This window comes from Rhipicephalus sanguineus, unplaced genomic scaffold (genome assembly GCF_013339695.2).
Source record: "Rhipicephalus sanguineus isolate Rsan-2018 unplaced genomic scaffold, BIME_Rsan_1.4 Seq433, whole genome shotgun sequence".
NCBI classification, from domain to species: Eukaryota; Metazoa; Arthropoda; class Arachnida; order Ixodida; family Ixodidae; genus Rhipicephalus; species Rhipicephalus sanguineus.
This window is the reverse complement of record NW_023615247.1, coordinates 417217-489305: the sequence shown is the minus strand read 5'-3', so window position 1 is coordinate 489305 and position 72089 is coordinate 417217. Positions and strand designations below refer to the sequence as shown.

Here is a 72089-nt window from a genome sequence, read left to right as displayed (position 1 = left end):
GCGTAGGTGGCCTTGGGAGGGAAAGTTCCCTTCGCGATTTGCTGGTTTCTTTCTCTTTAGCGTTCTCAGTGGCTTCCGCTCGTTGCGCCGGCGGCGCCGACTCCTCGATGTTTGCGCGCGCTTTTCACGCCGTGACAAAGGAAAGTGCTTTGCAGATTTCGAACAGTGCTTCTTGGGGATGGGGCGGAAATGTGTCGTGCCGAACTGCAGCAGTGGGTACGCGTCCTGTAAGGAGAAGGTAATTACCCTCAAAGTTCCTAGTGACCCAGTGAGGCTGGAAGCGTGGGCTCGCGTTATACCAAGAAAAGACCGACAGCTGACGCCTCGTGACTACGTTTGCGAGAAGCACTTCTCGGACAGTGACACAGACAGGCGACGCTATTACGGCAAACTTGGTGGCGATGTTCTCCTTGACAAACCGAAACGGCCAGTGTTGTTAGGAGACGCCGTGCCTTCAACCTTTCCGCGCGCTGTCCCAGCTACTTGTCTGCCGTTCTCACAAAAAGACAACGTGAAATTTCGACCGCCTGGGGTTTTGTAACGTGCATCTAAATGTAAGCACACGGGCCTTTAGCATTTCGCCTCCATCTAAATGCGGCCGCCGAAACAACCAAAATCTGAATTGATGGGTAAGTGCCATCAGTCGTTGAAATAAATTATACCTAACTCATTGAGTTCACGTTATCAAAAATTAGAGATCTCGCGTTATACAAAATATATCACGCTGGTAATTTTCCAGTATGTGACGCCATTTTTCTCGTTAATTTACCGAAAACACTTGGAGCGCGCTTGAGCTTCGCCTTTAAGAGTAGAACGCGATAGCGTAATCGAGCCCCGTGCGCATCGCCTTCTCAATTGCTAGCCTCACCGACGCCGACACCGGCATTTCTGCGAAACGAGCTCTTTAACGCTGTCGAGTTAAAATTTGGAGCCGGAGATGACGCACAAAAACATCCATTCTGGCGTGAAGCGCGAACGGCGACGAATGGCCTTGAACCGACGAGCTTCGTTGGAGAGCGCGGTGAGAGGGACGCGCGCATTTTTTTCTTCTCCGCTAGCAGACTCTCACGACAGAGGGCGCGTGAGCGCTGTGCCCGATTCCGTGACTTTATTAGGTCGCCCGAGCGAGCGCAGTTTCGCCTCCTCAAGAATTCTTGTTCCGTGGCTGAAGCAGCCATTTAGTTTCCTGGCCCATGACAGTGTATAGTGTGAGTGAGTGAGTGAGTGAGTGAGTGAGTGAGTGAGTGAGTGAGTGAGTGAGTGAGTGAGTGAGTGAGTGAGTGAGTGAGTGAGTGAGTGAGTGAGTGAGTGAGTGAGTGAGTGAGTGAGTGAGTGAGTGAGCGAGCGAGTGAGCGAGTGAGTGAGACAACAGACGCGAGTACTCAACGTCGAAAATTTCTAAATGCCACACTGAGGACATGGGTGGATGAACAGGCATGTTAGTAATTTTGCTTGACTGTTTGGCGACCTGCACGGCGACTGACATAGGAAAAATAAGAGAAAAACAGGAAATAGCTCCCGCGCGAGCTCTTGTCAGACCCTTTGTTATCTAAATTACTATATGGTACTCGTCAGGCTGCCGACCAAACATGCTGCAAAGACAGTTGTAATAGCTTGTTTGTTTTATATTTCTAAACCATTACAACAAAATTCTGAAAACGTCAAAAAAAAGTTAAGCTTGATCTTGTAAAGTCGTGTTTTAGACAACTTTTAGCGTGACATGAGCAGGGCTACATGACGGTCGAATAGCCGTCTACGGCTACAGAATGTCTTGACCAAGACATCTATTAGCCCTCTAAGCTAGCCGTTCACGACGTTCTTTAGGTGAAATAGCTTTTGTGTTTCATGGGATAGATAGATAGAGATAGAAACGGTCAAAGTGCATTTGTTTCGCTGAGAAATGCTTCGCATTTAATGCTTGGTATATTAACGTAACATATATACAACCACAGTAAAAATTAATTACTGCGAAAAACTAGTGCAATAATCAGATATGCTATTCTGTAGTAATTAATTTGATGAATATTAAAGAACCTGAAGTGACCGAATTTGTGTTGATGTTATTGAGAAAAGAGCCCCTTGCATCAGTTGGCACATGAAGTACAGTATTTTGTTTTCTACATATGCCAAGTTTTCTGAAATGCTTAAAGGAGTACTGACACGATTTTGACACATCGTAAAAGGGACGTTTTTCGTTTCCTTGGTGTGCAGTGTTGAAGGGACCGACAACTGCCCAGAATATGAAATGAGTTGACTCCACTGATGTAAAGATTGTCCGTCGCATTGACTTAAACCAACCCTGTTTTTTTTTTTTCGTGAGAGATGGATTTATATTTTTATTTCTTAATTGAAAGTCGCGAAAAATGACCTGTTGCGGCTCTGGCGACAAAAACATGAATGATCCGATGAAGAGGCCACGTGACCGTTGATTGCTGTACGCGGTCGATTTTTTTGTTAGTATTGAAATATTGTTCGTTTCTTTATATTAAAAGGTATTACTCCATAATAATGTACATATAGGCCTGCGTTAGCAGTATGCATTAAAGTGGCGCTGCCTTCGCGTGACGTAATGATCCCATGATCGTCAGCATGTCTTGAGCAACTTTTCAGCGTGCTCATGCAACCGTGAACGCAGCTTCCAGGTCGCTAAGATTTTGGAGCGACATAGTTTTGCTACCTACACCTCGTCTCAGAAATGACGCGCGCTGGTACTCGGCGCGGCCGCGCATATGCGTAGTGACGTTTACGATGACTTGGCTGGCAACCTTGGACGCATGCGCACACAACGCGGTGCAAATCACTGTAACAGCTTATTTTCAAAAGTAGTTGAAAAGATATAAATAAAGGTGGTTAAGCATAGTTACAGGAACTCCTGCGAAATCAGAACAACGATAGCTTTCACAAATCGCGAGAAGGGCTTTCGGCATGGCTATCAGTTCTCAGCGTTGCTGGAGGAAGGGTGCGTCTGTGTTTAGAGCCTTTAAGATCGAAAAATACTGCCTGTAAAATAACTACGTGCTTTTGGGATTAACTACTGCAGCTACAAACACTGCGAAGGGTGAGCTTTCAGTCGCATATCGTAAAAAAATGGGTCGAGAAAAATATCAGTTGTCGGTCCCTTTAACGCTCTCCACACACCTGAGTCGGACAAAACGTATAAATTATTTGACTTAGATTTTAAAGTTTTCGTCGCTGAGCATCAGCAAGCCAGCCCCACCGCAATGGACATTATCGCAACGAGTCAACACAGTTCCACTAAGTTTGCGAACTCTGGGTCCTGCATGCAGCCCAAAACACAGAAATCACTGTCGGGGCCGTGCACCATGAGAGAAGACGTATCTGCCGTTAGTACATTGCGAGTTAGTCTCCCCGTGACGTTACGCTGCCATGACACGTCACTAAGAAGCCGCCTCCTCGATATCGAAACCGAAAGTTTTTTTGTTTTTTTTTAATGTAGCGCTATTAATGCAATCCCAGGCACCGCAATACTCTTTTTAGGGTTCTCGACACCAGTGCTTTTATTTGGAGCAACAGTCAGAAAATATTTAAATTTCGTGTAAGTATTCCTTTAAAGAAGTCCATCGTGTCTTAACGTCATTCTATATGAAGGTATGCCCATTGAACGAGAAGGGCCGCTCTGAAGAATTTATGCAACCATCGTTGCGGAACACCTTAATCGTGCGTAATGGCTAACGGTGACCTCCCCCCCCCCCTTCACTTTCACCACCGGCGCCCCTTCATTCTCCTTCGCCCGCCGAAAGACAGACAGCGCGATGTCTCTGCTTGAGAAGCCATCGACGACAGGGCTCGCACGCCGGGGAAGTTATCGCATGCGCTCTTCGTGCGACGGAGATGGGCGGCTCGTTTCATCTCGGCTTCAGCCGCGTTCATCCCCAGCGCTCGCGCGCTTCTACTAACGCATAGCACATACGATGCGGGGTGATGCTATCGATTCGGACTTTATGCGGAACATGACGGCGGCGGCAAGACCCCGCTGAGTGTCCATAATTGCTATCGCAATAAAAGCACTTTGAAATTTGTGATGTCGCTATTCGGTGAGAAATTTCAGTCATAATTCTGACAATGGTTTTCTATCTGTTAATAAACCTATCGTGGTCAAATTAACAACTAATTAACAACTACAATTCTGACAGTATAGTTTATCAGTCTAAGCTAATTTATCATTTCACTTTAGTGTCCCATTATGGCCATGCATGCATCAAGCAATAATTTATAAACGAATGCACATTGACAAAGTTGTACAAGAACAACCATTTCATTTCATTGTGAATTACAATTGTTCATACATACATGATGGTGCCCTGTGTACAATAACATCACTTTTTTTTATACACAACAACTTCAACTGAGCAGAAGCGATGATACACCATTGTGAGAAAGTGCCGTAAACATACAGACCTTCCAGGCACAGTAAAGGTGCACGGATCAATGCTCTTCGCAACAGCAGCTTGCATGCAGTGTAAGACGGCCGCAACATGCCGGCGACTTACCCGGAAACCAAAAACTGTAAGTCACCTCAAGAAGGTCACGTTTGAGAACAGACAAGGAATGCATTTCCAGGCTAGGAATAGCACTCACTGCAGGCACACCACAAATATCTGTTTGGCTCGTGAATCCTTTTTGGAACTTTCCCTATCAAGGGAGCTGAAACATGTCACAGCTGAACGAAATAAGTTTCACCTCCCCTATGCCTTAGACAAAGCTGTGGCTAAGTCTTCTGTACAAAACATGCACACATACATCACCTAGCATGGCAATCGGTTTTCGACATGAAAACGATCGGCAAATGCTCAGCTACACAGGCTCGAAAAAGCAAAAGCATAATTTAGTCACAAAGAAATGCATGTCACAAGTGGTAGATACTTGCAGCAAAGAAAACACACAACTTGGAAAAAGCCAAAAAGTCATTTTAAATTCGGCTACGACGTGGGATATCAAGCTTTACAACACAAGAAAGGTCGTCAGAAATTAATGCTGCGGTACCATGGCTGTACATGACCATGTGACCATGCCTAATCAAGGCAAAAAGTTATTCGGTTCTAGCAAGACTCAGTGCTTCTGAGATCATGCGTCCGGCGGCAATGAGATTACAGAATACGATTGCCCATTTGTGACTCTGGCAATGACACAGAACACCTAGTGTCATTAAAATACGACGAGGGATCAAAAAATACCAGGTTGGTGATGACAGAAAACAAGCACAGCAATCACCACGTCCATGTATCTGCTGGCAGTGATTGACAATAAAAATATCCAACAGGCACTGTGCGGAGCACAATAAAAACCTGATCAGGATACCGAAAAATGACACATTGTTAAACACCATATAGAATACAGAACCATAGAAAGACTAGCGAGACAATCTGGTCAACGATAAGCAACGGGGACAGATGAAAATGGCCAACCTAGATTGAGTGAAGACAGTACGAACTGACCCATTACGGCAAGACAGAAGTTTTGTACGGCACCACAAGCACACCTGAAACCAATCTATGTCACATAAATGTTTGCTGAATTTATCTGAATTAAAATTCTAGCATTTTACATGCCACAACCACACCATGAGGCACACTGGGGTTTATTTCGAGTGTCTTGGGGTACCTACCCATTTCTATATGCAGCCTGGGATCGAAAACTTGAGTTCAGTGTTGGTATGCCATGACCCGCCTTGCTGTGCTAGCTTCATGGACAGAGCATTTGGTGACCTGTGCTGTACAAATTGCATAACCACTGGCACTGCCCCTACGTTTACAACCACTGCAAGTGCTCTCTAAAAGAGAGCCAAATGAGGGCACTGCTTGCCGTCACACTGGCTTTGCAAGCTGAATATCACTAAAAACTTTTAAAAACAATAACAGAGTGCTTTAATGCCAACTGCGCTTGTACGACGTACATCGCTCGCTTAATTTTTCACTGTGCACAAGTGATTACCAAATTAATCAAATTAGCTAACATTAGTGAGAAATCGTCAATGCTAAAGCTGCTGAAAAAATCTTGACCTCTTAATTTTATGTCTTAACCTACTGCTATGAAATAGTGCGATAAACATACTTTGGGAGATTGATATTTGTGGTACCACATTTTGCGCTGTGTGGCACCATGATCAAGGCCGACCTTCACATGGGAGCCAACCAGTATTACGAGCACCGTTTCTTCAAGGACCAGTTCCAGAACACCGTGCAGCCTCCACAACCACCTCTAGTTGCACACAATGCAGTCATCTCAAAGCACAGCGGAAATATGCAGGAATGCCCATCTTACGACTACACCTCGGAGCAGTTCAGAGCAAGATGGAGGCCTGAAGGGATGCGCGATTGTTGAACAGAGAATGTCGAAGGGGCCAACAAGAGGATTTGTGTTCATTGGGCCAGTCTTCCTTAGCATCATTTTCATGTATGCCTCACTAACTGTCCCTCAACCTCAACGGTGGAGAGTCGCTGATCTGGTGAAGACAAGTCCTCTTGTCGGAACGATGGCTCGGGCGACATTCAATATTCAACGACCATGCATCACGCAACTTTTACTGCAGGTAGTTTACATCATATTCTGAATCAGCCCACAAAAATGTTAAGACTATTCCAAGAAATTGTAGCTTCATTATAAATAAAGCTAAATGCATTAAAACGACAAATTTTTATTGCAATTTACAAATGCTTTACGGGTATGTTTGGCTTGCACGGTGCCGGGCCAAGGAGTCCCTTACTTAAGGTTAAAACCCGCCACGGCAGCTAAGATGTCCATAAGCTAGACAATGTGGGTTCGGTTGCTGGCCACGGCAGCCACATTTCAATGGGGGCAAATTGCAGAGAGATCTGTGTGCTTGATACTCAGGTGCACATTAAAGACCCCAGGTGGTCAAAAATTAATCCACTACGATGCGTGCCATAATCATATGGTGGTTTTAGCACGTAATGCCGTAGTAACCGTTATTAATTGTTTTAAGCAGTCTATGTCTTCCGAGATAAATTTCTTCCCCGGCAAAAGAAAAAAGAAGACTGCAACATTTTTGACATGCCACCATGCCAAGGACTTCAGTGGTCTCAAGACATTTGGAAGATTGGCCATTCTCCCAATGCAGCTTTTGGTGAGCATCTTGGCAATAAAATTAGAAGCCTTGGCTCTAAGCACACCCAATCTACTAAATGCACGTTTGACTGCATGTTTTTCCCTCACGCCCATTCTTGATTTTGTAAGTCCACTAATTAAATCTGTGCACAACTACTAGTGCGAGCAATGTCCTTTACTGTTTGCATAAAGCCCTCAGTTATCTTTAAATGCTTGGCGCAACATTCGGTTTGGACAGCCGACATCTGACAACGAAGGTGAACATCGAACACTGCAGTAAAATTGGCAGATAACATCTCCAGCGACCAGGGCTGTTATATAGTGTTTTCAGCCAAGAGTGGAAAAAATTGCAGATGTGATGAGCGAGAGAAGCCTTGTGTGCAGGCCACACTAAACTGTGCCAACAGCAAGTTCATAATTTGATATTACCCGCTTCTTTCTTTTTTTTTTCTTTTTTTCCACAGAGTTGAACAGACAGTGGTATCTTAGAAAATACACAGCCATGCCCATAAACATAGTTATATAATTGCAAGGACAAGTGACCTGTGCAGACAGCTGGACTGACCAAAAAGGAAGGACGATGAGTGCTACACAGTGGAGTGGTGTGTTAAGCAAGGAAAAACTCATAGGCCGACCATTTCTCTCGTCTCAAACCAACGTTATACGACGACAAAAGAAGAAAAATATACAAAGTGAGGAATGACAATACACTGCTCAAGTGTGGAGTGCTGATTACAGCCACGACACTTCATGCAATGTCGACATAGTGCAACCGTACAAAGCCTTCCAAAGGCTAGCAGCTGTGGCAGAGCATATGCCAACCTCTACAGCCAGCCTGCACGTCTTGGACTGCCATAACCTGCCTGCTCCTACAGTGGTCATCGCATACGGCCCATCAACATTAGGCACATTTGCACTCGACTGTTTTCATATACAACTGGCAGTTAACGTAAAAGAGATAGTTTGGCGTGCGCATGTTGAGCCATAAACATAATGCTAAAAATCGAAACTATGTGTGCAGCGCTTTGCAAGAAAACAAAAGGCAGCGAAGAAGTCATTTTTCCTGAAGTGCAGCGTACACGTAAACACTTGCCAACTCGCTCAGTTTCCAATCCTAACCAAAAACAACTGCTTAAGGTATACAGAAGTAAATCTTCACACACAATTTGTAGCAGTAGCTGCGAAGACTAGCAAGGTCGTTACAAGACATCATTATGCTGAACAGCTTGAAAACAAGGCAAAGACTTCAAGAACTTGTCTGATGCTGCACAACAAAAGGGCTCTGCAAGCAAACTAGAGGATTACGTTTGGTTTGCACCAGCTTTGTGGCTAAAATATACCGCATTAAAAATATTTTATTCAAGCCTTCTGCCCTGGCATTCCCACAGACACGTCCTCCCCAAAGATGACACTGAACAAGGTGGCCTGGCAAAGAATGAAACCGGTTGATAGTGACACATCAAGGTACCAGCGAAAGTACTGCAATATCAGAATATGCCCAGTAAAACAGATGAATGAAGCATAAATCCTAAACACCTAATAGCGCATTCCAACTGTGGACAGCAAACTGACTGCACAAGCAAGCATCAGTTGTAAAGGAATGGCTACAAGATTTATATCCTTCCGTAGCACAGCAAAAGCGCTGTACCGAGAAATCCTGCATGTAGTTAACTGCTGTCTGTTGAACTTTAGAGCTGTCACTATTATGCCACAAGACATCCATGACATCTGCCATCACTACGAGAGTGACTACTGCACGAAGGGCAGAGCAGTAAAATTGATCATTGCGGAGCAGTGGCATCACGGTATTACTTCGCATGAAAATATGCTCGTCACTCGGAAATCGTTCGTTAAAAACAATTAAACAGCAGAGAAAGCTGCATAGACTCAACCGCTGCAATTTACCGCGAGGTGACCGACTCTAAACAATGCCCAACTGCCACACTCATTTTCAGGGGCGCTGCATACAGACATTTGTGCACGATGATAAAGTTGCTGCTGAGAGTAAAAAGGGAAGCACAGTTCCCACTTCTCTCGCTATCTTTTTTTTGCTTATTTTCTCACCACTGCCCGCGCAACTACATTTTGGCACACGGCTACCGATTCCATGAGCAAGAACGGCCCAGTTTCACCTGAAAGGCAAAGCACTGCATGAAACAGCTATACAAAAGTTTGCAGTTTTGTCAGCAATATGTGCGATGGTAACCATTCATGAACTAATTCAACGAACATGATGTCTGCAGCGCACAGGCAGACACGAACACAGCTCACTCGATGAGTGCATACGACACAAACAGAAGTGAGCAAGCGCAACATTCTCGCTTCTTTGCGATAATGCCAGCTGTCATGACAAGGGGTGCAAAGGTCCGGGGATGTCGGAGGAGACAGTCACAAGAAGCAACCAACAACCTAGGCTCACTCAACCTTTGCAACCGCCATTTCCATCTTTGCTAATCAGAGCAACGGCCCGACTGCTCCAGGCCTAGCCAGGAATGCTCGCCTTCCTTGCCTGGGTGCACACAAGACGGCACATGCTTTCCCTGGATTCCACAGCGCACTGTGATTGCACTTTGTACGAACCGCAATAACAATGCCGACGCCAAAGTTTGACCCGGAGTGTCCCTGAAATTCCTATCGCAATAAAAAGCTGGTCGACACATTGGTGTAATCATACTGAATGGCATAAGGCACAAAGTGCCATAAGTGAGATGCTCATTACCAAAGATTGGTGCCAAGAAAGATGGCCACTGCTGTCACAGTTTCCTTTTCTTACCACTAATGCAGAACAGCCCGACAAAATTTACAGCGAAGGTTGGCGAAAACAGGGCATACTGGAAACACTGCATGACCAGAGCAAGGCCCAGCTGAGTCACAACACGTACGTTGACCGACGCTCCACAAATACAAATTGTAATTGAAAGCGGGGTCTGCTCGACGAGCTCAGTGGTCGGGAAAGGCACTGTTTGTTTTAAGGGGTTGCAAAAATTACTGTCCTTGCAGTCTAATACAACAGCACAGCGCATACCTGCCAAGTTCCAGAGAAGGTTAATAAAAACGCACAACACACGCAATTTAGACAAAGTGATTACTTTTATTGACACTTATCACAGTGAACCTTCCTGTGTACTTGTACCAACCCTCGCAAAGATGTGGTATTTGTAGTCACCATAAATAATGAGCCGGGTAAGAAACTACACTTTCGAGGAAACGCGATCTTCAATGTCATCGTTACATCATGGTGCTGGGAGAAGGCACGATAAGTCTTGGAACGAGGCGCCTTGGCACCAGAGACTTGCCGTGGATAAATGCAGCACTAGGAGGCAGCTAAATGCACGATATTCAAGCGACAGGTTTCGCGCTGTTGCACCAAAGCATGGAGCAACAACGTGGACATAATACAACAAAAAGCAAAAGCAAAATTTTCACTGTTGTCCAATCAAAGACACCTGAACGTCGTTTCACTGAGGGATGTAGTTGAGCCAGTTTAGAATAGCCACAGTAATGCCAAACCCTAGGTTATTATGCACGATGGTGGTGCTACCATCATGATATGCATTAGGCAACGGCTCCGAGTCTCGGATACAATGAACAACTGTGGCAGCACAATTAGGTTAGAGCGAACGTGGAAGTGGCGTAAGCTCTACCACGCTTCTTAAATTTGCACCTTCGCAGGCACGGCGATCAAAAACCTTCGTGTCACACAACTGCCCAAAGTCCTTCCACTCCTTATTGAGCAGATGCCGATGTTCCCAATTTTGAGTCTTTGTTCACCACTGTGGAACCACTGTGGAAATGCTTCAGGCTCGATGGACTGAGCTAAGTGCAGAAGACATTATGAATTGCTTCCGTAAGGCGCCAAGAAATCCACAGCAGAAAGGCTGCCTTGATGAACGCAAGTCCACATGTCGAAACGTTGGCTCCAGCGACATTCAGTGTTCAGCAATTTCTCATCACTCGAAGGCTCTTTGTTTCGCTGAACTGTGCTCTTGCATGGATTCCATAAGGCGAGGTTTGTGGGCCCAGAAGCAATGGGCGAGGCTGTCGCATCTCTCCACAATCTGACATAACACGTCATTGACAAGCAATTCACCAGATCTACCATCCCCTGGAAAGACTTTGTGGGTGCAGAAAACGATGCCGAGACAGCGGACACACTCACTAACAAAGCCATTGCGCACGAAATACGATTAGAAGGAAAAGACTCCCAGAAAAAATGTTGAGGATACTGACCTGCCACCAGCTGCCATGACAGTTTCAATAGCAGCTAGTTACATGGGCTCCATGAAACTGCATTTTGGCAGCAAGGGCCTGAACATATGGCCACACTAAAGAGGCTAAAAAAGCACCGTAGTAGGGTGCACCCTAGAAAAGTAGACAAAAATAGGCTTTCTAAAGAGACAAATGCTGTTCATAACTGACTCTTCACTTTTATCGATAATATTGCAAGTCCACTTAACTACAAACTTCATATTCAAACTCAATAGGCATGACCATCGGGAAAATTGCAAACGAGCTCGACTGCATAAAATATGACTGCATAATGAAATAATGGCTATAGCTAAATAAACTAAATTCCCCTTGAAAGTCCCATAGAGATACATGTGTTGAAAACCTCGTTATAACGATGTAAAATTGACCTATAAATGGATATAAGGAAATAAAATTGTCGCCAAAAGCAAAAGTTTATGTAATCATGCCTACTAAATAACTTGCTGTGGTTTTCAGTGTGTGAAAGCAGCTGCTCACACTAGTGGCCTCCTCCGTGCTTACTACCACAGACCACATCTTCCTCAATAAGTGGGCATAAGTTCATTTCAGACAAAATTTTACTAGCACTCTTTCATTCATTCCCCGTAGAACAGCACATCGGAACCACCTTCCCAGATCAGCAGCTGGCATCCAGGACAACTTGTGCTTCCAGAACAGTTTAGCTGTATACTGAGGCTTGCAAAAAAAAAATACAAAAATGTGTTCCTGTGTTCCCCACCATCTTTTTTAGCAAGCACTTACCATGTTAGATGTAATTTTGTAACCAGTAACATGATGCTTCTATTTTGTATTATATTTCTCCTGTTGCTAATGCCATTTTAACACTCCCCTCTGTAATGCCTTTGGCCTCAGGGGTATCAATAAATACATAAAAATAACTAAATAAGCAGCCTGAGCACTGTCACGTCATTATGCAAACACAAAACTGCAGCATGGACTTCCATGTGACAAGTGAAGACTTACTGCCCGCCAGAAAACGTAGAACATGACAAACTGTAGCAGACCCAAACTTGTCGCTTGAAAATCGTGTGCATCGTCAACAGCCTGAGCGAGCATTCCACGGTGGCCATATGTGGAATTTGCCTAGCCCACAACAAATGCACGCTTACAGCGAATAAGAGATGTAACGAAGGTATTTCCACATTGCATTGAGCCACCTGTCTACAGTATCAATATGTGCCCCTTTGGAATCGCATTCAGACTCAGCTATGTGGCCACACCGACAGTGTCCTTAGTGCATGTAAGAATCCAAAAGCGATTTGCGAAAGACGGCTGATCTGGAACCCTTGGCAGGTACGACACTGACTGCGTTCTCAACAACCAACCTACATCACAGAGGAGAGTGAGAGGGCACCACACACAGCAACTGGGGCCATGAATTCCTTGCTATAATACACACACAACACACTCGCAGGGAGGAAGGTAACAGAGTGAAGGCTTGGAAGCAAAGCACTTTTGCTCACAGCTAGAAAAAAAAAATGCAGGAGTGGCAAGAATTGATCCCTTACTTAAAAAGTAACCGTAACGATATCAAAATAAATGCCATGCCATTGTGAAATATTACCGCAACAGAATCAGGTCATTTCTTCTTTCTTTTCTTTTTTTCTTGCATGTTTGTGGCAAGCTTGAAGTAACATTAAAAATAAGTGGGGGGGGCTAGAAAGAAGATAAGTGTTGCGGCTGTGACTGCTGAACACAAGGCATAAAATATATAAAAGAAATGCAATTCATGCAAGCGACAGCATTGCACGGGAATAAATTCACGCCTCGACTCGAACCACATGCCACGGAGCATCCCTGCCCTCTTCTTTGGCAGTCCACTTGCTTCCCTTCCACAGGAACACCTGGTGCATAAGACGGCAGCAGGTCACCATCCAGTTTCATCTGACACCACTATGCAAGTGGCTTTGGCAACGGTAACAGACAGTGATCCTGCTGTCAAGAGGAGGGGCCATCGACACGTTGCCTTTTGCATTCAGAAGAGACCACAGTCCTTCAGATTGTTCTTGATGATGACGTCAGTCACAGCGTCAAACACAAACTGGATATTGTTGGTGTCGGTAGCACACGTGAAGTGTGTGTAGATCTCCTTGGTGTCCCGGCGCTTGTTCAGTGACTCAAACTTCATTTGTATGTAGGCGGCCGCTTCTTCGTACGTGTTGCTGCCTGCAAAGGCCAAGGAGACATTACCAGACAAGAAAGCTACACTTCAGCGTGACTAAGCAGTGCTAGTGCCAAACAAAGGAAGCCGAAAGCCGTTTTGTTTTCTTAGAAAGTTGGCGCGGTTAAGCGTGGCGGCACCCACGAGCATAGGTCGGCAAACTCACTCATGAGTTGACTCACTCAGACTCAGATCAAGCTGTGCGTCTGAGTCTGGATGAGTCCGTGCAAGTAATATTCTAGTGAGTTTTAGTCCGAGTGAGTCCCGTTGAGAAAAATTTTCGCCGAGTCTGAGTCCGACTGAGTCCGGTAGAAGAAAACTTTCGTGAACCTGAGTCCAAATAAGCCACAAGCGCAAAGTATATTTCTTGAGTGAGTCTGAGCGAGCTCCACATTTTTTACCGACTTATAGTCCTATCTACTCAACTTTAGTATTAGCATCAGCCTTATGTCAGCTCACATTTATATCACGTCTACTTGCATCTACTCATGCATACTTCAGCGCACTAGCGTTCGTACGCCAGCTCAATATTTATCGATCAGAGGCATCAGTTTTGACATCCCCCCCCCCACTGCAATCTTTTTCACTGGAACTTCTTGATAAAGATATCAAGCATGAGTCATCTCTGTCAATAAAAATGTCATTACTTGATTACAACTCATAACTCCTATTTGAAGGTATGGGATGAAAAGGCATGAAGTAGAGCACCGATTATATGATATATTGATGTTAAAGGGCATTGAAACAATGGTAGCAAAAGCTAATTATGTATACGCTAACAGACTCATGAGATGACTCACTCAGACTGTAGATCGAGCCGTGAGATTGAGTCTGAGAGAGTAAGAGTAGCATTTTGGTGAGCTTGAGTCACAGTGAGTCCAGTTGAGAAAAATTTTAGTGAGTTCGAGTGAGTCCAACTGAGGAAAATTTTGGTGAGTCAGTCTGAGTGAGCCCCAAGAGCAAAATATACTTCATGAGTGGGTCTGAGTGAACTCCACATTTTTTGCCGACCTATGCCCACGAGCGAGTGAATGAAGTTTAAAGGAAGAGGGGGAAGGACACGCCCGCAGCGGCAAGAACGCCAGCTCGAGGGGCACAGGCCCGCCTGCCCTGTCGCCAAGTTGCAAGAACAGTTGTAAACATGAATTTCTAATATTCCAGGTGGTTTAGTGATTGGATTGGATTGGAAAAACTTTATTTTTTGGACTGGAAAAACTATAGCGCTCGTGTGTCTCTTGCTTGTCCTTGTCTTTTGTGCGCGCTAAAAAAGTTTAAATTATGGATCCATACCAACTTGCCCAGTTATCTGTCTTACTGAAACTATATTAGTTTAGCGATCACTTGCCAATTTTCATAGCAACCTACAAGGAACAAGCAACTATATACAGTGGGCCCAAAAAGAGGCAAGCATCAAGAATGTAGCAAAAGACATTTATTCCATGGGCCAGGACATGAAATTTTGATATTGAAGGCTTTAGTGAGGTGGGAAGCCATCTAATCGCTCCTGTGAAATAATGTTATTGGGTACCATTCATGGCACAACAGTTTTTGCTGGGGTGGTAGCCAAATAAGTGTCGCTGGCTTTGACACCAGCCAATGTGACACTTGCAGACCATGGTATCCTTACGAGGGCTCGTCTGCTAACCAACTGAGAAATTGTAGATGAAGAAAGACCAGCCGAAACCTCGCTGCATTTCAAAAAGGAAGCACTTTCATTCTCTGAAAATCTTTGCTTTAAGCGCATCTGACAACTTTTGAACAATTAGCACATGAAAATAATTGTCATTTCAGCTGGCATTTGCACGAAAAAGGCTAAAGCGCAGTGATACAGCAGACAAAGGGCAGTGCCTTATCTTTAGGTTGGCATTTGCATAATTGAAATTGCCGGAATAGGCCTGGAACAGTGCTTGCCTGTGTACTCTGGAAAGCAGATGGTGAGTGGTGACCGGGTGATCTTCTCCTCGAAGAGGTCCTTCTTGTTGAGGAAGAGGATGATGGACGTCTCCACAAACCACTTGTTGTTGCAGATGGAGTCAAACAGCTTCATGCTCTCAATCATCCGGTTCTAGAAGGGAGGAAAGCCACTTGCTGTTTCATTGTGTCATTTCATATGTAAGCACTAGCGCAGGCTTAACTAAACCTTGCTGTAGGAAGAAGAAAGGAAGCAATCAAATGGAACTCCTCTGTTCATCCAATGCTGTCATTGTGCATACATGACCTTTGAAGAGAGCCATCCACCAAAGGCACTGCATAAAATGTGCGGATTCATACAAAGCACAACCACAGGCAGATGCTGGCAGAAGTAAGGACTGCGTAGAACACTTATAACCACCATGATGTGGCAATGTATCTCGGAGGAGCCCAGAACAGCGCTTTCAGGTGCATCCAGTAGGGGCAGGGGAGGGGGGTGAAAATACAGCAAGGTCAGTGCAGCGCCTCCCTTTTAGATGCGAAGTATCTTATGGCGGAGTTCAATCCAGTGGTGGTGGTGGTGTGCGGCGTGACCACCCTTACTGCGCATGCACATACCCTTTCCACTCGCCCTCTCCACTTCCCTTCTCCACTACCCCCTCCCCCTCTCCACGTTCTCTCTCCCTCCCCCTCTCCACTCCTCCTCTGAAACGCGGGCTAGACATGCCGAAATTCTCTCCTGCGCAACGCCGCGATGAGCACCAGCGCATGCGCGTCCCCTCCCCCTCTCCTACGCTGCCCCCCTCTCGCACGCCTGCCGACTGCGTTCCCCGCTCGACCTGTGAGAATTAACGGTCAGGCTAGAGGGAAGACAAGACGCGCGTAGCGTTCCTCTTCGCGTTCCACGACGCGAGGTCGGTAGCATGCCCAAAGAATGCCAACGGAACGCGATCGTGCAAGTGCTCCGGCTTCGCATCGCCTCATGGTCCTCTTTAGCAGGAAATGGTGTAATTTTTTTCTAGCAAGCACAGCTGCCATGGCCATGCGACGGCAACTTTTTCTTCCACCAGGTTGAGATATGAAGTGCGTTTTGTCACACTGACCTCTAGGCAACGTGTGTAGACTTGTGTCACTCACAGACGCAAGTCTGTTGCCACCATCCTCATGAGAATTTCAGCATGCATACAAAAACCATCTTAGTACAAAATAACTTTTAACCCTTTAAAGCTCTTTGTACAAATTTGTGTACACAACTTGCTTTTTGCTAGCTGTCTCAACTAGTGGCTAAGGAAGAGCAAAGTACATTGAGATTTGGATGAATTGAACCTTCTGCATAATCATTTCGCTGAAGGCACAACCGTGTTCGATGAGTGACATATCACTTTCCATGAGCCACATCAAAAGTATAATTTTTGTTTGCTTGGAATGAATATAACCGAAAACAAAAGAGCACTATATTTCTAGCCTGAGATTTGATTCTATTAATGCAAAAACAGAACATCATTACTTCAAAATAAATAAATATTTAATTACAATAAATTGCTATAAAACACACAAATCAATGTATTATGACATTATTTTTGTTCCAATAGAACAGGGGTCTCAAACTCGCCTCAGCTAGCGGGCCGCAGTCACGAAATTTACTAGTCCCGCAAGGGCCAGGACAGTGATGAAGGCAAAAGCAGGAGAAGGAAGGGGGGGGGGTGTTGCATCTGAAGGAATGTGTTTCCCATATCTCATATATGGATCACTCCTGAAGGAGATTTGATACGGCGTCAGGATTCAAGAAAAACATATCGATACTAATCTCCAGAGTGACTCAAATCAGGACGCTGACTGTGAAATACTGTACAGTCGAAGCCACTTATAACAATCGCACCATATAACGATCTATCGGTTATTACGACCATATTTGAATGCACTTACGATGTTCCTATGCTAACCATTGAAGCTTCGTCTGCATATAGCGAACATTTTTCAAGGCCTCCTACTTTTACAACGAACACTTTAGACACGGTTGCAGTAAAAATATGGCGCATACGAAGCGAAAAAAAAAAAAGTTAAAACAGGCCTTCAAAAGCGTAAGAGGGGCGTGCGCTCGCGCGTGCCTTGCTCCAGTTTAATGCGACTAAGGTATCCCAGATTGGCGAGCACCGCACGCAGATTTCGGACGCTGCGAGCGAGGTCGCTCACTTTCCAGCCGTTTCTTCAGTGGCAGAATGGCAGTGAGGGATAAAAATATAGAAGGCAGCGTGAAGCCTTGCGGTCTGCTTTCGCGCGGTAACCTTTCCTGACACTGTTCTCCACAGCTACGGCTGCCTATGATGAACCAAACAATGCCTTGGAACACAAAGGCATAAATGCACGAAGTGATAACCGTGATAACTTTTCATCGGATAAAGGTTCACTACGTTCCTAAACTCGTCGACACCACAATGTGCAGCAAAAGGTCGTCCGTCTTTTCAAAATGGCAGAGGCCGGTCGATCGGTGATTGCGACTTCCGTGCAATTGCGGCGATGCCTTTGCGGATAAGCATCAGAAAAAGAGCGAAGGCGAGGTGGTGGCCGTCGATGAACGTGCCACTATGACTTATAGCCGACAATCTTATTGCAGTCATCTGCAGATATCGGCTTCGCTGCACATGTGGTGTACACTGTGCGAATTGACGGCGGTCCGAGTGCGCCATGCTGCCATTTGGAAGTTCGTCGCTCGGAAGTTCATCGCCACTGCGTCGTGCAAGACCGCTTTAAAGTGCACGTCACTTTGTAGAAACTAAAGTAGCTCGCTGTAGTTCAGCGGCGCGGGCACCGAGAAACGTCGATGCACTGACAGCAAACGTATCCTGCATGTCTGATTAGGCCACAACCCAAGCTCGCCGCGCATTGTTGTGCAGGGCCGCGAGAACATCGCGGAGACGTAGAGTGCGCGTTGCTTGCAAAATGCTCGTCTTTGCCGCGTTGAGCGAACAGGCTACTCGCCGCACCCGTGCACGGTCCGGAGTGAAGCAGGCACGAAGAACATACAAACGTGCACATACAGTATACAGCGAGCGGCCCAGCAGTCACTCCGTGAGCCGAGGAGATGACGCGCTGCACGCAATAGCCAGGGATGATCGGCTCCACGTGCAGGTACCGCGCGTCGGTGAAACAGTGTCAGTTCATTGCTCCTTCCACTAGATGACATTCATATAGCGTTTTTTCCGAAGCGGTTTCAAGAAATAGCGTGGCTCTGGTAGAACACCTGCTTGCCATGCAGACGGCATGGGTTCAATTCTCACTCGAACCCGAAGATTTTTATTATTTATTTTATTTGAATGTTTCTCGATTTTTCGGTCACGGACAAGATGATTTTTCGTTCACAACTAATGACATCGACGCTGGAATTTCTGTGAAACTAGCTCTTTAACACTATTGCGTTAAAAGGAAGAGAAATTAGGCACTGCGCGTCATGACCTTCCGCAAGTGCTTGTGATCATTAAATCAGCCAACGGCCATATCCTTCCCTTTGGTTGACGTAGTTGGGCCTGTCGATGAGCCAATTTGCAAAGAGAAGAGAATGATTTCTAGCTGTCTTTGAAGCATAAGTGTAACTTCCTTGCCACTGGCAGTGCTATATTTGGCTCACATGCTCACAGGAGTCTTAACTACTGATCGGCAGTGTTTACTGACCATGTTCAAAAAGCATTGCAGGGCATCTTTACAGACATGTTTACTGTAGGGGTGTGCGAATATTCGAAATTTCGAATATTTTTCGAATAGTGTTTGCTATTCGATTCAATTCGCGCTGGAATTTTACTATCCGAACTTCCCAAAAACAAATCAGTCACTCCGATTGAAAGTGCCCCTTCAGATTTCAATATGCTTCACCTCATTACACTCTCGTATTGCGGCAAAGCTGCCTTTCAAGCTCCGTTACGGTCGAACATAGCCAAGACAGTCGTCAGATTAGAAGTGGTCCCGAGATTTTCAATATGCTTCACCTCATCACACCCCCACATTGCAGCAAAGCTGCCTTTCAAGCTCCGCTATGGTCGCAAGTGTATTAACTCAAGAAAACGCTGGTTCCAACATGGAGATGAAAGATGTGGCAGAAGTTGGGGCTCAATTAATGCTGTTTTGGACCTGAAATATGGCCAGGAAGTCTGAAAAATCGGACGCCGAAGCTTGTTAGCATCCAAAATTTCAGATGTTCTTATTCTTATATATATCAACATCTACGAGGCAGATTTGGAACTCCGGACTTGAGGGGAGCACACCCTTGTCCGCCACATCATTTGGGCTTCCACAGAAGTTGAAAGAGGAGGAGAGGCTGAGGAAATGTACATAAATACAATTCGGCCTCTACATTGCCTCATTCTTGATAAGACAACTATGAAACACCACCCCACCAGCGTTTCATCAACCTAGCGAAAAGAAACACTTTCATGTTGCTATCTCATAAGAACATACTTAGGAATCCTATCCAACTTTTTTTTTCTGCAATTTCGCTTTGAAGTATGCGAAAAATATTCTAGAAATATTCAAGAAATATCCGAAAAATATTCAATTCGATTCGCACTCACACTTCAATATTCGAATTCACTTCGCACCCAAATTTGTGCTATTCGCACAGCTCTAGTTTACTGCACTTCAAAGCACTCCAGCCACTGGATACGACTTGCCTTTTTTGTTCATTAGCTGCCTTGTCAGTGACACTGTAAGAACACCCACCATTTCCTCGTCCTCAGCCAGTACGAGGTCGTAGCCGCTCAGGGCCACACAGAAGATGATGGCAGTCACTCCTTCAAAGCAGTGGATCCACTTCTTGCGTTCAGACCGCTGGCCTCCTACATCAAACATCCTGAAATATAGGAGAAAGACACGCATCGTCTTTTCATCTTTGTTGTTCGCACTGTTCTATTTGCAAATTTGAAATACAAACGTGGCGGGTGTTTGGTGCTTGTCCTGGCACTCATACTTTTTAAGAATTGTCCAATACGTCGGGCATCTAAATATAGCCACACATACGAGCTTCAAAAGATGTGTGCTAGTGTGTAAGGAACACAACAGTGTAAGGAACACAACAGTGCAAGAGCACTTGGCTTCCCTTGGGTTATGTCAAACTGCAAGATTATACTGAAACTTGCCATGCCTGGCCACGTTATAGGGAAAAGGTGCATAAAAAGGGCCACTGAAACCTGTTTCATGACCCATTTTCAATACCACATTTTCACACACATAACCCACCCTAGCATATAGCCCGCACCCCAACCTTCAGTGAACTCCAGGGTTCTCACGTATAACCAGCGTGCTAATCTGAAAAATGAGGACTAGGTAATTACAGTTCTGCAAACAGTCACCATATCGTTTTTAAAAGTCTAAACAACAGCTGTGAAGGTGTCAGTCCTGTCATCTGATTCAGTCAATCGTCGCTAGTCTCCCTGCTGCCAACCGAAGCTTTGTCGCCGCTCTCAAGACAAAGAAAGTCTTCGGAACCATCTAAGCTGTTGGTTATGCCAAATTTCTTGAAGCTTTTCTTTTGCATACCATGTTGGCTGTGATCGCCTCCCACACACCTACAATCCCCTGGCACAGCTGTCCAATATGCATCCTGACAGTGTGAAAGCATGAAGACCATCTGCCATATACTGGGCATATAGCTACAGTAGAACCCCGCTGATACGTTTTTGAAGGGACCGTAGGAAATAAACATAAGAGACGGGAAACGCAAGAGCCGAAAAACGGGAAAAACGACAAAATATTTAGTGGTACAGAATTTTATTTAAATGCTTACGTGTGAATAAACCGTGCAACGTTGCCTGGTGCTTTTACTCATGTCCAAGCAGCACGAAAAGTTTTTCGAGCACCTGCAGTCTCACATCCTTTTCATAAATCTAGTGCCTCCACGGCCGACACCTGACAAGCGATCACTTACGGCGATACCTTCGCGAGATTGTCGCCGGCTGCGCCGGCGTCTCCGAGCAATACTGTAGGACCATTGGCATAGTGTCGGACCACCGTGGCTTGTAGTAAACGGTCGAATGCCTTGCGACAGTAGAACTACCCCCGAAAGCGGCTCCACCAACTCCTAAATTTCTTCACTGGTGCACACATTGGTGCACTCAGCCACGGTCCAGTCGACGGATAGAAACGCGGAGCTGGGGACGGCGTCATCTACAGAAATGTAATCAACGTATGTGTTTTTTTTAGCACCAACAGCTGTAGGCATGAGAGAACTAAGCACACGCAAGCACGACCAGAGCGGCGAGTCAAACCGCGAACCGCGCGCACAACCACGTGAACTCCAACCAGCTCGAACTCCTCCGTCAAATAAACGTGATGGCAGAAGTAAATGCCAATCTCGAAGGCCTTGCTTTCGCAAGCAACTACGTCATACAGTCAACGTACGATTTTTCAGACTCCCTAGGGACCGCGAAATCGTCCGAAAAAACGAATTCATGCTTTTTATTCCGCTCAAGCGGTCAAATCGCTACAGCCACGTCCGAAATAGCTTTAATGCCTCCCAGTACACTTATCAGGCATTTTGGTGCGCGCCCAGCCTCTTGATACGGTACCTGCCGCGAACCCCGGCCGCTTAACTACGTGCCAACCGCCACTTGCAAATTTGCGTCTCGCGATGAGCGCCGCTGATACCAGCAAAGCGCAGAACAGATTACAGCTCTCTCGCATGGAGCGTTTGGAAACGATGACGCGGAACGCAAAGACAGTCAGTCATAAGAGTGGACGACTCGCCCGGCTTTCCCCGATGCGTGTGCGCATGTAAACGATGCGCACACACGTCGCCGAATCTCCGCCGATACGCAGCATTTGCTGCCGTGTCAAGCCGATCGTTTCTAGTTGTGTGCACGTCGCCGACTAAGCTGACGCCGTCACTGTACTGTTGCTGTACCGTACGCACGCATTTATCACGAAAGGGTTCGGGATGCCCACTCCATTCCTGACCGCACACGTGAGCGGCAATGGCTAGCTGGTTTCGTCCGTGAAGGCAACGCATCTGTGCGGCGCACTTTGCGGTCTCGCACAAAGAGGCAGCATGAATGGCGGCGCGGCGCGTTTGGGTTCTCGCCTATTAAATGCGTGCAATACGCATGAAACTGCGCTAAGGCACATGCACTGCCGAGCAGTTAACTGAAGATGCTTATCATAAGGGTTATCAGGGATTAAGCCGTGCTGGCGCGTTTGCCACCTGCCGCCATCACGTCTCCTTGCATTTCCGCTGCTTATCCGTAAGACATCGCCACACAACGCCATGATAGCGGCCCCTTTGAATTTCTGGTCTGCTTCGCCCCATAACACTTCGGCATTGCAGCAAAGCTGACTTTCGGACTCTGCTACTGTCGCAAACAGATCGACTCACGAAAGCGCTGGTTCGAACCTACGAGATGATAGATGTGGCAGAGGTGGGGGGCTTCAATTAATGCCTTTCGGACCTGCAATTTGGGCAGAAAGTCCGAAAAATCGGATGCCAAAGAGTTTCACCGTCCGAAATTTCGGACGTTCTTATACATTGACGTCTATGTGGCTGGTGACGGTGCCGCAAAAGCGTCCGAATTTTCGAGCATGTCCGGAAAATCGGGCGTCCGAAAAATCGGCAGTTGACTGTAGACGCCATATTTGCAATACAGATCTCGAAGGCTATGCTTTTGTTATAAGTAAATGCCAATCTCGAAGGCCTTGCTTTCGCGAGCAATTACATCATAGACGCCATGTTTACAATACAGATCTCGAAGGCCATGCTTTTGTTTGCGTCAATCGAAAGTATCTGTCGCTTGCGCCTCTCATGCGGCTAATGTTATGGTCAAACCAGGCCAAGCTGCGTGAAAAGTCACCATGGCTGCTCTCTTCGGTACTCACTCAGTCGGCCCGGAGTGCACTTCGCAACGTATCGCACGGGAACAGTCCCACAGTTATGATGTAACAGTGGGGTTCCCAATACATTGTACCCTATGGGAGCTGTGCTGGGACTGGCAGAAAACGACGTAACAGGCGGCAAAACGCATCAGGAAGGAATGTAACAGCGGGGTTCTACTGTGCTTCATGTGGGCCTTCAATGGCTTAATGAGACGCACGTCAAATAGAGCATGAAAGTCATGTTGCTAGGTACAGTAAAAGCTCGTTAATTCAACCTGCGCTTAACTTGAACAAATTTATGGTCCCCTTCAAGTTTGAACTAATGAGATTTTACTGTACTATGACAAGGTCTGTGCCACCGTCAGCGAGGCAAGCTTTCGCCGTGTGAGTGCAGTGACCTCGCAAGGAGTCCAGCACCAGCACTGACCGGCATGACAACAAGGCACCTGGACTTCTCTCTCACATTGCTTCAATCCAGTCACCGACAATGTCACTGCTCCTCCACGAATTATCTTCCGCCCGCACAATTCCTGCAGGCAATGGTGCACTTGGTAGCGACTTGTACTTGAATACCAAAAATGAGTGCAGATTGGCATGATCAGCCAAGGCACACATCACTGTGCACCACAGCTTGGGGTTTCCACATTCTCTTGTGCTCAAGTGTTCTTTTATTCACATTACTTGCTTCAGCCAACTAACCAAATCAAAACAATGCTACCACGTGAATCTGCTTTGTCGTGCAGAGTGCAAGTGGGGGAATGAAGGAACTGAAGAAAGAGGAGATTTGAACAAGTGGGTTGTCTGCGACCTCCATCGAAGTCTTGATGGTTACCACAGAGCTCTCCTGGCCAAAGGCATGTGCACCACAGCAAAGGGCACTGCTAAAGCGGCTGTCAATTGTGCGCTGACTACTGCTGTTTCAGCATAGGGCCTGTCAAGCTCGACAGTGGCTCCCCAAATGGGCACATGGAGCCCCACAATATTTTTCAATGTTGAGGAGGGACCCTTCATCAGAAACACATTTTTTGGGCAGATTATTGTGAAAGTTTCAAACCTTACTTATTTTTATGTGCCGATTTCAATGTGTAATTATTTTTTAATAAACCATGTAGTTTCTAAACATCAACTATTTATTCTATTGTTAGGGGCAAGATCTTTTTCTGTACTGAGATTTACGAAGAAAATCAACAGATCACAATAACCTTGAGTGAGAACTGTATACAATAAAACAAGAATGGATGTTCTAAACCCATTTTTAACACATGGTATGGTACACTGAACATTGCCAAGTGAGTCAATGTCAAGGCCTCAAAGTAACAGCAGTATGCACCAAGCAACAGGCATAGGTCAGGCATAGGTCACATGGAGACCTGGTCAAAAACTCTCCACAGCTAAGTTTTAACCACAGTACGTTTAAAACAGATATGCACATTAATGAGGTTTTCCTGTAATTTGTTAGTTGCTCAAATATTCCCTCCTTTTACTGAACGTTTGGCCATGGTTGAACATTCTGCAACACTTGAATAGGCAGTTTTCAAATCAAATGCGCACATAATGAAGAAAATATACAAGTTGCATTCAATAATAAATTTACGATTTCCAACTCAACCACCACACTCACTTGAAGTGCAACTCCTTGAAGACAAAATGTGTCTCGACAATGCCCCGTTGTCTTGACCCTCGTTCGTAGCACGTCCTGCTGTGTTGGTGTGTAGCTTGGCTGTGAGATGCGGTCCAATGCATTCAGGTAGCTGTGGGAAAGACAGCAATGTTACTGCAGGCCTATCATGGCATCAAGTTGCACAGAGAAACAAAGAACCTTAAAATTTGGATTTGAATATGGAACACAGTAGAATCCTGATAATTCAAACCACACGCCTTGTCCCAGCAAAGCTCAATATACTACAGTAGACTCTCATTAAACGGAACATCAAGGGACCAAGAAAATGTGTTCCATTTAACGGGAGTTCCGTTTACTGAGAGATGACCAGTGGTGTGGAATACAAGTACGAAACCAATAATATCAGAAATAGTAGTTCCATTTAAGCAGCAGTTCCATTTAAGAGATTTCCGTTTACTGAGAGTCTACTGTATTTCATTCCTGTTTTTTCAACCACTGAATGAAGACAAGCAATGCCTGATCTATTCTTGCTAGTTTTTGATGTGTTGGCTGCCACATCACAGATTATTTTGTTCCTTTATCTTGTTCATTTCTTTTCAGATTTCTTCCTTTACTCTTTTTGCTTTTTTTTTAGCAATCAAAGCAACCTTTGGGTGCTTTGGAGCAGCTTGGAGCAGGAAGAGTTTCCATTCGAAGCAAGAAAACCACGGTTCAGAGCAGTGACCGGCAGCTCACATGCTGTTATCATCTGTGAATGCGATTAATACAGGGGTGCAACAGCCGAAATAGGATTTGGAGCACTTTTTGGAGCAGCAAAATGTTGATTTTGGAGCACGAAAATCCAAATCTGGAGCAGGTTGCGAAAAAAAAACCTTGAATTTTTTAGCCGAAATCCCAAATTTGGAGCCGTATAACAAAGAAGGCTTACTTTTAGAAAAGAAAACAAAAATACGTAAAAGCCATTCAACATCAGCTAATTCGTGAACAGTGCACGTGAACACTGCTATTTCAATAAAAGCAGTGTGCTGAGCCACCCCATAGTGCGAACAATTATTAAGTCAGTGCGAACAATGACTAAGTCCACATTAGCATTTGCAGGACCTGTCAAATAATTCGACAGGCACTGGAAATGCTAATGTGGACCTGCGAACCTGGCAACCTGGAAATTTGGGAGATTCGTAAAGCAGGAGCAAGTGGGGGTAGCGAGAAAAGAAAACTGCCATACGCTTTTGTCTACTGTTTCTCAAGGCCACAGAAATGTCATACACAGGAGCTCCAAATGATTGCCAATAATTTTTTAGACGTCAGCAGTCATACTAGTACTCGCAATTACATGGCACGTGCACGAATGAGTAACTAAGAAACAAAATGTGCTGTGTCCCTGACAGCTAGTACTAATAACCCCTTCTAAATCTCACTATGCTTTTCCGCAGGACAACAGTGTAATGCGGCAAAAGTGGCTTAAAAAGCGTTCAGCACGCAAAAAAACAAGTATCAGGAAATTCGAGAACTACTGTCCTTTTCTATTGCGATAGAAACTAATGGACATTCTAGATGAGTTTTTGCCATCATCTCTCTTATAAAGTCCAAATGGATAACATATCCCTGTGCATAGTATGTTCTACCGTGAGTAAAACGAGTGCATGCAACGAACATGGCTGAAGCAGATATCAAATGAGCCAGCCCATCTCCATCTCCATCAGTGGGCGGCTCGTATATCCTGCTACGTACTGCGATCTCCGTCGCTCGGAGGGCGCATGCGATAACACCACTCCACTCGGGAAGCCTGCCATCGAAGCACAGAGGAAACGCCCCGCCCGTCTTGAACGAGCATGAAAAGATGCGAGAGGGGGCCAGCTTGGGCTGTCACTTGAGCAGCAATTTTTTAACTCTGTTTCTAAGGGCGCGGTCGCGATCGCTGGCGAGCGCGCTATCTAGGCAGCCATCAGCGGGCGGCTCGTTTATCCTGCTACGTACTGCGCTCTCAATGCGAAGACACTGTGCAGAAAGAGCATCTTTCCCTGGAAACGCCGTATTCTCTTACACCAACGTTTCGTAGAGTTACGCGAGATCGGATACAAAAGTTTCTTGCCAGCCTCACTTCGTACAGGATTACAATTCGTTGCTATCGCGTTCATTGCTTCGTCCTTGCGGTGAAACTGACTTTTTTTCTTTTCTTTTGCGGGGGGTTAGGGTTAGGGTCTGCGTGTCTGTATTGGACGACGATGCCCACACTGCAGATGACCAACGCGGCCTCCATTTCTCGCTCAAATTTGCGCAACTGAGAAAATTTTAAGCTGGTCCGGCATTTCGGCGCAGCGTGGTGCAATTTTAACAAATTTCACGGTTTTGGCTCAGCTTGGTGCAAAAATAAGGAATTGTATCAAATTGGCGCAATTGGTGCAGCTGTTGCATCCCTGTTAATATTGTAACAAGATGAAGAGGATGATGAAGAGGACAGAAAAGAAGACGACGTCAATAGACTCGGCGAGATGGGAGCCATCTTGTCAGCCGCTGAATTTATTCTGTGTATAGAGTGTGAATATATTTGTCCTCATAACAATATGACCCACTAAAAACTGCCTCTTTTAAAAAAATACTGGCCCTTACCATTCATCATCAGATCATGCACTGGCCGCATGATTGGCATTAGAATTCACATGAAAGTGACAGTCTTCAGGAACATTAGAGATATACTAAATCATTTTTAGGGGTGTGCGAAAAGCGAAATTTAATCTCAAATCGAATTCAAATCGAATAGTGCCAAATAGTGGCCAAAAATGTCGAATATCGAATACAAGGTATTTCATTGAAAATTGAAAGAACAACAGTAATGCTGTGCTTCATCGTCATGAGTGCTGCAGGCCCGTCTTTGGCTGCCCGTTCACAGGCAGCGTTTTAACTGCACGCTGGAATGATGGGAGTTTCTGAACGAGTGGTGCATTGCGGCAGTGGCAACTGCACAGCGTGAACAAATTTTCCCATGTCAAGACAACCACCAAGGGTTTCGCAGGCCAAATTCGAGACGTTTCATGGCGCTTGCGGCATACGTGACCGAAATACGCAAGAAGTATCGTAAAAACCGGAATATAGGTCGAATTTTTTTTCAAAAGACAGCCCTAAAAAGTGGACCCCCGTCTTATATACCGATCATCGGCAGAAAAACTTCGCAAGTCTGGCCACTATGAGCAATTGAAGTCAACCGCCTCCATCGCCATCGCAATCATCGGCATCGCTTTGTTTACTACCAGCCTTGTGCCATGGGCGGCTTCATTTTGCACTTTGTTGTTGTCTTGCAAATCTATTTGGGCTCTGAGGTGCTTTTTTTCTCGTTCTCGACCAGTAGCCAACGACAGTTCACCGTAGCGTTAAAAAATGTGATCGAATTCGCGACGGCACAGAGAAATCTGGTCTGATGTGTGTGAAAGGTGTGTTGGGATGCTAGCGCACATGAACGCGAGCGGAAGCCGTGAGTCGCAAACCATAACTGAAAGTTTATCTTTGCACGGGTGTTCTCGCTGCTCCAATCACGCCGGATACTGTTTCTTTGTTGCTTCCTGCGATGCCACGGCACGTATGGCTATGATCAGCAGGCAGATCGAGTGCACCACAGAAGCATTCGCTACTGGTGGACGCTGAAGGATCGCATCACGACATCGCAACGATCAGAAGAAAACTTTGTTTCGGTGCCAGAACGCAGCGTATCTAAAGCTGGAGACGAAGGTTGCTCAGTTTAGCCAGGAGCTGCGCTCGCGTCGAGATTGCTACCGGCTTTCTGCCATGTGGAACTTACGTGTAAATATAAATGGCATTTTCCCTGTGCACCATTTGAAATTGCGTTTGTTTCACGGTAAAGGCACCTTCTGATACTTTGGCTGTTCCATGTACTTTTTTTTTTGATTTTCAGTAGTCAGAAGTGGGGCGCTCGACCTATATTCCGGTTTTTACGGCACGTGCCTTTGTTTCGGAAACGAAGTTGTGAAGAGCTTGATAGTTCTCTCGTGTGTTCTTTTTGCTTACGGAAATGGCATAATCTTCTTCAAAATAAACATGTGGTCGCTTTGAACCAGGACATCGGTGAAAGTTTTAATGAGAGGCGTACTGTACAGGTGTTAGCGTTAGTTTTAGCCACCCTACCCGAACTAAGTTGCACCGTCGACCTCTGTCGCGTTTTATATACCGTATTTACTCGCATAATCCTCGCACTTTTTTTCCCAGAAAACCGATGGAAAGTTGGGGGGTGCGAGAATTACGCGGGGAAAATTTTCCGCGAAAACGTAGAGCGCTAGAAAAAAAAAACAAAAAAAAAAACGAAGCGGCCGCAAATCGGGGTTCTCCCGCCAGCAACCAACTACAAGCTATGAAAACTGCTAATACAAGACTTACCTTAACAATAAAACTACAGGTTTAACACAAATCAATGTTTATTTGCAGACACTAAAGCCACTAGCAAATAAAGTGTCTCTTGGCCGAACTACTCGGAGTCAGAGTCAAGACTGCCGTCGACGTCGCTCGTAGCGGCGTCATCAGAGTCGTCGCCAGCTTCAGCATCGTCTCCATCGCCATCGTGAACCACGTCGTCTTCCGTCCCGTCCAAGGCGTTGGAAATTCCAGTTTTTTTTGAAACTGCGGACTATGATTTCTGGGGAAATCGTGGCCCATGCCTCCATTACCCACGCACAGAGGAGCTCCACTGACGGCTTTTTTATCTTTCCCCCGGGAGTCATGGCATGGTCGCCTTCAGCCATCCATTCGGCATACAGCCTCCGAACATTATCCTTGAACGGTTTGTTCAAGGATACGTCCAGAGGCTGCAGCATCGATGTTAGACCGCCCGGAATGACGGCGAGATCAGTCCGCAGCTCCTTCAGCTTCGTCCGAACGGAGTCGACAAGGTGACCGCGGAAGCTGTCAACGACCAGCAGCGATGGGTAAAGAAGTGCCCCTGGGCGGCGTCCCCAGACAGTCTTTACCCAATCGACCATAAGGTCAGCGGTCATCCAACCATTTTCCTGTACTCGTACATGAATTCCAGGGGGGAACTTGGCCTTCGGGAGGGTCTTCCGTTTAAAAATAACAAACGGTGGCAGCTTCCGCCCATCCGCTGTTACGGCAAGCATGACGGTGCACCTCTGCTTCTCGGCACCTGTTGTCCTTATGTGCACACTCCGCACACCTTTTTGTTCAGCAGTTGTGCTCGAAGGCATGTCGAAGTTGAGCGGCGTCTGATCCGCGTTTCCAATCTGCGAGAGCAGGAAGTTCTTCTCCTCCCGGATCCTAATCACGAATCGATGAAAATCGACGATCTTGTCCTCATACGCCGAGGGTAGCCGCTGACACAAAGTCGTCCGCCTCCGGAGTGACAATCCACTTCGGCGCATAAATCGTGTGGCCCACCCGTTGCTCGCGCGGAAATCTTGCGCCGGGATGCCCTCCTTCCGGGCAATTATGCGCGCCTGGTTTCGGATCAAGTCGATCGAAACGGCACACCCGTCCGCGCGGAGACCCTTGATGTAGTCAAGCAGTGCCGCCTCAACCTGTGGATACTTTCCAGTCTTAGGCCCACGGAAGGCCTTGTGTGTTTTGTTGGTGGCTTTCAGCTCTTCGTGCTGCCGTCGCCAGTAGTGCACACAAAACTCGTCCACGCCGAAGTGCCTGCCGGCGGCCCTGTTGCCGTTTTCGAGTGCATAATCGATGACCTTTAACTTGAAAGCAGCTGTGTAGCTTCCGTATCGGCCCATTGTGTTGCTGCAGAATAGACGCTACTACACATGCGACACGGAAACGGAACACTAACACTAAACACGGCGCTCGGTACGCGAACTTCACTTGTGGCTTGGCTTGGATTGGATTAGGGCTCCGTGCGCTGGTAGTATGCATGATGCGTAAGAGATGGCGCTAGGCTGCCGCGCGCTATCATCATCATTGGCTGGAAGAAGCAGACGACATTTGATGCTGTGATTTTTCGGGGTGCGATAATTACGCGAGGAAAAAAAAAATCGCATTTTTGTTGGACGATGTGGGGGGTGCGAGAATTACGCGAGTGCGAGGATTATGCGAGTAAATACGGTATTTGTCATGTCGAATTATTTGGAACTTCGAATACTAGCTATTCGAAAGTCGAATATTCGCACACCCCTAATAATTTTCCATTTGCATTCAATAAGTTAACAACACCAAAGTGAGAAACTTCACTCGCAGCGAAGTACCATATGAACATACAAAACAAAACGAATCACCTTTTCATTACAGAAAATGGAAACCAAACACTACAGCAAAAAAAATCTGAAACTCGCTCACAAATATTAAAAATGCGATATTAAAGTGAACATAAACTGGTTGTCAAGCTGGTTAGAGTGAATTCTGACAGAAGCACTGCGCAACAAAGACACCACTCCTCACAGATATAGACAGTCACACATACTGGGAAGAAAGGGGGCACAAGTTCAACTTTGTAACATTTATTATTATTACTTTGCAAGCAGCACATGAGTGAGTGCTTATCCCCGACAATGAAGAGCCCGCAAAATGTTGACTTGGTATACCACTGCATTAGATACCGGCGTTGGCACTTTCATGTCTTAAGAACATAACCTTCAATTTCAAAGGTTTTCAAGGGCTTCAAGGAGTTGTACATATCCTGCCAACAAAACGAATCTAAAAATTGCCCGGACATTATAACTGAACACGTAACTGAAACCACGCTTACAGCACTGGCTACAGCCGACCGTCACGGGGGAAGATACAGTGCCATCGCCATGGTGACAGAGCAGATTTTGCTGCGAGTTCACAGAGCTTCTTTTCTTGCTCGACTACTACCCAAGTGCATCACACTTGTTCTTAGTGAAGTGCAAATGGTTCCCAGCGAAGCGCAAATCCATTTTATTATGAAATCTCATGTCAGAAGCAGTTATTTCACACACTGAAGATAGCTGCAAAGTAGCTGCATCACGTCTTTTTTGCATGCCCAAAAGCTGTCTTTGAGTGGTGAAAACAAAGGGAGATTCTTGCCTGCATGCCAACCAGGAAGTTTCTATGGGCTGAAGTTGGGCAAATAACCGGACATTGAAGACAAGCTCACATACTCTAAGAAACTCCATGTAGACCGAGCTTGTCCAGGTTTACACAGAATCTAGGTGTACATCCAGATTCGAGGCAAGCACACAGCCACAGCCAAATCCTGTCTGGTCAACTTTCTGACTAACAAATGGTCTGGAATTGTCAGCCAGCATGTTTTAATTGCGGTTCACCATCTGTACTGCTTTGGCAAGAATGTGCGTTGCAGACTAAAGTTCTAGCAATCTTTTGCTTTTCACATGGCCCACTAACAACCAAGACTGGATCCTAAGCCGACAACACTCACTATGAGGCTGAGTCGTTTAGCTGGTACTCCCGTGAGCGGGCAAAGCAGTGCTGGACCCCTGGGTCCTGCCAGAGGCGCTTCATCAGGGAGGCCAGCTCCGGTGTGATCTCACACTCTTGTGACGACGTCGCTCCTGCCACCGTGAAGAACTGGCGGGCGTCATCCTGCGGCAGCCATGCGTTCCAAACACTGTGCACACACTTTGGGACAACCCAACAATGTCTCGGCCTTCTTAGTATACACGCTTTTAATAAAATCACTCAAGCAGAGAAGCTAGCGCCAACTAGAATACATGCTACAATAAAATGACAACTCATTTGATTCACCAGTTGCGTTTTGCACTCAACAGCAACACAGCAGACATGGGAGACACTGAACTGGAAGGCTCATTCCCACATGCACCCACCACATCCCTATATGGAACCATGGCACACAATCAGGCCTTGTGCTTCAGATGCAGCCTTTGGTCAAATGGTCATCAAGCAGCAGGCGCTAATGTCGAGACGAACTCAGAATGGCTTGACAGAAGAAAACAACTAAAGCAATGCGTGTAAGGACAAAAAGAATGCAAGCCTACATGGATTCTACACGACTTGAGTGGGCAAGCTTGGAAATATAAATAATGGCGGTTCTAGTTACCTTCCTACAACACAAATCATAATGGCCAGAAGCTCAGAAACTTTACATTTCATATTTTAACAATCTCAGCAACCGATAAAGGGAATATAACACTAAAAATTGATAGCTAGAAAAATCAGTTGGTGTACAGAGGCAGACACAAGTGACCGGTGGGGAGTCAAAAGAACGCCCCGACCTTTGAAATTCCTGGTGCGATTACAAAAGATTAAACTGTAGAATTTTACTTGCCATAACTATGATATGAATGAATGAATGAATGAGTCTTTATTTCCTTTGTCAAAAAAGGAGGGGACGGGACTAAAAGCCACACAGGTGGCTTGACAAGGGTCCCGACTCCCTATTACATGGCAGTGCAGTGGACATTCATAAAAATAAGTGCAATTGAACACTTAAAATACAATAGTTAATCAAAGTGAACATTTATACAATAGTTAAAAGAAGTAGTAGCTACACTTTAGCTAACAAAACAACGAATTATTACACACTCGACGCAAACATGAAACTGAATGGATACATATATCGGTACATTGCAAAAATAAGAAACACATCGTTTAACACATCACAAAAAAAAAAATGAAAATAGAGCGTAAGTTCATTCCTGCGTGCTATGTAATTATGTGGTGATCTTGCCCATACAGTAATGCTTGATATCTTTATTATATAATATATGATTACAATATTATATGATTACAAGGCATGTGACCACAGGATAATTTTGGACACCTGGGATTCTTTATCTAAACATTAGGTACATCGCCGTTTTTGGATTCCACTCCCATCAACAACAGCCAGGAACTAAACCCTCTCATTTAACAGTGCTGAACCACAATATCTTGAGAATAGTGCTCAAACTAAAGTAACTAAGCCTATTCAATCTAACCAACTGCACAATGGAAAAAGCAGTGGTGGTCCATCCAGTTTAGGAGTTGGAACAATTTGTGAGCAGGAAAAAGTCTGTTTTGGAGCAGATTTGCAGCAGAAGGAACTCTGTTTTGGAAAAGAACTGGAGCTGAAAAAATATGCTTTGGAGCTGGTTTCGAGCAGGCAAAAAAAAATTTAGTATCACTTGGAGCAGACCACGTCTAAATTTTTTGTGAATATTCTTGTTAGTGTGCATACAGGAAATGCTGCCGAATGTAAACAAGGAGAAAAGGCCAACAATCGGAGAGCTGACATTAATCAAGTTCTTAGCACGAAAGAGTGTCACATGCTGGCTTCACTGCGCTGTACAAGGTGTGTGTTGCAGTGAAGCATAAGTGACAAGGCGAGCATGGCACACATGGTTTCTGTGAATGACAGGTGTCATAACATCATTCCAGAAAGAAAAAAAATCACCCTAACCAGAAAACCAGCAGTTAAAAAAACAAGACGACGATGAAGGAAAGCTCATTGCAAATGAGAACATACTGTTTGCAAGTGTCTGCCCAGACAGTGCATTCCATCATTGCCACAACTCACTATGGACGATGCTCCATCGTACTCAATAATTATTAGCAGCACGAGCACCGAGTGACATTCTTCTTTTTCACCAAAGCACCTTGGGTTGAGCACTTCTTCCGGTTTTCCAAATATTAAGAAGAAGTCTTCTAAAAAATAAAACTGGTACAAAGGGGGCAGGGTCACTGATCAATCCAAGCTCTTTCTTGCTCCGTCACCCAAGCATAAAGGGGAGGGATGGAGGAGATGTCGAAGGGGAAGGAGAGTGCATGTTTTTTTATTTTTACTTTATCTTTTTTTGCTGCATGGAGTGACTATTGTAATAGGAATCGCACCTTAATATGCTAAAAAGGCAGAAGAGCAGGGGAAGATAAAGCCTGAAGGGACAAAAAATTCGAGAACACGGGGTGTCGCTAAAGCCAACGTTAAAGCCAAGCTAAAGACTATCAATGGCATGCTAAACTTTCAACAATGCAGGCACATGGGACGGCACAGAGACTTTGGTTAGGCTGAGTATAATGACAAAAAGTGCATTGCTGGAATGAAGTGAGTAGAAGGTGTCGGTGGCGTTAGCGAAATGCTCCTGCTGTGTTTGGTGCCACGTTAAGAATATGTTTTGGGCTAGAAACTCTCCGCTGCCGTGTAAACGGGTGGAATAGTGAACTTTGCCATAGTTGGCGCAAGCTGCACTTGAATGTGTGCAGCAAGGTATGGGATTGTAGCAATTTGGCGCAATTGGCGCAGCTGGACCACCACTGGAAAAGGCATTAAACCACTAAAGAAGCACTAGCAGTATGCATCCAAGAGTTACAACTTAAAAAGTGGCTCTGACCACTTTTTGGTTACTGGCCACTGCTACGGATGCTGAGAATCGTCAAGCACTTTCCAAGTACAGTCAAACCAGGAGGTAGAAAAATAGGAGGGGATCTCAAAATAGTTTAATAATTTGATGTTCAAGATATGCTTGTCTGAAGCATTGCATCGGGGATCAGATGCCACTTGTACTTTGATCAGATACACTTTGTTTAAAGTGCAAATACTGCAACATGCAGAAAAGCTTCTGACATTTTTTAACTTCTTGAAGCTTTCTGCAGTATACCTGGTACTGCACAACTTATGGGTCAGTCCACCGTTTTTTTTTTTTTTTTGTGAGCCTGACTGCGACAATTCCACGGCAATTCCCGACTAACTAGAAGCTAGCAGTCTTGCTGTAAAACTAAGCGGACATGCTCCGATTCACCAAACCGCTTTGCAGACAATCCCAATGTGGACAAGCCTCCCCCAAGCTGGACTGGACGTGAATGAATACGTCTCAACAAACACAAATAGAAACACGAAATAGAAAGGAGCATGCAAAAAACGGGCTCAGCAGAATTCAACAAATCAAACAAGGAACATATTACTGCAACGATTAATGTTCCAGCTCACCGCTCGACTGGGGTCCTTGAAGTCAATCTTGAGCTGTCCCATGGCACGGATGATGGCCAGCAGGCTCTGGATGGTGTTGCTGTGCACCACGGGCCGGTAGAGCTTGCATTCGTCTGCCGTGTAGCCAGACTCGTGGATTATCCTGAAACACAGCGCCTGCTGTCACTGCCAGCACAGGACATCACTTGGTGGTCTTTCACAGACGTCTGCATAGCTACACGCCGACGGAGGGTGTGCCTCCACAAAAAAGTGTTGCTAAAATGGTCAACCCAACAGAATAAACGCAGCTTCAAGAAATACAGGGGGACTTGAAAAGAGCCTGACAACTCTTGGGACGAGTCTCAGTTGTCTAAACAAAGACCAAACACAAGCCCTGCCCAGAGATAGCAACGATGGATGATGATTAGTGGGGTTTTGTGGTGCAAGGGCCATGGTGGCCAAAGAGCGCCATGTCCTTGCATGTGGTGTTAGCCATGACGAATGATTATGATGACCGGGTGTATTGTGGCTGCATAGAGGCCTAAAATCACGTGCTGTGTGACAGCGTAAAAGATGTGTATTAGCAATGATAGAGCATCATGGTTGCCGGCAAATATAAAACAAGGCCTACAAATGTAATATGTTTGCGAAACTTCTGGCTACGAGACATCCAACAGGGCTTCGAAAAGTCCTCTAGAGGTTCCGAAATTCATGTGAGGGATCCTGACGGACAGAGATGTAGAAGTTTACAGATGTTGAAAATATCAGCTAAGAGGCAGTGCGTGTATTTCCATTGAGATGAAAATTGCTTAGGGTTTCAAGTTTGATCATGTGGAAAATGCAATGCTCAGGGGAAAACACTGCTGCAGGTGAATCTGATAACCATGCCTTAGTGCCAGCACGGCCGGCAGGAGGCCATAATAAAACTTCTTGAGCAAGTTGGTGCGGTTTACTCAACACAATAAAAGTGCTAATTGAGATGCGTGTTAGCCCTCGGTCTGCAAGTGTTATTCCTCATGTGTGTCTCGACTAGTGCCCTAAAATAGAGTTTAGAGATATGTCACTGTGTGTCATTTGCATGGGAGTCACCATAAGGGCAGTCTCCTCAATTGTGTGAACACCTGTTTGAACATTCGAGTTGTAACATCTAACATGGGAGCAACCAACCGAGCAATGTGGCAAGTGCTTGGATTTTCCAGTTGTAGAAATTCAAAGATAGTGTGTTCAATACCCTACACCTGCTTACAAGGAGGATAACTTTTCTTTTTCTTTCTTTTTCAGTGTGGAGGCTGCTGCATGTTTCAAAAAACTTCAGGTGCACACTTCTAAACTCAATGACGTTTACACTAAGCAAAGAAACTGCTGTTCAGCAGAGCTCGCCACGAGACCAGGTTAATGTAAAAGATATACATGCAGTTGTAGCGTACGACAGTGGAAGGAAGTTGATAGTTGCAATAAAACTTCCGAGGTTTTGGTGTCCATGAAGGCCACTTCTCAGGAATGAAAGTAAGCCTTGCAGTGCAGTTTTATGTAGAAGCCACACCTGCGATTTGATATTTGGTGAAGGAAGGAGTACTAGTTTTAAATCTGTCTTTATGTTAAGTAATATGCGCTCCGTATCACACAGGTGCTCTTACGCTAAGGAGGTCTAATGGAACTTTCCCTAAAGGAGTTTGACGGTCTCCCTTGATAGCAAAGCGAGCACCCTCGTTAACGGTACTTTGTACTTATGAAAAAAAAGTGCAAACACAGAATCCCCATGTTCAGCATAATAACGAACTTGAGCAACATTAAAAGTAGTTTCGTAGCACGATTCACACATCACGTGCGTCAGACCCCATGTGGCTATGTATCTGATCTGCCCAGGAACAGTGCAAAATTGCCTCGGGTTTCCTAGGCACCTTCATTTTCATGATAATGCCTGCTACTGCTGTACATGATCCTTTTTATTCCCATGCTTATAAGCTAGCCTGAAGCCACAGCCTCGTACGTACACTGATCAATGCAAACGCGTGGGCTCAAACGAGACAAGTCCCACGTCCCCATGCACAGCTTTGTCCCGCTTTGGCCGGATATTAAGTTGTCCCTCCATTTGATCTGCTGTTCACTTTCTTGGGCATAATGATGTCCAACGCAAGCGAAGTCAATCTGGAGTGATGGGAATAGCCAAAAGTGTTTCGGGGAAGATCTCAAAGCAGAAATTAATGACTTGTAACAGGTGCGCTCAGCTATCTAGCAAGTAGGTAGAACAAGAAAAATGGAATAAAAGCCATATATTGCTTTTATTATACAAAACGCAAATTTAAACATTGACTGGAAGGAATACGTGCTGGCTTGGCAATAGATATTGCCGCATTAAAATGACAACAGGAGTGGGCTAGAATGCTTCTTGGAAAGCAGCATGCAATTAAGCGCCAAAACACACCCACAAAAAGGCGAACAGAATTTGAAATAAACAGCGCAAAAAACGGACGGCGACGGAAAGGAGACACACAGGAGAAGCGCTGTTCTGTTCTTTTTTCTGGATTTATCTTTCCCGCAAGCACTTATAAGTTGCTTTCTTGTCAATAAAAATTCAGTTGGAAGCAGCGCTTGTCTGGTGTGTCTCCTTTCCGTGGCCGTCCGTTTTTTGCGCTGTTTATTTCAAGTATGCACAACGAACTAGCCCAGTCAGCTACTTCGTTACAAACAGAAAATCTGCCATGTTGACAGGGCTTACTTAGCAGAGACGTGGCTTTCAGACCACAGCTGAGCAATTATTTCAAAGTACTTAAGCGCAAAAGACAATACGAAATTACAGAATGAGGTACTTTGATATTGAGTAAGATCCCAATTTAGTCAACTTTGATATAGCAAAATTATTAATATGGTAACATACTTTATTTATTCATATGGTGAGGTTTTTATGACTATGTCCATAGATAACCATATATTTTAATGTCAATATAAAAAAGTATATTTATATGCAATTTCAATAAGAAGCCTCACTGTTGCTGCAGCAAAGGAATACTGAGGCAATAAAGTGAAACCACTGTGCACAGCAATGGCGAAATTATTAAACTAACGCATATGCAAACACACCTTCTAAACTGTGTGCTGCATGACAAAGAAGCAGCCATCACACCAACGGACAATTGTGGTAGTACTAAGCGTAAGGCCCTTTCGCTTATTTTGCAAGCAATCTTGAGGTAAAAAGGAAGTTGCCTCACCAAGCAATCTGGGTAGGCGACCAACAGGATGTCGCCACTTGTTTTGGGATACCACCGAGTCAAAAGAAGCCATGCACAACTTGCTGAAGAAATTGACTAGTGAGACATTTTTACTTTAAACAAAAGTGTGTTTTACGTAGTTGCATTGCTCTTGCAACAACTTCGGACTTGAGCAGCCAACTGAATTTCTGGAATTCCTCCCACTTACCAGCGGTGCATAAAGTCACATGGGTGCTCCGAGATAAAACTATATGTGGCTTGGAGATTTTGGGAACATGGGGCGGAACTGATTGAATGTGCTTTGGAACTGTTCTGGGATCAGGCACAATGCAAGTATGCAGCAGGTTTGGAACAGGAAAAAGTCAATTTCGAAACAATTAAGGGGAGATGCTACTCAAAATAAGCAAGCTGTTTCCAAAATTACATTTCTTGTTTTTACTTGATTTGTCAAGTTTAGTTTCTCTCTACTTTCATGACAAAAAAAGTAAAGGTTGTATTTAAACTGAAAATAGGTTAAAATCACTTTTAAAGAGCGCAAGGTGGCCATTAAAAACTGAAGAGAGCTCATTGTCTAGAGTCCCCTGGAAAATGTCACCTGGCTGCTTGCCACTGCATTTCGCACGAGGAGTTCACCAATGCCACATGCTCAAAATAACCATGATTCCCAAGCTCTCATGATGGAAGAAATAATTTTGAAAAGTAAATCTTTCCCACATGGATGGGCTTTCATTTTTACCTTTAAAATGCGTTTTTCTCAAGATGCAATTTTTGGAAACTTCTCGAGTTTGGACATCAAGATTTTGGTACTTCTGATGGCATGTCGGGATGAAATTTTTCCCACATATTCTTCAACATATGTAGAGTGCAATTATCTCCTTTAAAACTTGATATAACTTATGTAGTTATTATGAACTTAAAATAAGCAATTAGTGTGGGCTGAACATTTTAAGACTTCTCATATTATAATTTTTCTTGTTCATTAAAATGTCTTATACACACTTTTTAGTAAGTTTTCTGCATTCTATAGTTAATGTGGAGCAATATGAGCCATTAATGCCTCATAAATATAGAAGTTTTGTGACGGAAAAAGTGTGTCCAAAAAAAGCTACATTCTACACATTGTCGTGGTACAAAACTAAAACTATGCAATTTGCTGTAAACCTGCTTACGTATTTGAAATCAGCATAAGAAAGTACGAGAACAGCAAAAATTTCATTGCCCTAGGCTGCAGATTAAAGAAACTTTTTTCAAGTAGCATCTCCCCTTAAAACACATATTATAAAAGGTAAACTCTTTTACTTTAATGGGACTTTATAATTCTGACATTGAACTTTGTGTGCCATTCTACAAAAATAAACAACCATGAACTACTATTATCAAGAAATATGCTGCAAAGTTTCAGTGTGGTTCTATATGCAAGTAAAGGAGAAAACATTTTTGACAGCAAGTGCTTCGGCAACGCACTGGCAACTCGCAGCGACTTCATGACGATTTGTGACTGGTGACCAAGAAAAGCCTGTCAGTCATAGATGTTCATGCTGGCTAGTGTGTCCTACCAGTCACCACTCCGAAATGCCTCACAATTCATGTTATTCACATCTGCCTGCACACCTCATAGGGAAGTTCACAAGCTCTGCGACTCCAGTCCACCAAACAACAATCGACGGACCCAAAACAGTCTCCTTTCTATTGCCGCCACAAAATATGGTCCATGGCAGGGGCGTAGCCAGGGGGGGGGGGGCTGGGGGGGTTCAAACCCCCCCCCGAAATTTTTCAGTTTTTCTTGCGTATATATACACGCGCACATACAAACGCACGCACGAACATACATAAAGTATGGTTGAACCCCCCCCCCCCGAAAAAAATTTCTGGCTACGCCCCTGGTCCATGGTCATTTAGTGCACATTCAATGGAAAGACGCTCTGTAGCATAAAGCAAGGTTTTATTTGCGAGTACCTTCACTAAGCACACGGACAAACCCGTCGCAAGTGGGCACACACCAGCTAGTTGACCAGCCAGTCAGTGAGCATCTGTAGTGCATAATATCTGCACCATGCTTAGAGGGCACCAATTGTCGTTTGTACAGCTGCATTACAAACTTCTGGGCCCGTTTGCTAGCGTATAAGGCGATCAATTCAACAACGGAAACACCCTTCTTGTAACAAGATGCTGAAGGGCGCTTATAAAATTAGCTTTAGCCGTATTACATTACTGTCTCACAAAGAGAGGTCAGCAAAATATATAGCAGCCCCAGTTGAGTTTAATTGAAATATAACTTCTAATTTTCATTTCAAGTAAAAACTATTTCAAGCTAAAAACTATTTACAGAAATAAAGCTTGATATAAAACAAAGTTTGCATGAGAGAGAGAGAAAAAAAACAGGGATGTTAGCCAGCAGGCGACAGATATGATCTGAATGCACAGCTGTATGAAGGAGCCATGCGTTTGGCTCATGTTTAAGCAGCATTGTGAGTGACACACCTGTATGTGCTTTAGAAGTAATAAAACTTTTTGGTGCAGAGGCTGCCCTATCAAAAACTTGAACGCAGTGTGGTCCACGTTTAACAAGATATCAAGCACCACTTTTTCGTTTTCACACACTTCCATTTTTGGTAAGCACAATTTCATATTCATTCCTCCCGTTAGTGCCTCTGTAAAGATGCAATGCACACAAAAGAAAAAAAAAGCTTACTTCATCTGTTTGACAATGGTGCTCTTTCCGGACTCCCCAGCACCTGCAAAGGAAAGGAGACATCAAAACTGAGCAACCACACTGGCTGTACAATGTAAGTAGTGCTGCACTGGACACCCGGTGCCAAACCTTATCGAAGTTTACAACAAAGGCATTCATGTAACATTACTCTCACAATCACAAAGTCACTGCAGCTGCCCATTTCACTGTCACAAAATTTTGGATAATTTACTGGCTCGTGTAATGAGTACATAGCATTCCCTTGTAATCCTGTGATTGCCCTGTTTTTATGCACCTAAGAATGAGTTATGCAACCTAGAACATTTTATGCAAACTCATTTTGTAGATATCACGAATGAAACAAATGAAAATTTAATACTGTGCATGCAATTTTCTCAGTTTTGCCAAAGCCAAGTGCTGCCTTTCTCCAAAACCTTTTCACACAAGTTGGCCACTCCAGTAACAAACGAAGCCACAATTGTCCAACCCGCAATTGTTGCTCATGTGCATGCATCCTCCTTACACTAACTTATTTCTTGCCAACATTCAGCTATACAACGCTGGGGACATAATAAGACCTGCTATTTGGCTAAATGTCCAAATTTAAAGAAATAAGAGGAAGAGCAGTGAACAGGCACATTTAAGAAGTAATAATGCCAGAAAACCAAAATTACAACCAGTCATGAGCTTCCCAGACTGGTTCTTTCCAGAGAGGTTCCCATGACGTTTCCAGAGATGGAAATGTGTGAAGTGCCACTTGAAACATCAAACTGCAATGCAGTGTCATCAAAAACGTTGCAAGCACGTGCACCAAAGCAAAAATTTTTGCCCCCTCTACGACACTGCCTTGCTGCCCTCATTGCACAAGGAAATGGAGAACAGTCCACGCTGGCAGAGGCAGACAGAGATCATCATTGGAACAGAGAAGACGCATCGGCCTAGTTGGGTATCATCAGCATTCGGGCGGACAACAACCGAGGGATGGACTTGCCAAGCAGATGGACTTGAGTCGTGTGATAGCCCATTCCCCTCAAACAAACCCTTGAAGGATGCAATCAAGGCAGCTTCGTGGGACTCGAAACTGCAAGTGCTGTGCTATCACAAATGCTCTGTAGGGACCCTCCATGTGGCCCTTGTATGGAAATGCATTGATTTGTGATTTGGTCTTTTGTTTAAGTACATTTGTGTGCTGTGGCAGTTACAAGGGGAAAGGAGGGCTGGACAAAGATAAGCCTTGGCAGATAAAATGCAGAGAATCTACATGCAAGTTTTGTGGCAATACTTTGATGATAAGGCTTTAATTGGCTCCTGCAGGTTATGTATTCAATGAACTAAAACTGACATATGTGGCAGTCCAAGGGAAGTAGCGGTCATTAAAATGATTCCTCGATATGGCATTACTAACAGGACTTTTGGCAAAAACAAAACCAAGCTCTGCTACAGTACAATTGTTTAAAACATACAAAATGATGATCAAAACTAAATGTACATGAGCTTTCAGTATCCAGGCTTGAGAAACATTCACAAATGCTGCTTGTGAGCTGCCACCACTATAATCTTGTTTTAGTTTTCTTTACACCATGTGCATGCTCTTCAAAGCATGAAATTTTGGTCTGCCATTTCAATTGTACATTTAACCGAACTATTTATGCATGAACATTTAACTGCCATTGTGCATGAACTTTTGTTGAGCAGGAATGCTACCTTGTAGTTTTTGCAATGACTCTATATGAATATAATTGTTAGGCTCCTAGTACATGAACAGTAAAATGCAGGGTTTAATAAATAAATGGCCAAGAGAATTGACAACTGGGCTAGTTAAACCATGAATTAACTGGCCCTTTGTGTCTGAAAGCTACTCTGTGATCTCCAAAACTTGTAGTAATGGAAAGCTTCAAAAGTTCTTCAAAGGTTGAAAAGTTCAAAACATGAACCTGTGTCATAGTCGAAAAACAGAACAGACACTGGTACGCTGCTATACTGTGCTTTCTCAGGAAAATGTTTCAAGAGTGTCCTTGCTCTGCGAAATTACTCCGGTGCTGCTTACACAGCAAGACATGCGCTTGAACTCTGAACTTGCCATTTATGCGACACTGTGTGTGTCCCAGCAGATGGGCAAGGCGGTTGCAACCAGGGTTGCCAGGTTTGGTTACCTTGCGCGTATTTGGCTACTTTTTTAGGCTGGTGGCGTCAGAAAAAACATCTTGGCTACATTTTGGCTAGTTTCGTGTTGCCTCAATTTGAACCAAATTATCAATATCTTGAGACAATGCAGCTGCTGGTGTTCAAGTGTGCATTGTCAAAACAAGGTGATGAAGGTGTGCTTCCAGCTCCCAAAATTGAATTTGGCGCTTGCACTGCACAAAAGAAAATACTCTTGGATAAGTAGCTGGGACTCAGGGGAAAACTATTGCATGGCGCCTCATTTCGCAGACTCCCTACAGCTGAAGGTGACTTAAAACTAATTGGAAGTCAATAGGACAACAGAAAGCGCTCCGCATCCAAGATGCTATGCACTCATCGACATTAGAAATCAGATATCTGACGAAGTGCTCGTGTCGTTTCTTAGGATTACATATGGACTGCTACTCGAGAATATTAATTGCTTGGATTTGTGATCATGCGAGAAACAATTGCAGAAGTGACTACAATTTATGCTTCAATCGCAGCAACCGACCTTGATCACACTCGTGAAGTACTGATTTTTATTGTCCCTGGCACTTCTAGTCCTTTTAAGAAAAGTCAAGCAAGAGGCATGAAGAGAATGTCGTTTCTGCAACAGCGCAAGAAAGTTCATCATCGTGCACAAAATTATGATTTTGAAGGGTTTTTGTTGCACTTATTTACACGTTGAATTCAGTCGCTTGAATAACAACGGCGCATGTGCCTTTTTCACACGTGTGGCTACTTTTGGCTACTTTTACTGCACTTTGCTCAAGTTGGCAACTTTTTGGCTAGTTTTTCTGATTTCTTGGCTATTTTTTGTCTTTTCTTTTCGAGCTGGCAACCCTGGTTGCAACAGGCAACACTGCAGAGCAAATGGTAGTTAAGAGTGGACATTATGGTGAGCTCAATCTATTCACAGGCGACAAGAGCAAATTACTTGCTCATCACCATCAGCGTCATCTAATAATATTCACTGTCGAGTACGTAGCTACTGACCTTTCGAGATACTACATAGCACTGCCCTGTCTGCTCCCGTGACCATTCAAAATTAAAGTGGTAACATAATTATGGATCTTGAGTGTCTGCTGTTTTCTTTGTCCCCGAAAGACTGCAGAAATGACCTCCTGGCAAATGCTCGGTGCAAAGTATGTGGTTTTTGTTGAAACGTAGCAAGTTACAGCTCTTGGCACAGTTTGGCGCAGCCATCGCATCACTGGCAATGTGTGATCAAGAGCACAGTTCTTTTTATGAAGTGTACTTTCCCGGGGTTTGTGTGCCTGCCAGGTCAGATAGTCGAGTGCAGCGCCATGTCTGGGACTCTGCCAACACAGTCCTGCAAATGAAGTGCTATGTGTGTTATGACTGTGCTAGACAAGGAAACATGGCTACGGTGTGCGACGAAACTTGAGAAGGGTTTATTCAGCACTGTCGTGGCTTCTTAATACGGTGAACCCCACCACTGGGGAATGCGCAGATAGACTAGCTTTACGTTGGTGGGAACACTCAATACACACTAGCATTCTTACAATGGGAGTGATAGCGGAGGTGGGGTGCTAGGATTGAAGCATAGCAATACATAGGACTGCATCTAAGCGTGTAATCACGCGAAAATTAGAAATATCTTTAAACATCTCATTCGTTGATGTGTACCTGTAAGAATTTTTGACACCTTTATGCAAATACATTTAGCCAGTAGCACAGATCTTCCAGATCATTGACCAGTTTGAGAGCCCTGTGTGCAAGTTGGTAATCAATTACAAGGCTTTAAATGTGTGCATCCCAGCAGGTTGCAGTGGCACTGCCAGTGAACTTTCTGGTCGCCCCTGTCCATGACACATGGCGTGGGTGAGCGACATCACACAGGCAGCTACAGTTAAAACTCGATCTACCCCAAACCCAGATTTCACAGTTCCCGATCTAATGTAGAAATTTACATTGCCCGGCTGTTAGCTACGGAGTTCAATGCCATCGTCAACCCGAATTAACAAGACTTACTTAGCACCAAACTCAATTTACTAAGTATTTCCTGAAATAACTTAGTAAAACAGCGGCAATTTCCTTGTAATTTTGGCAGGGACGGTTTTTTTTTTCAGCATGCGCTCCAACGCTATCATGTTAAAATAAAACATCTGGAGCCCAAGTTATGGCCGTAACTTTATTTTCATGAGGCTGCGCACCATGCCCATGCACAGAACAATGGACTCAGCAGTTGGTAGCACTCTTACGTACCGGATGGTTGAAGGGGTGGTGATGGTGATTGCTTTGGTTATTCCATGGTTTATGTTACACATAGCACTGATCGTTTCCTCACAACTTTCTCGCTTGGCCTGCTCGCACAACCACTGCATTCGTTCTCCGTGTCTTCGCATATCGGTACATTGTCATAGGTTCACTTGACCATCCACCTGGCCTGCATTGCCCGGTCATGATGCCCCCTATGTCTATGTGACATGTTGCCGGTAAAAACGCCGTGGTAGCTTTTAGGCTTCGCTACATTACAATTTTACGATTTCGAAGGACCAAGAAATCCCTTTCTCAATTTTATGAACTTCCCGATTTAACAAAATAGTCTGAGTGTGGTCATCACTTCATTATATCGAGTTTCAACTGTGACAGCAGTGGTACTGGCTGTACCACTGCTGTTAAAGATAATGTTTTCAACCAAAGTGGGAACAAATGTTGTTTTTAATAGCTGGAACACTTTCTAACTTGTATTTAAATACACGGTAATACAAAGGGAATACACATTCACAATTTAGTGCTACACTTGGGAACTTCCAGTAGGCAGTGTTGATTTCAAGGTTTCTTTCCCACAGCACCGTGAATGGGCCTTTTTGCAATGAAGGCTGCACACCTTGCAATTCGCAACATTTAAAGCAGTGACACTGCGCGCCTATGCAAGACAACTGGCGAACTGAGCGGCTGCAGCGCACTGCTACAGTGAGCATCTGACTCTTGGTGTCCTATCTGCATCAGAACATGCATGTGTGCGGCTGCCATGTACTTCACGCTGGAAGACCATCATCACAGTTACCATATTTAAGCTTATCATTGTCATAGTTTTCGAATGCCAACAAACTTTTTAGCTTTTGCAGATTGTCGGCTTGTCCCTATATACTTCAGAGGTCGGGGGTTCGATACCCTGAACAGTTTGAAGGTTTGAGTCATAAGTCAACAAACTCGCTCATGAGTTGACTCGCTCACTCAGATCAGGCCGTGAGTCTGAGCAAGTCTGGGTGAGCAATATTTTCGTGAGACTGAGTCCAAGTGAGTGAGGCTGTGAAAAATATCAGCAAGTCTGAGTCTGAGTGAGCTTGGTTGAGGAAAATTTTGGCGAGTCTGAGTGAGCCCCGAGTGCAAAATATATTCCTTGACTGAGTGAGTGAGCGCCACATTGTTCGCCAACCCTATCTACTCAACTTCAGCATTAATATCAGCCTTATGTCGGCTCATGTTTGTACTAATGTGTACTCACGCATACCTCAACGCACCGGTGTCACATGCCAGCTGAGTATTTATTGATCACAGGCATGAGTTATGGAGGGGGGGGGGGTTGTCCCTTGATCTCCACCCCCACAAACTCATCCACGGAAAATCCTTGACAGAAATATGCCGTGTGAGTCATCTCTTTCAATAAAAATGTCCTTACTGGATTGCAATAACTGATAACTAGTATTTGAAGGTATATGAGATCAAAAGGCGCCAAGTAGAGCCCTGATTATGTGAGACATTGGTGTTAAACATTGACACCATGGTCGAAAAAGCTAATTATACGCTAACGGACTCATGAGTCCACTAACTCGGACTTGGATCAAGCCATGAGTGGGTCTGAGCGAGTATGAGTGAGTAATATTTTGGTAAGTCTGAGTCCGTGCGAGTCAGGTTGCGAAAAAGTTTAGCGAGTCTGAGTGAGCCCTAAGGGCAAAATATATTTCATGAGCGAGTGAGTGAGCTCCACATTTTTTGCCGACCTATGGTTCGAGTCCCTGCATACTTGGTTGGCAGTTACGTTGAGGGTTGAATACCCTACGCACATAGTCCAACTTCTAAGCTTCAGAGGCAAAAAAGTTCACATACTCTACATGCTTAGAAGGCCAAGGGTTTGAGCCCCAACAGACTCATACTCCGCAGAGCATGGGTTAGAGCCATTTTCATTATAAACCCCTATGTGTTTCCCATGTATTTCCTATGGAGCCATATGCATTCCTATGGGAAAGGCGCTACGTTACAGACGGATGGCTAAATTTGCTGGGAAGTAAGCTACTAATGCATGAACACCGAAGAATTGTTTCACGGTTCTTTACATGCGCTTCAAGTGTGACGGCACTCCTAGAAATACACCTGGAGTGAAGCCATAAATGATGGCTTGAAAAGAGTGTCTCAGTTTTTAATAAAATATGTGACCAATGATCACTAGTGGGAGAGCGCAGAAAGCGGTGTCATGAAAGCGTCGCTTCACGCAATTAGCAGTACGCTTCGCTGTTCTTGAAATTCCTACAAAGCAAGGTTCAGGCAACTCTGAACTTAGCGTTTTTGCGTTTCACGCCGAGTTCATCTTTCCGAAAGTCACCCATCGCTAAGGTCGCTAAGCTGCGTGAATCGCCCATTGAGGGGCAAAGCTTGCGTGTAAATGTTTCTGGGCACTCCTTGAGCACAGACAATGAGGTGAGAGTCTTCAAGGTGCATGATCGAAGTGTTAGCAGGGGGTCGAACGGCTCATCGTGCGACAAGGCACTGCGCAACGTAAACAGTGCGCCTGGCTACTTGAGCGTGAAAAGGTCCTTGGGAACGGCGAGCGAGAATGAGCGCGTCTGCTGAGGCTTCATCAACCGAATCGGGCAGAGGTGTTAAGCGATCGCAGAGGATGGCGTAGCTGCCGCTACGTGCACGGGTCTTTTGAAATCGGCGGCGTCTCGAGGTGGATACCGCGACGTGACCGGCAACTGAATGCGCCAAGGGGGCAGCCACCGGCACGGTCGCGACCGAGACATTTATTAAAAGGACCGCACTCGAGCATCCCGTGCCCGACGCGGGCAGACATCCGTTTTACGAACCGATGTCCGTGGAGCCGAGGTGTCCCGACATCCCCGCCCATCGCGTGCGAAAGGAAGTTGACCGAAAGCGCCTGTTTACATCGCAGAAACAGGCCGGCCGCTCTGCCTATTGGCGTGGCGTTTATCGCTAGCGCTAAACAGTAAAATCGCTCGAAACTCCCGCCCGCAGCCAGCCGGTCGCTGCGGTGGGAGTGGTTGATTAGGGCTAAGCGCGAGATATCGCTTCTGGTGGCGCATTGGACAGTTGGGTCAGAAAGTGAAGCGGTGCCGACAAGATGCGCGGAGCGCGGAAAGTTGGCAAGGGCGCCGGTCTGCTTACCCAGCAGCAGGAGCTTGACTTCCCTCGCTTGTCTTTCGCCATCGGCTCGAAGGTCTCTGTCGATCTTTTTGGAACGCTCGGCAGCCTCCTTGTCGGCGGCGGTACTCACGGCACAACCCATGTCGACTGCCCGGCAGCTGCGGCTAGGCCTAACCGGCGGTTTCACACCACTCCCACGGTCGTTTCCCTTTCCGGTACAAGTTGGACGCTCGTAGTGAATACGTAGTCGGTTATCGCACGTCAGGAGACATCACAGCCAGCGCATTTAACTGTGCCGAGAAAGAGGCACGAGCTGTGCAAACGGGCATCAACTCCGGCGAATGAAGTTTTCAAACCTGTTGCCGGATGTCGAGGCGCGCACCGGAAGTACGCGCGTCTATTCGATCCGTGCGCTTGATTGTCGACAAAAAGCCCTCGATTGCGCTTGCTTTACCGTGTTTTAATCCTTGTCACCTCTCGTAATGGAGGAGTGATTGAATGCTGTTTCTATATTGCGTGCTAACTCATAATGAACGATGTGATTGCGAAATCGAAACCAACGGCGAACACAGCCGCAACCGGCGGATCGCACTAGCGAGGCACGAAATACGAGTACAAAACATGCAAACGCCATCACGTGCCCCAAAACTAGGCACCAGGAAAACACATACACCACACACAAAGAACTCGTAACATGTGCACTACGAGAGACGCGTCAGTCATGGGTAAAAGAAGGGGGAGGGGGAGGCAAGCATGCGCTTTTTATCATTCAATCAATCAGACAATTACGTCTATTTTCACCAAAAAAAAAAAAAAAGATATTTACAGTTAAGAAAGGTATCCGCGAAAACAGCTGCCACCGCAACTGTCACCGCGCGTACTCTGTCCAAGCGCAGGCATTTTAAATGCGAAGCATTTCTTAGCGAACCAAAGGCTTTTCACAGACGGCTCCCTGGGCGCCGCCATTGTACTCCCTGGGCTGTGCTAAATAGGCGTAACGCCCCCAAAATGCACTGCCGAGGTACTCCCGCGCGCAACCCAGCATGGAGGTGGTTTTTTCTCTCCTGTGAAAAGATCTATACCTGTTTACATGGGCGTCGGCAGGGGTGTGCAAAAGGTGCACTTGCCCCCCCCCCCCCCCCTCAAGCCGCACCAGCACTTGCCCCCCACCCAAGCTACACCAGTGCCCCCCCCCCCCTCTCCCAGCTGCGATGCAATTGCTTGTCGCGCAGGCCATGAAACCCTTTCCACCAGCAAGGCGTTGCTTCGGGCTAGTTGGTAATCCATAATTACAAAATTTATTGCGCGGAACTTCAACACAAGGGACAGAGTCTCGTTTGTGTGTGAGTTGTGTTGTGTTTGTCGTGTTTCTTTGTACCTTGTGTTGAACTTCCGCGCTATAAATTTTGCCTTTGCACCAGTCACGTGTGGCACACCCGCATAACACGGCCCGTGGTATGGGTAGCGCCACAGGTGGTTTACAACCCAGGGCTAGAAGAGACTTTGCAAAACTTAACGCGACAGTGTTAAGGAACCGTGTTGCAGAATTCAGGTGCCGGCGTCGACGGCGTTGACAATGCGCGAGAAATCCCGAGAAAGCACAGAAAAAAAAAAACTAATCCCAAATGCTCATTTTCCTGTGAGCTTGTAGTGTTGAAGCCATCCCGGTGAGAAAAACAAAGGCAGCTTTATTGGGTTCCGAGCAATTTAATGTTAGAGATACGGGGCGTGACTCTGCATTGACTACTGCGCACAAATCTATGGCATAAAGAACGTAGAAGCAAAAATTCGGCAGATCCCACGTACCGTGGGAGTCGATGTTATGCGAAGCATGCGGCGGGTAGGTGACTGTGGCGTAACTTTTTTTACTGAGCGACACGTTACAAAATGACGCTAAAGATTTGTATAAATTTTATACGCACACATATATATGTTGAAGAGCAGCATGTGTGTTATATAACCAATTGTTTACGGTTGGATAATGCTGCCAATGGTAATGTGGGTATTACCAACATCAGAAGCGGTAGGCTGATATGTAGTGCTTATACATGTCCCGAGAACGCACGCACGTTTCACGAACCCGTGTGCATGTGTACAAGAAGTTCTTGACCGTTCTTGAACAAGGGCATCATCCCCGTGATCAGTGAGCACCAGCAGCTGGTCATGACATGTTATAGGATCCGGTCGTGATCGTGGTGACGAGGGGTCCATGTGTAGTGTAGTGATGTGGTATAGCAGAGCGGTTGGAATTCCTGGATGCGTCGGTCATTTCGTCGACAAATTGTTTGTCGACAGAGCCGGCGACATGTCGGAACCTGAAGCCGCCCTTCGAGTTGGTGATGTATGGGCTGTCGAGGCTGGTAGACCTGGATAGTGATACGTAGACCAACATCAGTTGATGGTGTTTGTCATATTCGTAGACTACCTGGGCGTATGTGGCCTACGTAGCCAGTCTACAAAGCGGCTGTCAATCAATCTCAATCAACCCCCCCCCCCCGAAATTTTTCAATTTTGCTTGGGTATATATACGCGCACACATACAAACGCACGCACGAACATACATGAAGTATGGTTGAAGCCCCCCCCCCCCCCGAAAAAATTTCTGGTTACGCCCCTGCTTGATCCTAATTTTCATTCCTTCCATTCGTTGAGTCAATGCTGCCGATGTTGGTTTTCCTTAACGCTCTAGCATTTAAGTTACCAATGTCTGTTCTCGCCGTTCCGGGTAGATAGAAACTGTCAATCACCTGTGGCACATACCCGTACACCGTGGACCGGGGTAAACTGGTGTGTGCCACACGTGTCTAGCGCAAAGGGTTTGACGACGTACGCGACATGATTTTAACGTTATTCATGTCATGACCTGGCAATTATTCGTCAAATCCTCTTACCCTCCCATGCAAATTTTGGGCTACACCAAGTTAAGGAGGCGATCATGAGAGCACCCAGACGTAGGCGGCTAGATAGATAGATAGATAGATAGATAGATAGATAGATAGATAGATAGATAGATAGATAGATAGATAGATAGATAGATAGATAGATAGATAGATAGATAGATAGATAGATAGATAGATAGAAACGCTCAAAGTGCCAGAGGTTCGCTAAGAAATGCTTCGCATTTAAAAATCCGGCAGATCCCACGCACTGTGGGAATCGATGTAATGCGAAACAGCCAGCAAAGAGCTGCATACATCGCCTTGTTTGTCTTTGAGCCAAATGAAATCATTCATGCCATGGCATCTAGTCCACCATATATATCGCATGTTTGCCATGCACGCATGCATGCACAATCTAGTACGCCACGCCAATGAAACGCATATTCTGGTATATACAATGCATGACCTGTCGTTATGTTCATCACGCACTCGTGTCATGCCATACCAATTTTGGTATATATTCAGTTAACAAAACGGCCGGAAGCGCACCAGGACAGTGGCATGTAAATCATACCGTACATGGCATGCATAACATGATTCGCATGTTAAGACCTCTCATTTATGTTCGTCATACAGACACATCGCACAATACCAATTTTGGCGTATATCAAACGAGCGAAATGGCCGCGAGTGCACCATGAGTACAGCATGTAAATCATGCCATACACGACATGCATATCATGTTTTTTTTATGTTACCACCTGTCACTAATGTTCATCATACAGTCACATCGCGCAATACCAATTTTGGCGTACATCAAGCTAGCGAAGCGGCCGCGAATGCATCATGAGCGTGGCATGTAAATCATGACATACATGACATGCATGTCATGGTTTTCATCTTACCAACTGTTATTCATGCTCTTCATACAGTCACATCACGCAAACCAATTTTGGTGTATATCAATCTACTGAAACGGCCGCTAGCGCACCATGAGCGTGGCATGAAAATCATGACATACATGACATGCATGTCATGGTTTTCATCTTACCAATTGTTATTCATGTTCTTCATACAGTCACATCACGCAAACCAATTTTGGTGTATATCAATCTACTGAAACGGCCGCTAGCGCACCATGAGCGTGGCATGGGTGTGTCCAGATAAGATCGAACACGAGGTCCCGGTCACCATTGATATACACCAAAATTGGTATTGCGCGATGTGACTGCATGGAGAACATGAATAACAGTTGGTAAGATGAAAACCATGACATGCATGTCATGTATGTCATGATTTACATGCGGGTGTGTCCAGATAAGATCGAACACGAGGTCCCGGTCACCATTCCCGAATTTGATGAAACTTGCTGTAGGTCTAGGCATTACACCCAGAACAATGGTTTCGAAGTTAGTTTGGCGAAAAAAAATTTGTTTACCTGGAAAAAAATATGCAATTTCGACCGCAAAAAAACACTTTCCCGCCAATTTCGCGATTTCTGAATTTTGAGCGCATCTAGGGAAAAAACGGCGCACTTCTCAGTCACAATATTTGTTCCCCTCAAAGAATAAGTGAAATACGATCTCATGAGTCTATTATTTTCCTTGCTTGTCGAAGCACTTTTGAAGAAAAAAATCACAAACTTGGCAAATCGCACAAAATGCCTGTGTTTGAGGAATTTATTGCTGCAAACAAGTTAAACTGAGGATAATAAAAATCGGTACATACTAACTTTGATACTTTCGCTCTCTTTTAAAATAATTTTCGTGGTTTTATGGCGCTTCATTTTACTCGATAACTGGGCTGAAACATAAGTGATTTACCAAAAACGCCGGACTTTGAAAATAATTTTCTCAAAAAGGCCATTTTTAATCTTTTTTTTTAAATCCCCCTGATTGAAGTCAAGGACGTCATCTATAATTCTGCATAAAGAAACGTTGCATTGTTTTGGTTGTTTACGAGTTATAATGCGTCAAATGTGACTAAGTCAGCCTAGCGGCCACGTCGTTCGTTATGTGCTGAAACTCGGATATAAGTTGTTCAAAATACTTGCACGTGACATAATCACAAATCAGCAGCTCCACACCAACAAATGCGCAGCCAGGTGTCATGGTCCAGCAAGCTTTGTCATGCGATCAGCCGCTTGAAAAACCCGCAGCAGCGGCCACTCGATACTGCGGCGCTCTCATTACATGAGTGCCGCTTGATTGTGGTTATGTGGAGGAAGAGACGCTTATTTCTGCAGCCCAGTCGGGAGCACGGTGCCGCTTCGATTGCGGATGAGCTCTGCTTGCGCGCCAGTCTACGCTCAGAGGACGAACGAGAGAAGGAATGCATCACTGTGAAAGTTAAGGCTGTTAAGTGCCAACAAAAGCCATATTATACAACGAAAACTCTGCCGGTAATTTTGTAGTGAGCGCCTCCAGTACAGCGCTCATGTGTTGCTTTCTCTCTTCTGATGTCCTAAAGATAATTAGGTTCACTCTATAGCAATATATGACGCAAAAGCAAGCCATTGACATCTAAAGAAATGTCTCATACGTGCTTCCGATGGTTGAACAACTCAAATTGCAGTTGTTCTTTATCTCGTGCCAGAACACTTGTGTCAGCCGGCTCTGGAAATAAGTGAGTGCAAGTCCATCGCTTCATTAAAGCACCGCTTTCAAAATATTGTATCGTTGTGCGTCCGCAGACATAATATTCAGCGCAAGCCGAGTGTTTATAACGATATTTTGCGGCTGCGGGCATAACAGGAGGGAAAAAAATGTCAGTTTCGCTGCAAGGGAGAAGCAATGAATGCGATAGCAAGAAACTAATACTATAGGAAGTGAAACTCGCCAATGGATACTCTCAGTTTGAACAGCGCTCCAGTTGCAAAGGCGGCCGAAGCAGCGAAGGAAACTAGCGTGCTTCAAGTGTCGAGCTGTGACACTTGATAGTTCGCGCTCATCTTCTGTTTGTTCGTTTAACGGCGTCCCTTGTGCTCGAGTAACTTTCGTACGCTCCGTAACATGAGCGCGGACATCACGGTGAAAGCTCGAAACATCCCTCTTCCCCTCACCATGAGAAAACCGCGCGACCAGACAGCGGAAGGGCAAGGTTCTCCGTGCGCAAATAAACGAAGAAGCGAGCGAGCTCGCCGACGACTTTTAAATCCGCCCGTCGCGCTCCTCGCGCCATCTCGCTGGTAATGAAGAAACGCTTATAAGCACCTGCCGTCTCTGAGTCCTGCCGGCGGTAAAGGGTGTGTATATAACGCTCGCCGTTAGCTACCTGAAGGATCTGCGCTTTCTGGCGTAGTGGTTAGCGCCACGCGCTGCGGAACGAGAGGTCGCTGGTTCGATTCCGCGCTTCGGAAGCATTTTTCAGAATCATTTTTCTTTGGGACTTTAATATATATATATATATATATATATATATATATATATATATTGATGGTACGCGTTTAGCGTTGAGTCCGTGAGGCGTTTAATAAATAAATAGCACAGGTTCAGCGACCAGCAGTCCGAAATGGAGCAAGCACGAGCACCAAACAACCGTCCTCGTCTTCGTCTTTCACTGGCGCCCCTGTTTGCGCCCTATCCATTCTACAAATCACTCCCCCGCAGAAAAGGAGCCATCCTGGCGACTTAAGGAACAGGGACGACTGGTGGGTCGTAATGCGGCTTCAGTCGGTCGACGTGAACAATCTCACGGCCACGGCGGCGCCGGTCTGCGGATGGTTGAACGGGCTCGACAACATAGTTGACGGGAGAGGCTTGACTTAGGACGCGGTAGGGGCCTTCATACTTCTGCAGTAGCTTTGTGGAAAGGCCAGGAGCAGAGGAGGGAACGCGAAGCCACACCAATGTTCCAGGTGAATATGACTGGGGAGGCAGGTTTGCGTCATGGAGGTCCTTTTGGCGTGCTTGGTCTTGTGCGGTTAAGGAACGTGCGAGCTGCCTGCATTCCTCGGCGTAGGTGGCGACTTCAGATAGAGTTGTGGACTCTGAAGCGTCCGGGCGGTACAGAAGAATGGTGTCCATAAATGAGGAAGGTTCGCGGCCGTAAAGAAGAAGGAAGGGAGAAAATCCTGTCGTAGACTGAGTAGCGCTATTGTAAGCGTAAGTAACAAAGGGTAGTATGCGGTCCCAGTTGGTGTGGTCAGCGGAGACGTACATGGACAGCATGTCGCCTAGTGTGCGGTTAAAGCGCTCAGTCATTCCGTTGGTTTGCGGATGGTAGGCGCTGGTTGTCCGTGCACAACGTTGCATTCACGGAGGAGGGCTTGTACGGCATCAGAGAGGAACGTGCGTCCGCGGTCGCTGAGTAGCTCGCGAGGCGCGCCGTGGCGAAGAACAAGTTGGTGAAGTATGAATAAGCCGACTTCACGTGATGTGGCCTCTGGCAGCGCGGCAGTCTCAGCATAGCGTGTCAGATGATCGATAGCGACGATCACCCAGCGGTTTCCGTCTGGTGTGTACGGAAGGGGGCCGTACAAATCAATTCCGATGCGATCAAAAGGCCGGGAGGGACAAGGCAACGGCTGGAGCGGTCCAGTGACTATACGTGGGGGGCTCTTCCGGCGCTGACACTTGGAGCATGAACGCACGTATTGGCGGACGAAGCGGTACAATATATATATATATATACGGTGCATGACGGCGGCGACGGCGATGGCAAAATCCAGCCGAGACTGTCCATATAATTGCTGTCGCAATAAAAATACATGCGTGCTGTATTGAAGGCGTGCACAGCGACATTGCAGGCAGAGTTTTCGTTGCATATTATGACATTGCATATTATGTCATTGCATAATATGACATTGCATATTCGTTGCATATTATGAGAACACAGCGATGCATTCCTTCTCTCGTTCGTCCTCTGAGCGTAGTTTGGCGCGCAAGCGGAGCCATCCGCAGTCGAAGCGGCACTCATGTAATGTGAGCGCCCGCAGCATCGAGCGGCCGCTGCTGCGGATTTGGCAAGCGAGTGATCGCATGACAAAGCTTGCTGAACCATGACACCTAGCTGCGCATTTGTTGGTGTGGAGCTGCTGATTTGTGATTATGTCACGTACAAGTATTTTGAACAACTTAAATCCGAGTTTCAGCACATAACGAAAGACGCGGCCGCTAGGCTGACTTGGTCGAATTTGACCCATTATAACTTGTTAGGAACCAAAATAATGCAACGTTTTTGTATGTAGAATGATAGATGACGTCCTTGACTTCAATGCGAGGGATTTAAAAAAAATTGAAAATGGCCTTTATGAGAAAACTATTTTTAAACTTCGGCGTTTTTGGTAAATCACTTACGTTTCAGCCCAATTATCGAGTAAAATGGAGCGCCATAAAACCACGAAAATTATTTTAAAAGAGAGCGAAAGTATCAAAGTTAGTATGTACCGATTTTTATTATCCTCAGTTTAACTTGTTTGCAGCAATAAATTCCTCAAACACAGGCATTTTGTGCGATTTGCCAAGTTTGTGATTTTTTTCGTCAAAAGTGCTTCGACAAGCAAGGAAAATAATAGACTCATGAGATCGTATTTCACTTGTTCTTTGAGGGGAACAAATATTGTGACTGAGAAGTGCGCCGTTTTTTCCCTAGATGCGCTCAAAATTCAGAAATCGCGAAATTGGCGGGAAAGTGTTTTTTTTTCGGTCGAAATTTGCATATTTTTTTCCAGGCAAACAAAAATTTTTTTTCGCAACACTGACTTCGATACCATTGTTCTGGGTGTAATGCCTAGACCTACAGCAAGTTTCATCAAATTCGGGAATGGTGACCGGGACCTCGTGTTCGATCTTATCTGGACACACCCGCATGTAAATCATGACATACATGACATGCATGTCATGGTTTTCATCTTACCAACTGTTATTCATGTTCTCCATGCAGTCACATCGCGCAATACCAATTTTGGTGTATATCAATCTACTGATACGGCCGCTAGCGCACCATGAGCGTGGCATGTAAATCAGGTAGTACATGACTTGCATGTCATGATTTTCATGTTACAACCTCTCACTTACGGTCGTCATACGGTCGTGTCGCGCAATAATAATTTTGGTGTATATCATGCAAGCGAAACAGCCGTGAATGCACCATGAGCGTGGCATGTAAATCATGACATGGATGTCATGGATGTCATGGTTTTCATGCTACCACCTGTTATTCATGTTGTTCATACAGTCACATTGCACAATACCAATTCTGGTGTATGTCAACCTAGCGAAACGACCGCGAATGCGCCATGAGCGTGGCATGTAAATCATATCGTACATGACATGCATACATGCATATCATGATTTTCGTGTTACCACGTGTTAGTTATGTTCATCATACAGAAATGTCTCGTCATACCAGTTTTCGTATATATCCCTTCATTTAAACGGCCGCGAGCGCCCCGAGACCATGTCATGTAAATCATGCTGCACATGACATGCGCTTCATGATTTGCATGTTAGGACCTGTCATTATGTTCGCAATGAACTCTTGTCACGCCGCACCAATTTTGGTATATATGAAATTAACGGAACGGCCGCAAGAGCCCAAAGGCCGTGGAATGTAAATCATGCTGTTCATGACATGCCTGTCATGATTTTTATGATATGACCTGTCACTTATGTTCGTAATTAGGCCATGTTATGACACACCAATTTTGGTATACATCCGATTAACGAAACGGCCAGGAGAGCACAAAGTCGTAGGCGGCTAGATAGATAGATAGATAGATAGATAGATAGATAGATAGATAGATAGATAGATAGATAGATAGATAGATAGATAGATAGATAGATAGATAGATAGATAGATAGATAGATAGATAGATAGATAGATACGCTCAAAGTCGCAGAAATTCGCTAAGAAATGCTTCGCATTTAAAATAAAATTCGGCAGACCCCACGGGTTGTGGGAATCGGTATCATGCGAAGCAGTCAGCGAGTACTTCTATGTTGTATATTATGGCTTTGAGCCAAGCGTTACGAGGTGGATCGAGGTGTAGTAGCTGTATGCTCATCGTGGGGTTACCACGCACGTCGACAACACTGGCGTTTAAAGGGTAAATTATGAAGGGTGAACTTGTCGGCTTCGGCTAGTTGGTTAAACATATCGTAGGGGGAACAGCGCGAGGACCAGGACAAAAATAGGCACACATATAACCACACGTAGCGCTGTGGTAGCCAATGGCAGCCATTGGTGTCATGCGCTCAAAGCTTTTTACATCGGATTAGTTTTATCATTTTTCGTTTTCCTTCTTTCTTCTGTTGTCTGTTCTTGATTTCTTTGACGTTGGCTGATACGTGGATATGTATTTATTTACGTTGTTCGCCGCAATAAACTTCACTTGCCAGTCAGCGCTACGTGTGGTTGTATGTGTGCCTATTTTTGTCCTGGTCCTCGCGCTGTTCCCCCTACGGTAAATTATGGTGCGACGTAACGCCAGCCCTGACGTCAGAGTACATACGTCAGTATTATCAAAACTGAGTGCACTTTATGGTGCAGTCATGTGACCATCACAAGTAACTTTCGTTAATGTATTCCTCCGCAGTCGAGCAATGCTTCAATATAGCTTGCTGAATCATAGAAATACAAATGTAATGTTTATTAGTCTGCTACAAAAACGCAGCCAACACTGGGACTATAGCGACGTTAATCTGATATGAGGCCTGCATCGTAGGAGTACATATGTAGTGTTTATTGCTTTCTTGTAAAATTAGATAGCCAGCACCACAACCACAATTGACGCTGCGCCGACATTACGCCTGCATGGGCTACTTTTCCAAACCAGTTTATAGACCTGGCGTGGCTTTGCGGTAGAATACCTGATTGCCGCGCAGAATGCTATTAGGTTCGATTCCTGCTCGGATCCCAATTTTATTGTTTCCATTCGCCGGGTCAACGCTGCCAATGTCGGTTTCTCTTAACGCTCTCGCACTTAAATTACCAATGTCTGTTCTCGCCGTTCCTGGGTAGATATAAACTGTCAATCACATGTGGCGCATACCCGTACACCGCGGCCCGTGGTAAACAGGTATACGTACCACACGTGTCTGGAGGAAAGGGTTTGACGACGTACGCGATAGGATTTTCACGTTATTCATGTCATGACCCGACAGTCGTATTCGTCAAATCCTCTTACCCTCCCATGCCTTGTTTTGGTCTACACCAAGTTAAGGAGGCGATCATGAGAGCACATAGGCGTATGAAACCGATTCCCACAACGTGTGGGATCTATATACCGAAATGTCAAGACAATTCATTATCCTCACTAATTCTGCTAATAAGTAACAGATGCAACTAGTGTATCCGTTGTACCCTTGATTTATCACTGACAACTAATCCAGCCTTCTAACCAGACGATCTGTTGAAAGTAGCTGAGATTTGTTCCTTAAAAAAAAAGCACACCAAATAGCATTACTACTAACTAACGGGACCCTTTTTATATTCCTAATATTAAGCGTTTATTTAACAGAATTAAAGAAGCTATTTCATCGCTTATAGCGAAACTCCTATGAGTGGGCCGCCTATCATATGTCAGCCTCCGAGACCTATGTACAAGTGCTCAGATCTGCTAAAAATAGTTTCATGTGAACAACTGTGCCATTAGGGATAATACGAGAAAGTTTTGGCGTACGTCTCATAAATCCAGCACGCGACTCGTTCATTGAGCTTGAAAACCAGGACGGTGATCGCATTCCTGACCACCTGTGTGCTACAACATAAAACGACGCGTTTGTTAGAATAATTAGCACTGTTCCTTCTAGTACACAACCTATGACAAGTTGATTTTTCATATCCCGTCTTTATATCGATGCGTCAGTCTTTTTTCGCCTCTGCACAGCACGGGTTCCGTAAATAATACTTATGTGAAACTCAGCTTACGTCATTCGCATAAATTGCACCATATACTTCTGACAAATCATCCTGCGCTGACTGCTTCTTCTTGGACTGCTCGAGGGCATTCGACAAGGTGCGTCATCAGCTGCTACTTCATAAGCTAAGTTTCCTTAACATTCACCGTAACCTTCTTAAGTGGATTTGATTGTTCTAACCGATTACGAGAGAAGGAGAACTTTAAGGGCTCGTTTTTCTTGGTTAGAGGAGGAGAGGTTGAGGAAAGGAAAAGGCGCAACTTCTGCAACCTTAATTGGGAGCACGGCTCAGCGCCAATCACAACATTAATGAGAACTAACAGACTGTTAGTCCTCGATAATCTTAACCGATTAGTTAGTTATATATGTTCGTGTTAATGGTCGTAACTCTTCATTTACCCAAGTACATTTCTGCGTTGCACAGGGGTCCGTCCGTGGACCCCAATTATATTCTGATTTTATAATACTCTTCCTGCCGTTGTTTCCTCAGAAATCTTCCTTATTTCGCGATCATTGTGTAATCTTTCATGAAATTAACTCTCAGTGATACTAACACTCTCCTATCCGACATAGCTACTGTGACCAACTAGTGCAAAATGTGGTTATGGAACTAAATGCCAGAAGATGCAAGGTTATGCGTGTCGCCCGAAACAATAGCAGTCTACCTTCACCTCTTGAACAGCTTTCCATTAGAACCCGCAACTACTGTTATAAATATTTAGATGTTCATGTATCACGTATCCCAAACTGGAACAATACACACTGAAAATTTATTATTAACAAGCTAGGCTAACCACACGCTTGGGTACTAATTACACCGCAAGTTTTCCGCCGCTCTTTCCTCAATTAAACTAGTACTCTACAAAACTTGAAGGCGTCCAATGTTTGAATACGCTGCAGCAGTGCGGGATCCTATGCATGTAAATCACTGCCCTGGAAGTCGTTCAGAAAATCTGAAAGCGAGCCTATAATCTTTGACTAAGGTGCCTGGTGGTGGCACTCGCCCGTCGGCGTTCGTGTGCCTTGGTGTATTCCGTAGTCAAGTTTTGTTTACAACATGCATAATGTGCAATGTTGAAGGCGGCAAGAGAGCTGTAAACATACAGCGTCACGAGACCAGGGGTCCGAACTGTTGAACAACGTAATAAGAACGAACACGTGGTCCTAGTCACCGTTCCCGATTCTGATGAAATTTTCTCTAGACCAAGGCTTTAGTCCCAGAACGATGATTTTGAAGTTAGTTCCGCGAAAAAAAAGTTGTTGCCTCAATAAAATAAAATAAAAATATACACATTCTGGCCGCAAAGAACATTGCCCGCCAAGTTTGCAATTTCTTAACTTTGAGCGAACCTAGCAAAAGAACGGTGCACGTCTGGGTCGCAACATTTATTCCAGTCAAAGAACAAGTGAACCGCAATCTTGTGAGTATATTATTTCTCTTTGCTGTCGAAGCAGTTTTGAAGAAAAACATGGTAAACGGAGCAAAATAACCGTATTTTCCGAATTTATTGCTGCATGCAAGTTCAACTGATGATAATAAAACTCGGCACATATTCACTTTGATATCTGCGCCTTCTTTAAAAAAGACAAAAGACATGGTGATCCCTCCGTTATAGGAATCGGTATAACACGAAAGTAAAACGTGTCCTTACAGAAGTAGTTGACGAGCGTAATCAGAGAAAGCGGTGTGACAGCCAGAAGAGCGTAGGTGATTGGACGCAGTACTTGAGCTAAGGTCGCCATCCCTATAGTGAGCACCACGGCCGGACTAGAGGGAAACGCAACGCGCGTCGTGTCGTAAGCGGGGAACGCGGTGTAAAGGCCCGAACGCACGCAGGCGTTGCAGCGCGTCAACGCGTGATTTTTTGATGCGGCGCCGCGCCCTCTCCATATGGGGAGAGAGGGCGCGCGGCTACGCGAAGCTGCGCGCCCTCCCTCTCCATAGGGAGAGGGCGCGGCGCCGCGTCAAAAAGGCCCGCGTTGGCGCGCTGCAACGCGTACGTGTGTTCGGGCCTTTACTGCCAGGCGAGGCAGGCACACGTTCCAGAGCTATTCTTAATATGTATTATTCTAGTACACTATATTAATATGGATAGATGCTATGAGCGAGGCCGAGGATTGGGCTAAGGTCGCCACTTCGCGGTGTGTTAAGGCGTTCACAACATTCTATTTCTATTGGAAACGCGCTGAATGGGACGGACGCGTAGCAACGACGCGTTCCAGAAGTTAATCGCGGAAGACACGGTCATGATTCATTACTTCACTTTGCCGCTCCCAGAGGGCGACACCACCCCGCCGACCAAGAGCATTGCGAGAGGAAAATGTGGCATATAAAAGGCGCGTTTGTAAAGCCTCCAGAGCATGGAGGAAAGAAAAAAAAAATAGGAGGGAGCACGCATGGAGGAAGGAAAAACAAAGGAGGGAGCATGACGTCACGCGATTGAAGCCCACCGTGTCGGCCCAGCACGTGATCAAAACGTCAGAGCGCGCGGGTAGGTTTTAGTACTACCGGCGGAGTTCCGTTTTGGAACGTCCTCTGTGAGCCGGCCGGTCTGCGCCGAACAAGCGCGCTTCGATTAAAAGCTACCGGGTGCCATACCCGAAATATCGGCAAACCTCATTTCTTGCGTGATCTTGACGCAAAAGGTCACGTGTTGGGCCGACACTGCTGGCTTCAAAGCGACTTGGCTTGCCAAGGCTGGCTGCGTGACGTAATGCTACCTCCTTTCTTTTTCTTTCCTCCATGGGAGCACGCCTAGCGTCCACAAGCCAACCTCCTCTGAAGCCATGAAGCCGCGCTAACCTCCTCTGAAGCCGCTTGCTCCTCGCGTTCGAGGCTCATTTCCCATGATGCTCCTGCTTCATTTCCTTTTTTTGGTGGGCTCATGAACAAAAACAAAAATTGACGCGCGCGCGCGTCTAGCGTCCACAAGCCAACCTCCTCGGACGCCGCTCCTCCCACTCTCACCGCTTGCCTATCACGTGAGGGTGCTCATTTCCCAGCATGCCCCTGTTTCATTTGTTTTGGCTGGGCTTCAAAAATGTCACGTGACGCTCCCTCCTGGTTTTTTTTCCCTCCATGCTCCAGAGTGTGTGAGCGTGGCGCAGTGGATAGCGTGCCCGGCAACTGTTGACGCGGACCGAGAGGTCGTAGGTTAGACTCCCGGTGACAGAACTTTTCAGGAGCGAAGCACCTTGGAGTGTCGGCGTGCATCGTCGTTTGCTGTCGTGACGGTCCATTTGCTTGAGCACAACATAGGGCTGGCGCCACCGCCTCAGCGCTCGCCGTGTGGCGAGAGAGAGCGAAAGGCGCGCGTTGACCATGGAAACGTTCTTTCTGCGACCTGCTGGTCCCAAGAAGCAGGGCTCAGCCAAGCCTCGCCCACCCACGAAGGCAACCTCGCAGCCTCATGCTGATCAGGAGAACGCAAACCTGAGGCTCCTCTTAAGGGCAGTTGCGGACCTGCTGCCTCCTGAGAACCAGCTGCGCTCCATCTGCCTTCAGGCAGGTGGCGTGCACCCTCCTAACAGCCACCATGGCTAACAATCATCTGCAACCAGCAGGGAACCACCGCCGCCGCCGCCCGTGTGTGCTTCAGTGGAACGCTAACTCGTTGCGGCGGCGGCATGCAGACCTCTCCTTGCACCTCTCGCGGAGCGAGTATGACGTGCTCGCTTTGCAGGAGGTGTACGTAGCAACGGCCGACCTGCGACTTCCCGGATACATCGGCTACCATAGCGCCACGTCATGTATCCTCGACTCGTGCCAAGCCGCGCCGTGCATGGTGAGTGCACATCCCCAGGGTCGACCACGATGTGCGGTGTACGTGCGACGTGAACTACCACACGCGAACATTAACGTGGCCGATGTCACTGGGGGTGCCCTCGAGTGTTGTGCTGTGACAGTGCGGTTACGTGGTGTTGATACGACAGTGGCCTCTGTGTATGTGCGTCCGGGACAGCGGTGGAACGCCGCTGATCTGCTACAGCTGACGGCTCGACTCGGACACAACTACCTTCTATGTGGTGACATGAACGCTCATCACACCATGTGGGGGAGTCGCACCTGCTCGTCACGAGGAAGGGATCTGGTGGACGTTATCCATCAACTGGGCCTGCAAGTCCTGAACACCGGGTCCTTCACCTTCGTCCGCAAAACAGGTCGACCCTCGTGCACCGCCATCGACGTCAGCCTGGCTAGCGAGGGAGACCGGTACCACTGGGCAACGCAGCCTGACTGCTGGGGTTCGGACCACCTGCCGATCGTCATCACACCGGCGGGAGGGAAGATCCCAAGGACCAGGCAGTGCAGGACAGTCGATTGGCGAGCTTTCCGGCAGCAGCTCAAAGAGGCCCCGAAGACACAGGACTTCCTGGATCTGGTGGCAGCAGCAGCGCAAGCAGCCACAATCCAGTCCTGGGTGCCCGAGAACCATCCTGTGCCAGACCTCCGCCACCTGAACTTACGGGCTGCCAGACGCAGGGCTGAGAGAAAGTACCTAAAGGCCCAGCGCCCAGATCATCGAACACTTTTCAACCGTGTCGATGCGGTATGCCGGCGACATGCCAACCGTCGCAGACGGCAGAGTTGGCAGGGCATCTGCCACTCTCTTAGCCAGGCGAGAGGTGGCGCAAAAGCATGGCGGCTTCTACGGTCTCTCGTCATCGGACCAATGGCGCGGCAACCCGTACTTGCAGTGGCCATCCGCTTGGGCATCAGTGAGCAAGAACTGGCAGAACGGCTGGCCGATCGCTTCGCGGCACTGCCATTAGCCCGACCTGCGGCCATCACCACCACGCCTACCCCCAAGCCGCCGCAAGGCCACCACCCTGCCTGGACTGCCAGCCAAATTGCAGCTCTGTGCCAGGAGCCCATTTTCGAGCACGAGCTGAATGCTGCTCTGGCCAGAACCAAGCGCCGAAGTGCCCCCGGCGCCGACGGCATCACATACCAGATGCTGCGTAACCTGGACGTGGCTGCACGACAACGCCTGTTGAGGGCTTTCAATGACGTTTGGCAGAGCGGCACCCTACCTGAGGCCTGGCTGACTGCTATGGTGGTGCCCGTCCGGAAACATGGCCGCCCTGGTGCAGCCATTGCATCCTACAGGCCCGTCTCTCTTACCTCTGCTGCCTGCAAGCTCATGGAAGCCATAGCTCTGGCACGCTTGAGTTGGATTGCTGGGGCAACGGAGTTCCTATCAGAGCACAGACAGGCTTCCGGCGCCACCGCTGCACAGCAGACTCAATTGCGGACGTCGTCTCCACCCTGGAGGAGGCTAGGAGCAAGGGCGAGGTGGCCCTCCTTGTACTGCTGGATGTCCAAAGCGCTTTCGACGGCCTGCCACATATGGTCATAGAAAGTGCTCTGGACGCACTCGGCATCACGGGCTTTCTGCGTGCTTTCATCCGTGCCTTCCTAGCCGGACGGACCCTCCGGGTTAGAGTTGGACGAGCGGTCAGCGATCCAAGGCCAGTGACAGCCGGCGTCCCACAAGGTTCTGTCCTGAGCCCCTTTTTGTTCAACTTGGTGCTGGCAGGGCTACCTGGAATGCTACCGGTTGACAAGCGCTACCCCACGCAGTGCTCCTTGTACGCAGACGACGTGGCACTGTGGGTTAGGGGGCCCAGAAGGAACCTCACTGCCATCAGGCGCTCCCTGCAACGCTCCCTGGATGCTGTGACCTCTTTCTTCAGAACGATCGGGCTGATCGTGTCCCCCACGAAGACGGAGGCGCTGCTGGTTCACCCCAGAGTCGCTGCGCGGAGGGCCATCCGAAGGCTTGTGTTGGGAGACCGGCCAATCCCGTGGAGCAAGGCGGTGACGTACCTGGGGCTAAAGATCGATCACCGCCTCACTTGGATACCAGCCGTCAAACTCGCGACCTTCAAGGCCACCAGGGTTCAGACTGCTGTGGGCAAGCTGTTGAGCAGGGGCCAAGGGTGCACCCCGCGACTGGCACTTCAGCTCTACCAGGGGGCTGCAACGGCAGTGCAAACCTACGCACTGCCTCTGGTGCAGCTGGCGCAACACCGCAAGGAGCAGTTGGAGCGGCAACACCGCATGGCGATTCGGCGCTTCATGGGACTCCCGCGCCAGTCGCCCGTGGCTGCTTCATTGGCAGAGGCCCAGACGTGGCCGCTGTCTCTCCTTATGCTGCGACAGGCGCTGAATCATGTGGACCGTCTCCACAGGGCCCCAAGGGGCGATGCCCTGCTACGGAGACTGCGGAGCCGACCAGCTTCACGAATGGGACAAATCTGCACACTCTATGAAGAACTGGTGCCCGCGGCTCCCTGTCCTATCCAGCCCCCTCCACCACACCAGCAGCCTCTGGACGTGCATTTGGAGCTGGGCAACCTCAGCAAAAGGCGAACACCGGTGTGCGAGCTCCACCAGACAGCCGTGGCGAAGCTCCACGACAGGCTGCGGGGGCACCTCCTGGTGTTCACGGACGGGTCAGTCCGGGACAGCCCCCGCTCGGCCGCGGCTGCCTGTGTCATACCAACGACTGGGACGACCATCCGGTGTCGCCTTCCCTTCCACGCCAGCTCCACTGCAGCAGAATTGGCTGGCCTTCACTTGGCAGCTGACTACCTCGCTGCTATGCCACCCCAGCTGCCCGTGGCGATCCTGTGCGACTCCCGGCCAGCCCTACAAGCGCTGCTGCAGCCAGACCAAGCCGGCATTACCGTGGCGTTACTGCACGCCAAGCTAACCGCCATCAAAACTAGCGGTGTGCGTCTGTCCCTTCACTGGCTTCCCTCGCACGTTGGGATAGCCGGTAACGAGGAGGCCGACGCCGCCGCTAAGGCAGCACACCACGGCGACACCCCAGTCACCAAGGCGATAGCCCTGTCGGACTACTCCCGGCAACGACTGCGGCAGCTGCTTCCAGCGGCCCACCCTGACACGCGCGTGGCAAGCGGCAAACCACCGCCACCCCTACCAGAGACCGGCCTGGAGAGACGCGAGCGGTGGCTACTGCTTCGCCTGCGGACCGGCAGTGCTTGGCCTGCGGCACGCATGTTTTCCAAGGGTCGCTGCTCATCGCCTGCGTGCCGCAGATGCGGTGACGACGAAACTTTGGACCATATAATTTGCGCCTGCCCTGCCCTGGCCGCTGAACGACGCTTGATGGTGCGCCGCTATCGCCTGCTCGGGCTCCCTGCCACAACGGTGGAGGACTTTCTCTTTCCTGCACGTTCAAAGCTGCAAGCCCTGCGAGCCTTCCTCGAGTTTGCGGCTTCTGCGGACCTCGCCACCTTATAGACGAGCCCTTTGGCTTCGTGCTCCCGCCTTCGTGGACAAGACACACTTGCCACGCTAATCACTCCTTCTATCTTCCTTTCTTCTATCATCTTTACTTCCCCTTCCCCATTCCTAAGGGCGCTGAGCCGTGCCCCCGCGACGGGAGGCAGAAAATAGCGCCCCTTTTCATTTCTTTCACGAATCACTCTCTCTCTCTGCGATGAACGCTGAACTACCAGCTCGCAAGGAACGAGAACGCGCCCTCGCCCGCGATAGACAACGCCGACGCAGGCAGCGCCTGCTAGCGAATTTGTTGATTGAAAAAACCGACTGCTCGCGCTGCACAACCGTTCTCCTTAAAGTCCCTGAAAAATAACTAAAGTAGCGCCAACTGCGTCCCTTCGCCTCTGCCTCCTCTCCTAGAAGCTGCATCAGCGCCTCTAGTGTGTCCTCTGGGAAACTACGAATTTTACCTGCTGTAGTGAAAACACCTTCTTTCTGCTGTTGTACCGGTGATTGCTGCCACTGGCACAACAGGTCGGCATCCCGAAGCATCCAGAACCACCGTACGAACTGACTCAAGCGCGGTCGACCGCGCACCGTGCACCGATCAAGTAAGCAACCGAGACGTGGACAAACAAGATGGCGTTCGTACGACCTTCTGAAAAACTAGTGCGCCACTCTTAAAAACTAGCCATTTCTTAGCGCCACCGAGTTTTCAGTGGCGCTGCCATCAGGAGCGAGCACTTTTGCCTACTAAAACATTATGTACCGTACAATTTTATACTGTCGGACACCGTGAAAAGACGCCACTTGCTTCTGTACACATTACATTGCCGTATTTATCGCTATTAGGAGCTGGCTCGCCAGTTTTAAGCTGGGGCGAAGTCCCTCGCTGTAACCTGCATCCATCCATTCAACGCGTTGTGGAACGCGAAGAGGAACGCTACGCGCGTCGAGTCTTCCCTCTAGCGTGGACATTAATTCTCAGAGGGCGAGCGTGGAACGCGGTCGACAGCCAGGCGAGCGTCGGACAGCTATATTTAAGGCCACCTTGTCGTGCGCGTCTCGAGCGCAGTTTTCAATTGAGAGAACATTAGGAGCAATACGTCTGGAAGTGTCGACAATGGAGATTCAGACGCTCTTACATATTTCTTGTATATATACTTCATCAATGTGTATATAATTGTAAATTGGGTACATGGTTCATCAAAATTATAAATTAATAAAACATTGTGTATATATGTATGTATAACAACGTGTGTCACGTCTTCATATGGTGGTAGAGGACTTGTACGGAAGATTGACGGGTTTTCCTGATCTTTTCCGAGCCAGCTCCTCAATCACCATTCACTTCGTGGATATGGCGTGATTTTTTTAATACTCCTTATTTCGCGAACTTTTCCCACTGCGTCACTTAAAACCGCAGCGCACTCGAGGGCGCTAGCGGAATAGACATGCTCTGCGAGCATCGCAGCTCAACTAACTTCATCTGCAATCTACAACGCGCACGAGAGAGGAGGTGCCTCCACACTGACACGAATGGCGCTACTTTAGTTATTTTTCAGGGACTTTAGTTCTCCTTCCACCTCGTATATATAGGCACTGGATCTTGACCTACAATACAGTGCCGGTGGGAGATTTCTCTTGTGCGTAGTTGCACAATAAAGATTCGCAGCGTGCACGTTAACTAAAAGCGGACTGAGGGTTTCTGTGTCTAATTTCTCTTCTGTCTCTCGTTGCCCATTGGCAGTGATTTTGCTGTGGGAAACACCGGCGCACACTGCATGCTTCGCCCCTCCACAGGTTTCACGTTAGTGGAACTGAAACACCCTTCCCTACGTGCTTCGCCCCTCCCCAATTTTTTCTTTGCCATCTGATCGTGTGCATGTTTTTCATGTCGTTTCCGTGACGGAAATACGTCATTGAAATCTTGGTGAACCCCGGCATAAAACACTTTCATGTTAAAAAAATATTCGTTAATCTGCGCGCGCCGTTATGCTTCAATATTGTGCTGAAACGTATGCGCGCTGTTTACCAAAAACGCCGAACTTTAGAAATATTTCTCTAAAAAATGCCATTCTTAATTTTTAAAAAATCTCTGACTGAAGAAGTGTTTTCTACCATTCTGCATACAGAAACATTGCATATTCCAGCTTCAAGGCTCTTCCGCTAGGTTGCGCGACATACCGGATTTTTCGTGACTATTAAACGCGATTTGAAAATATAAATCCTACTCAGATCACGAAAAGGATGCTTGAATCTGTCGCTATATTTCACTGTCTTTTTCATTTCCATTAGGATATAATGACACGTTCTGGCCAGTTGTCGGTCCCTTTAATGCTACGTTTTGTAGTTGCAGCCCGTACCAATGCATGCAATCGAAAAAGGCAATGATAAAGCTTGAACATTACGCGAGGTGGGAATAAATGACGGCATCTAAATAGCCCAGAAAGGGCAGCAGACAATTTTTGACAGCAAGGTATATGTGTGAGTTCCACATGTGAATTGACAGAAAAACAGCACCAGAATTTTGTGTTCCTGTACCAGATCGACACAAGACAGATTTGTTTATTTTTGCAGCGGGAACAACGACTTTTGCCTTCTGCACATTGATTTGTACTGTTACATAAGGAGCACTCGAAAATTTTGGACAGCACATTATTGACGTGTAAAAATATGCCTGATTCGTTATCAGAATAAATTAACAAAAAGGCTAGTGTCGTTTGTGCATAAAACTAAATCTGTACGCTGGTCAATAAAAGGTAAGTCATTCAAGTATGCATTCAATAAAAAGGTCTATATGCTTCCCTTGGGCACGCCACTTAGTAATTGGCGAAAGGATGACGGGGAACCATGAATAACCACGCACTGTTGTCGGTCGGAGAGATACGTGGCTTCAAACGTGAGTGAACGACGCCACGTATGTCATATTGTTCTACCATAGTTTTCTTAAATGTGTGCCATTATAGAGTGAGCCAAGTGCTTTCCTGTGACCAATGAAAATTCCAAGAGCTTCCGTTTTCATGTTTTTGAGTATGATTTCTTTTTGCACCAGGAGCGCAGACTCAGTAAACGTGCCCTTTGTGAAACCGTGCTGACATTATAAGATGTAATTTCGTGCTTCAACAAGAAGCTATGTAGTCGACATAAAATAATATTTTCAAGACCCTTAGACAATATGGGCAAAACAGATATTGGTCGGTAGTTCCCAACGTTGGTCCTGTCTCCACCCCCCCCCCTGTCTTTGAATATAACAGACACATTGGCTCGTTTCATTTGATTAGGTAAATTTCTTGAACTAATCGCGAGATCGAAGATCTATGGACCAAGCATGGACAGATAACGTCGATCACATATCTTACGTGTGCTATTTCTATGCTATTGATGTCAGTAGCTTTACTATTTTTTAATGGGTGAAGGTTTTGCGTACCTCGGAACGTGTTGGCTGCGGTAATGCCGTTTCCCGAACATTGCATTTTCAAGTTTCAAGCACAGCTGATTGTTGCTGACTCATAATATTCGCTGAAACGTTTTTATAGAGCCCTCCCTGACAATGATTTGTTATTATTGACAACTTCGCGCATTTCGTTAGCCACTGAGCTTGTTGCCAGTACGTAATTATTTTTTTCCCATAAGACCAGGCGGACAATTGATCCTGCCTGGAAAAAGTTCTCATTTTGAGCTTTCTTCAGCAGAACATTTAAACGGGCCTGCAGGTTTTTAAAGGTCGTCACAGTATATTGACGTCTCGTGTCCTTAAAAATGACTCATGTATTTAATGGTTTTCTTTGATCATACGTTTCAGTTCCGGACTAATCCAAGGCTTCCGGGATAATGATTTCATCGCAAAGCGGCCTGCTGCAGCAGTCACTGGAGAGTTTATGAATGCATCGCACGAGGCTTCTCCAGTACATAGTTTTGCCAAGAACA

The 72089-nt window shown here is 46.3% G+C and overlaps 1 protein-coding gene across 1 annotated transcript; it reads right to left on the bottom strand.

Moving 5' to 3' along the window:
• Positions 1–12993: 12993 nt before the first annotated feature.
• On the bottom strand, positions 12994–49554 carry LOC119377330 (guanine nucleotide-binding protein G(i) subunit alpha-like). The gene is given in 9 exon segments (XM_037646866.2): positions 12994–13521; positions 15428–15581; positions 20138–20267; positions 24900–24943; positions 24945–25029; positions 32263–32426; positions 35767–35908; positions 41647–41689; positions 49186–49554. Coding segments are annotated over 9 exon segments (1074 nt in total). The 5' UTR covers positions 49307–49554; the 3' UTR covers positions 12994–13330.
• Positions 49555–72089: the final 22535 nt, after the last annotated feature.